This window comes from Hibiscus syriacus, unplaced genomic scaffold, assembly GCF_006381635.1.
Source record: "Hibiscus syriacus cultivar Baekdansim isolate YM2019G1 unplaced genomic scaffold, ASM638163v2 tig00111539_pilon, whole genome shotgun sequence".
NCBI classification, from domain to species: domain Eukaryota; kingdom Viridiplantae; phylum Streptophyta; class Magnoliopsida; order Malvales; family Malvaceae; genus Hibiscus; species Hibiscus syriacus.
The window spans coordinates 2,621-74,709 of NW_024063113.1; the positions used below are offsets into that span (position 1 = coordinate 2,621).

General features: G+C 33.7%; 2 protein-coding genes and 5 pseudogenes across 2 annotated transcripts; 3 read left to right on the forward strand and 4 right to left on the reverse strand.

Moving 5' to 3' along the window:
• Positions 1–9,207: 9,207 nt before the first annotated feature.
• On the reverse strand, positions 9,208–11,660 carry LOC120164461 (annotated as a pseudogene).
• Positions 11,661–21,302: 9,642 nt separating this feature from the next.
• LOC120164444 (40S ribosomal protein SA-like) lies at positions 21,303–22,041 on the reverse strand. Its single transcript, XM_039174163.1, has 3 exons — positions 21,839–22,041; positions 21,539–21,755; positions 21,303–21,449 (listed from the first exon to the last, which is right to left on the reverse strand). The coding sequence occupies exons 1-3, from the start codon at positions 21,971–21,973 to the stop codon at positions 21,349–21,351; spliced, it is 453 nt and encodes a 150-aa protein (XP_039030094.1). The 5' UTR covers positions 21,974–22,041; the 3' UTR covers positions 21,303–21,348.
• An 11,316-nt stretch (positions 22,042–33,357) lies between these two features.
• LOC120164445 lies at positions 33,358–35,905 on the forward strand (annotated as a pseudogene).
• A 1,228-nt stretch (positions 35,906–37,133) lies between these two features.
• LOC120164448 (transcription factor bHLH81-like) lies at positions 37,134–39,660 on the reverse strand. Its single transcript, XM_039174166.1, has 5 exons — positions 38,961–39,660; positions 38,570–38,713; positions 38,424–38,489; positions 37,726–37,794; positions 37,134–37,577 (listed from the first exon to the last, which is right to left on the reverse strand). The coding sequence occupies exons 1-5, from the start codon at positions 39,414–39,416 to the stop codon at positions 37,530–37,532; spliced, it is 783 nt and encodes a 260-aa protein (XP_039030097.1). The 5' UTR covers positions 39,417–39,660; the 3' UTR covers positions 37,134–37,529.
• A 369-nt stretch (positions 39,661–40,029) lies between these two features.
• On the forward strand, positions 40,030–41,831 carry LOC120164452 (annotated as a pseudogene).
• Positions 41,832–54,972: 13,141 nt separating this feature from the next.
• LOC120164442 lies at positions 54,973–56,308 on the forward strand (annotated as a pseudogene).
• A 5,054-nt stretch (positions 56,309–61,362) lies between these two features.
• On the reverse strand, positions 61,363–65,786 carry LOC120164460 (annotated as a pseudogene).
• Between the last annotated feature and the right edge of the window lie 6,303 nt (positions 65,787–72,089).

Here is a 72,089-nt window from a genome sequence, read left to right on the forward strand (position 1 = left end):
TTTTTATATGATAAGTGAAAAACTGGATAATATTGATCTATAGGATGAAGTGAAAATAGTACACCAACTAGGGGATTTGAACATAAATGATAAGATGAACGTATAAGATAAGCTAGATGGGAAAGATTCATAGGTTTAAATAAAACTATAACACATGGGTTGAATGATAGAAATTTGTGAAGTTATATGAGAAGATTATAAGAGCTATAAGAAATTGAATTAAGTAACAGATTAGATTATATATAATAGAAGTGAGATATGTTTATAAGTCTGCCCTAGATGATACGAAATATAAGAGTGCTATATGATTTATTTAGGATAATCTTGAGGATATATATATATAGATATATGAATGAAATGAAATGAGTTTATGAATACCCAATTATGTGATGAAATGGTGAATTACCTGAACATGTGAATATATGTTTAAGAGAAGGCACGATTAAGATATAAGCAATGTGACTATAAGTATATGTGCTTTAAGTGATATGACTATAAGTATTTCTATTATAATGTTACATGATATGTTATGTATGTTAAAGGAATTATTGATGGCATAAGAATTGATAGGAAATATATATGTGAAAACAAGTATATGATACGAGACAAACTTATGACTATAAGCTACGTGAAAGTGTTCTAGGTGTTTCGATATATTATATGAAGTATATTTTAGGTGAACAAGATATGATAAGTATTTATATGAATAAAGGTGATTGGGTGAGAAATGATAGAAATTATAGGAAAACATGACATATGTGACCTGTGAATTATATGGAAATGATCTACGGTAAGTGAACTACGTGACTATGTGATCATATGAAAGAAGCTATGTGATACGTGATATGTGAAAGTGAATTACAAGTTTATGTGTATATTTGAAATGAAATAAATGATAACGCCCATGTTATGTGTCATGAGAGCTAGGGGTATAGTTGGCATGCCAAGAGTCGAGGGTTTATCGGTTCTTTAGGACATATGTATATCCTTTGGAACCTGTGTGAAGTCTTGAAAGACACATACTTGATCCATAGTATATGTATATGATTCTTAAGGAATTCTACGTGGTCCTTATGGACATCATTCTACGGGCACTACGGTGCAATTCTACGGGCACTTCGGTGCAATTCTACGGGGCACTTCGGTGCATTTATACGAGCTGTGGTGACAGCATAGTGCACACCTCTATAGACTCACATATCGATAGTTCTCACATATGTACATGGGCTAATCCAGAGATATGAACAAATATAAGTTAGTGATAGGATAAATGCTATAGAAATTATATGATGTTGTGTGTATAGTGTTTGATTGAAAAAGTATGTGATTATATGATAACATATGAATGATGAATTATGTGTATGTATGAATTTACTGCGATTAATCTGATATGATTCTATACGATATAAAATGCCTGGAATTGCTATAATATGATAGAACAGAACATGCATGTATCAATATATGTTTTTAAAGTGCATTATAAGTGGTTATGCCTCACTAAGTCTTCGACTTAGCGTGTGATTGTTTCACACGTAGGTTTCGAGAAGAGTAAGGAGTGATGCAGAGCAAGACAGGTCAGTTTTCCTTACCAAAAGATCAGATCAGAAATATTTGATAAAGTATGTTTTTGGTTATGTATAAAGTGCATGTAATAAGTCATTAAGTACGAGCACTCTGATAAAGTCTGTATTTTGTTTTAAATAAAGTTTTAAATTTCCCGGGATTTTTCTGAAGAGTCAAGGTTTGAAAAGTCAATGTGACACTTCGGACTCGTATTCGGGTCGGATATGGGTTGGGGGTGTTACAGTCCGGGTCTGTAACATTTTCCTTGTTTTGCTCTGCAACCTTTGGCAGTTAATTCTTCAAATATGGACTTTCATTGTGCTTGATGTAGACCCGGTTCATTGAGTCCTTTATAATGCAGTATGATGATATACTCTTCAATTGCGGGCACCACATCCTCTGGATTGAAGGTGACACATAGTCGCCTTGTAGACTGTCTTCTGTATTTTCATCTCTTGTATTACAACCCTTTTGTCCATTAATGCTGATTATTCATGTTTAACAAACACATTTTTGGTGGATCAACACCCCGTTTTAAATGATGCGAATGATGAAAAACAGAATAAAAGAAAACAAAAAATAAAAGAGTTAGTGAGGTAAATCAAACAATAATAAAAATGAAAAATCCTACCCCACATGATATCTACCCCACTTGCTTTAATTCCTACCCGGACATGATCTCTATCCCGCATGCTAATTTCACACAAATCCTAACCGCATATTGTCTAGTTCGCATGCTTTTGAGCAGAAGGAAATAAAACAGCCTAAGGTTTGGAATGAGGTTTTGGGGTGGGCTCTAATTCCCTGCACTCTCCCGTTTAGGTTCTAAAAAGGTACTCGGTTCTCCTTGCCGGTGCCCCCTTGGGCTTGCCAGACCCTTAGTCCTAAACCCATCACAGGCTTGTGTGGACTAAGTTAAACTCGAGAGGAAACATTCCCTTATGTCTGTGCGGTGAATAGATTCACACGAAGACGTAAGGTATAATCCCGAAGGCTACTTGCTAGGCATATGCGGTGAAAATTCACACGAATGCGTCGCTTTCACCCCCACTTAAAACGGTTCAGAGCTCGGGTTTAGAGCTTAGAGATGACAATTTTGAAAAAATCTGAAATCATTAAAAAAACGTCAGTACAAATTTATTTGAAAAATAATCAATGATAAATAATTGGAATCAAATAAATAAATTTAAATTTATCATTTTCGCATAAAAAGACAACCGAAAATTAATTTCGGCCTGACTCACTTACCTGTTCCCAGTGGAGTCGCCAAGCTGTCGCAACCGTCTTTCGGTTGGGCCCCGGAATTGGGCTTCGACTTGGATTAAACGAATTGGAGTCGCCACCGATCATTTTAAAATGATATTTAAGTAGATCGGACACCATCTTACTTGATCTGCATTTTACCAGGAATGTGTCGGGTTCGGGAGTCGGTTACAGTCAATGAAGGGTTAGCACCCTTGAACTGCCCTTTCGGTACCAATTAATTTTCGGTTGTCTTAGTTGCGAAAATTTAAATTAAAATTAAAATTTTAAAAAAATCAATTCGAATAATTACCTTTGATCGATTAAAATATCCCTAAATGTAAAGAATGATAGATTTTAAAGGTAATAAATAAAATAAGAAAAGACAAATAAATAAATAAAATACACTAAAATTAAAAGAGAAAAAAATGAATAACTAAAATAAAATACTAAAATTAAAAAGGAAAAAATGAATAACTAAATTGAAATAAATTAAAATTGATGGATTAACTTGGTATTAAAAAATGAACTGCAAAGAAAAAATAAAAAAGTTGAGGACCAAATCACAATGAAAATGACTTTAAGCAAACAAATGAAATTTATCCAAACCTGGAAGGACTAAAACAACAATTTGGCCCTAACCTTCCAAGACCAACCGGTTATCCCTTTGAAATGCAACCAGTACACTGCACGTGTTTTATGAAAGCCAAATTCAATTTGGCTTAATTCTCCTTTCTTTGATACCTCTGAAATTGATTTGAGAACGACTTCCTGAGGCGACCCTTGGTCAAGTTCCTCCTCCTCGGATTTGGAAGACGGTGTTTCATTCCGAGAGCAACGCAGTTTCGGAATCCTGTTCCAAAAATGAAAGTCTCGAACCCTAACGACCAACATCCCATAAATGTCGTCGCTCCCTCTCTTAACAACGGCCAGCTCCTCAACGAAAGGAAATTCCAGCTCCGCCGCAGAGGGCTCCACACCTCCGTCACGGAGATGGAACGCAATACCATTTTGCACGCCATCTCAGATCCTTATTATTTAGTATGTGTTTTCTTGTTTTCATCCTCTGATATGCAATCAACTTGTTTATCGGATTTGGAATCGGAGGTCTCGTCTTGCTGAGCTGTAGCATAGCTTTGTTTATCTTGAAATCCACTTGTCAGTTAAGAAAAATGCAAGGGAGGAACTTGGGATAATCATCATCTTAGCCAGCATCACATTCATAGATATAATAAGGGAGTGTTTCGTTTGAAGAAGGCTTGCATTTTCCTTTTCCACATCCCACTTCTTTGCGTACATCATCTTTATCGTCGGAAGAGGACCATCATCGTCACCCAGAACCAAAACGCCCGTGAGTCGTTGAAGCAATCCAGGGCCATTTGGGCTTCTCGTCGAAGCCTTTAGGTGATGGTGGCAAAGGTGGCCACTGGTTTTAGCAAAAGAAAGAATGAAAAGGAAGGAAGAGATGAGAGTGTGGGAAAGAACGGCAGGGGTTTGAGAACGAGGGATGCGGCTGTGAGGAGACAGAAAACCCCAAATCAGAGCTTATTTTAGACTATTGCAAAGCTTTTATGAGAGATTGGGGTGAACGAAATAAAGCATATTCTAAAAGAGAGCAATGAATCCGCTGGTGGTTTGGCCAAACTTGAAATCAACGAGGAGGAGAAGATAGTGAGGGAAGTGTATTCCAGGCGAAGAGAGCCATTCCTTTTTTTTCTCTGGTTTTGGATCAGCCAGGTAAATATGCTCCTCCCCCTCCTTTTCGTTGTAGCCCCCCCTTTAAAACAGCGTGTTTGTTGAATATGTAATGGCCAGAGATTATGGCCAGATTTTTAGGGGTGTAGTTGAATAGTTGAGATACGTGTTTAGTGGAAAACGGGATTTGGTTGTTTGGCAGGTGGATGATGATCTGGCTTGAATCGGGTCTGATCGGGTTGATATATTGCCTGCAAAAATAGAAAAATATTAAAATAATAAAATATAATAATAATTTTTTTTTGTAGACCCGGACAAAAATGAGTGTCTACACTACGTTTGATACATCTGATGCTTTAGACTAATGGGGAACTTTGCATTGCAGAAATGTGTTCTTGTGTGGGGAATCAGGGTTGGATGGGAAGCGAGCTATGGATCAGAATTCAAGCCTAATGGCAAAGATAGCTACACAGTGATAATCGATAAACCCAGAAAGATGAGTGCAAAAGATGAAGCTGTTGTGTCTCAGAGCTTCAAAGTGGGTGAACTGGGTAAGTGTTGCTTACAGTTGACAACCCATCATCCAAAAAGCAGCAGCTTCTTTTTTTAATACGATATTATCTTTCTCCAAAGATTTCTTTCACCGTAATCTGTTTTGTCGATTCCACATTTCTAACAATTTAGGTGATCCTTTATTTGCTTTTTAATTTCTTAAAATTTATATTTTCAGTTGATTTAGATCTATGCTGAAATGGGTATTGTGCAGGTAGTGTTAATATTCTCTTGTTTTGCCTTCCATGTTGTTCGTTTTTAGTTTCAGTGGTATCCAGTCTTTCTTGTTAGCCCATGCTCTTTCCTCATTCTTTGATTGTTTTCGTTTCGGTTACTTATTTCTTTATTTTTTTGTTTGGGATAGTCAAACTTCCATTAGAGAACACGAGGTAATTGTACTTTTATTCTTTCTTTCTTCCTTTTTCAATTGTTGTGTGTGTTTCTTTCTTCCTTCCTTTTCAAAAAATCACAGTCTAGTTATTATTTAGTTTACTGAATGATAGGTGGATATTTGATGACAGAAACAAGTGATTGGTTCGAGAGGTTCCTCTAGCAGTTGTGTGTGTTAGTTTCAGTTCAAATTATTAAATGTGTATATAAGTTAGTTGTGGTCAGTTGTAATTTGCATGTTCCATTAAGGTTAGATCTCTTTTACATTTAGAATCCTATCACTTAACGTTGCTCAATGTTTACCAGCAATGGAAAACTAATCAATATCGAGGAGACTGGTCTATACTAATTATGGACTTTAACAATGTGTTGGTTTTATGTGTTGTAGCACTTATTATGAATTAGACAATATCTTTATATTATTATGGTTGAATAATATCGTTGTCTTAACGTGGTGTAATTTAATTAAACACTTTGAAAATATTATTATTATTTAAATGTGATGTACTATTGTTGTTTTAATATGATGTAATTTTAATTATTTACTTTGATAATTTATTTTTAATACATTATCAAGATTATCAATTAAACCTACATATAATATTAATTATAAGTTAAATTTTAATTTTAATTTTAAAAATGCTAATAAATAAGTGTTACGAATACGTCAAACATAAAATTGTGTATTTATAACACAATCAACATAAATTATTAATATTATCTACAAATTTAATTTGGTGTACTTATAGAAATAAATCATTTAATTTCAAAATTTTTTAAAATACAATTTTATAAAAATAACTTAAAAAAATTTAAAAGGTAAATAACAAGAAAAATATAAAATGTATACATTTTTACAAAAAACAAATTCCGTAAATTGCTTTCATAAAAACTAATCAACTGTGTAAAACATTTTACAATGCAGCATCTAAACAATGTAAAATGTTTTCTGGAAAATGTTTTCCAAAAATATAATTCATTTTCCAGAATTCATTTTCAAAAATTCATTTTCCGAAAACTATTTTCAGTGAAACAAACGAACCTTAGTTTTAAAAAAGAATGATATCGTACTCGTTGAGTCATCACATAATATTTTTTCATTTTATTAGGGTTTGGAGAGGGGAGACTACATCCAGAAAAAAAAATATAATGGAAAATTTGTAGCTTGGTTCTTGGGTTATTTAGAATTTTAAAATTAATTTTAAGAAGAGATTATGGATCAATTTTTTTGGTATAAACATCGGTATTTGATCTATTGATCGATTAATTATAATCAAATACTGCAGAGGCAAAGGTGACTCTCACAAGCCAGTTTGATTCATTCGCAATCGTCAGAATTCAAACATCTGACCTTGCTTAAGGGATCTAGTGTTTTATCTCGCTAAACCAACTGGTTGTTGGATGATTATGGATCAATTTTAATAGTCGAAAAGAATTATGTTTAATTAGAAAAATAATATAATTTAATTTTCAATCTGATTTGATAATGATATTGAAATAACTTTATCTTTAAATAAGATTCATTAAGATTTGAGGAGAGTAAAAAAATTCAACGAATTTGAATCCTAAATTAGAAGAATTTTTAATAAATCTGAATTAAAAAAAAGGAAAATAAGTAATTTAGTGATTTTTTTTAATCAAAAGATCTCCAAAGGACAACATAAATAAATAACAATAAAAAGAGGGGACGATTTAATAAAAATTTAAAACTTAATTTTTTTAATTTTTTTATTAATCATCAAATTAATTTAAAATTAAATTATGTATATGGTCAAATGAAACTTTTGCACAATTAAAATTGGTCTAGATTTGTTTCTTTCATCAAAATTTAAACTTTTTTTAATTAACATAAGTAAATAATAAAGAGTAAAGTATACAAATAATCTCAATTATTGAATATTATTTTACTGAGTTCCATGATCATTAAAAATTACGAAATGGTCCATTAATTATAGTATCATGATTATTAAAATTAATAAAATGATAATTCGATTATTCATATATTCTAAACGCATCCTTTTCGGTTAAATTATTGTCAACAATTTAAGTTGGTCGTTAACGTGTTAAATATGATATGATCCTAAAATTTTAAACAATCATTTTTCAATCAATAAATAACACCCAACTTATACTATCATCAATTGTTTAACGGAATATGATGAATTTAAAACATATAAATAATTAATAATTATTTTTATTTAAATAATCAAAAAACTAAATAAAATAGTATCATATAATTAAAAGATTATTTAGGTGACAGATCGAATAGCTAAGATTGTCATAACAAGAGGAGAGGCTCATAAGGTATTCTCCGTTCCACCGCGAGAAATGGTTGAATTAGTTCAACAGGAAGCTGCCGACTACATTTTGACAGCAGAAATTTAATCTACTACGATTTATTTCTTTTGTTCACCAAAAAAAAAATTATTTCATAAGTTCTAATAATGAACGAACTCATAAAAAAATCGATCGAATTATTACAAATGATTTAAAAGTTTAATGATTGATATTCTTTTCCTCTCAAAACACGAGTAATTGAGATGCGTAATGCTAACTTATTTATTCCCTATCTCCGATGTGTCGTGTCATGTGATTTGACAGCCAATGCTTACTTGGTAACTTCAACTATATTGAATGGTATATTAAAAGCTGTGGATGAAAATGAGGCATCATTTAAAGGTTGAAAGATCCATGTAACGGATAAAATAACCGATTATTTAATCAGTATAAATATTTTCTGATATATAAAGTTATTAAATATACGATATTTAATATTTAAATTATTAAATTTGATTTATTTCAACATTTAAATTTTAATTTTTTTAGAATTATGTCTAATATTTATTTTTTATTTTATTTTCATACTCTCGTTAAAAATTTAGTGTTAAATTTCAAAAAATAATTAAATACTAAAATAGATTAAAATTAATAGTTTAGATACTAAATCACCCTTAAATATAATTAAAGAAACGATTTGAAATCCAATTCATCTAAAAACATGGGCAACAAGGAGGCTGTCATCGAATGGAGTTTAATTTATGCAGGCAACCCATTTGCCTTGTTTAAATGATGGGATTTTAGTTTTTTTTTTCTTTCTTATTTTTGGTGTTAGAATCAGCAGTGAATTCAATGTTTGTTTAGAGTGAGTACCGAGTATGTTTCTATCATAAAATTTAAATATTTATTTTATTGATCGTATCCACTTTAAAATTTCATTTATGATCATAATGTATAAAAATTTATATTATTAATATATATGTATATACCCTAAAATAATATTTATAGATCAATCACTGATCACAATTGATGTCAAGTCTTGCTATCTCATCTACAATTATACATGTTAACAAATCGGAGAATAGTAACGAGGACCGGTCCATTTTCATGAGTTAGGCTTTTGGCATGGTTTTTGATCCCGATGACCGGAGACGTTTGTCATCTAGATTTGAGAATGAGTTCAGTGGAGTCATGCTGTTTTTTAAATAAAGCCAAATTTTTAATTATAAAATCATATAATTTTTGACGCGTTAATAATATATGCTACATAGATTTGATATTTTCTCTATTATATTAATGATAATAATTTCTCATTTAATTCGTACGAATTACTTTTATTAATAAAAAAGAATTAAATTGTTTTGTTGAGCTTTCAATTTATAGGTGAATTTGGTTAGGTGGGAAGGCACATCCAACTCTGCATTTCAAAGTAACAAATGATGAACGAACATGGACAATAGAGAATAACACCAAGAAATTTACACGAACTTTACATAGCCAAAACAAAAAGTACGAAGAAGAAATAACACCACCACTCTCTTTTTTCACATCGCGCACGTCTCCATCCCCATCCCCATCCCTTGTGTTCGATAAATAAAAACAAATCCCCCAACACTATATTTATAAAATTAAATTTTCAAACACAAAACAAAAAGAAACCTTGTTGTTTCCTTCCCATGTGCACCGGTTTCCACTTTTTGACAAGTAATTTCCAAGGGAATTGTTCGCCATTGAGGAAGCTTCAATCAGAAAATGGTTTGGCCTTGGACCTGTAGAGAAGCTTCTTCTTCTTTGCGGTTTGGTTATCGATGGTGAGAACAATTCTCCCAGCCTCACCTGTTTTGAAGCTGCCGGAGATCACCGTTTCATCGGCCGGACCTACTTTTCTCGTCTTCGATACGATCATGGTGTATCCATCTTCAGCTGTGGGCACAAATTCGGCTCCATAATTCACGTCCCATCCCACAACACGTAGCTCCCAGACCACAGTAGATTTCTGCTAATTCATCAACAAAATATAGTTCATAATTGAATTCAATTCAACCCAGTTTCAGATTGTCATTTGATCCATGTTCTTTTATCTTACCTCGGCTATGGGGAATTCAACGGTGTGTTTGGTTGCTGGTTTGATTGTATCCTCCGTTGCAGCATCAGCAACGGCGAATTCTTGTTCAGCCTCCCTGCTCAATCCACCATACTGAACTGGTACGTGTTCAGGGGCAATACATCTATTACATATAACCAGTTGTTTTAATTATGTTTCTAATATGTTCAACCAATAAACAAACGATTAAGAAAATTAGGGAAGAGAAAGAAATTATCGGAGTCCACTTGCCTGAAAAGGATATCGGTTGATTTGGATGGACCTGCAAACACGAACTTGCTCTTGGTTCTCTGGGTAAGGAAGGGCTAATCATCATATTGAAAGCCAAGTACCACCATGGAACATTGATAAACACCTTCAAAATCCAAACCCATATTCAAAATTTGTTATAATTTAACACCGTGATACAAAAAGATTTAATTTTTTTTTATATATTTCAGAACTCTAATGTATGTTTACCTGTTTGGCCAGGAACTCCGGATAATTATCCTGAAGCAAGTTAAGGGCATGGTTGGTTGCTTGTCTGAGTTCCCTTTTGGTAAGTCCAAGAGAATTCTTGAGATCGTTAACCTGAACTATTGTATTGATACCTGTGGGACTGAAGTCAAGTTTTCTGATGCTTTTTTCCAAGAATTGGATCCTCCACCTCAAGAACTTGGATCGCTTTTCATCGTCTCCGAAGGTGTTGTGATACAATTCTTTGTTTTGGAATTCTCCGTAAGCGTTGTAACATACGGGATGACCTTCTTTGTCGAATCCGTGCATGAAAACCACTCTCTCCAGTTCATTTCCCAGGTCTTCTTCCAGCAAACCTTCAACTCCGAATTCCTTTCGCCAGATGATAGTGTTTTTTAGCATGGTGAATGCGTCCTTCACTTTGAAATCCCTTGCCCTTAAGAATTTCAACAGGATCACATCACTCCTTTCGTCTGCGAGGAGTGGGATTCCCCATATGGATACCTCTTCCGTGGGGTGGAGGAACATCGGCTTCCTTTGGCTCATCTTTCGGAACCACCTCTGGTTCCACCGATGAAGATGCAGTTTCCTCTGGTTTATCAGCTGGAGGAGGAGAGCTACTGCTACTATGGACTCCTCAATCGCTTCGACAGTCTTGGCACCATCGTCCTCGACGGCTGGAGCTTTTTCAACCACCTCTGTTTTCACCACAGTCTCGGCTGGCAGCGGAGTCTTCTCTTCTTCTTCCTTGACTTCAGCCGGTGCGGATGCTTCAGCTTCGACTTTTTCAGGAGCTTTCTCTTCAGTTTTTTCTTCAGTTTCAGCAGGAGCAGGTTGGTCTTCCTCTTTCTTTTCCTCCGCCGGTGGTTTAGATTCTTTTTCTTTAGCCGGAGGAGGTGGAGGTAGAGCACTGAATCCGTTCTTGTTAAGGGCTTCTTGAATAAGTTGCTTAAGCTCTTCGAGAGCCTTCTTCTGTGCGTCAGGAAGTTCACCAACGATATTGGTTTCATCTTTGAAAGAGGCAGACTGAGTGACCTTGGGTTCCTTTTCTTCAACCTTAGGATCCTCCTCCACCTGTTTCTCTTCAACAACAGCCTCGGTTGCAGCAGAAGGCGGCGCAGCCTCCTTTTTCTCCTTCTCCACAACCACTTCCTCAGCAGGCGCTGCAGCTGCTTCCGGCTTTTGAGTCTCCTCAGCCATGAAAAAAGATAATTCTAAAGCAAAGATGATGATGATGAAGAAGAAAGCATAGATAGAGAGAATTTGAGAGAGTTGGTATCGGGGTTTGAAAACTGAAGGGGAAAGTGGGGGCTTAAAATGGGGGAAGTGATAAGAAGAAATGGAGGCGACGTTGGTTGGAGACGGAGGAGAGAACCACTCTGCCAGCTGTTATTATGCCACTTTGCATTTGGACCCCCTCTTTATATGTTTTTCATCATTATCATTTTATTTTATAAGCATGATAATAAGCCTTTCAAAATCGTAATTAACACAGAATAACTTATTTTAATAGTAAAAAAAATTATTATTTTTATTTTAAAATTTACGGGTTCAGCATCAAGAGCTACATTTATTATTAAATAAAAAATATTTAAAATAATTATTATTTTATAATCATCTTAACTTAAAAAAATCATAATTATAGGTCGTAGTTGGAATAAAATCCAAAACGACAGATTAACGGCTAATTGTAAACCGTTGTCTTCGCCACTGGTTTTTTACTTGTATTTTGTTACCTGTATTTTGAAATTTTTTACCAAACCAGGCCCACTATTTGGGTTATTACTGTTTTCATACTTTTATTATTATTTATAAAAATACATCCAAGTATATTGTATAGACAAAAGATATATCACGTATATTATTTGTAGTGGGTAAAGTTTATGTTGATATTTAGGGATGGACTTAGAGAAGCAGGTGAGACGATCGTCCTTAAAATTATAAAATTATCATATTTTTAAATTTTTTATGTATTATTTATTGAAAATTTGTTTTAGCCCCTAAAATTTTATAAATTTAAATTCATTCTCCTGAAATTTTATAATTTCAAGTTCACTCCTAATTTAAAATTCTACGCTCGTCTATGTTGATATTATCATTTAATTTTTTTATTCAAATACTATTATAAGTATTTTTTATTTTTTATTTTGAGAATGCACATTTCCTTTACTTTTAGGTACATTTTTTTATTTAGTTATCATTTCCGGTTTTTTCTCTTTAAAAGTTGGATTTGACATCGTCATGTTGATCAACATGATATTTATTTGTTATTATGCTGATTTTCTCTTCTTTGAACTTAGGATTGAATTTGGATATACAATTTGCGTTTGTGGATAGTTTTCTCACGTCGTTTGATTCTAATTTACAATTTATCAGTGATCTTTCAATAGCTTAATCTTTTTTATAGTCCATTTGTTAATGTGAACATATCTACTTGTTTTATATTTTATTCAAGTTTATTTTATTAGGTTTTATCATTTTCTTATATGATCCTTGTGTGCTAAGTGACAAATTTATTGTGTTAATGATTATATGAAAATATTATTATGATTTGTTTTAGTTTACGGATTATGATTGTAAACTTCAATTATAATTTAGATATTTTTATATTTTTAATAAAACTAGTGACTATAATTTTTTGTTTTAAAAAATAAACAAGTAGCGTGTCTCCCTCTCTCTCAACTTGGATTTTCTCTTAATAATTTTATGTCGTCTCAGTCTCTCTCTTTAATTTTTATTTAGTCGGGCGGTGGCACTAATTTTTTTTCTTTTTTGATATAAAGAAAAACCACTGGATCAGTGGTTGGGTCTTCTCCTCACCAACGTGAGATCAGCGTCGAGAGCTCTTTGAACATCAGCAGGAGGGCGGTCAAGGATAGCACGTCCCAAGGGATATCCCCGTCCGAGTTTAGCGATCCTGTCGGCCAGAGCGTTGTCTGCGCGAGGGATGGAGCCCACCGTAACAGTCCACCGATGGTCAATGTACACCCTTATCCGTCTGATAATGATCGCTTCATGCAAGACAGGAGCGGCAGCGATGCACTTAGCCATCTCACTGTTGTCGACTTCAACTTGGAGACGATCAATTCCAAGGGACCAAGCCAACTCGAGACCATCTAAAACACCCCCCATAGCTCAGCTTGGATGACTGAACACTTGCCAATATTCCTACAGAAACCAGAAATCCACTCTCTATCGTTATTCCGAATGACTCATCCGCAAGCTGCTGCCATTGATGACGGGTTTACAGCTCCATCAGAATTGAGTTTAAAGCTGCCGATACGGGGAGCTCTCCAGCCATTGATCTTTCCCGAAAGGGACCTGGAAAAAGAACAACTAGATTGATTAGTTTTAAAAACCGAGCCCCAGGCTTTTGCCGATTCAATAGTGTCCATGGCAGACCAAACTTGGCCTTTGAAAATAAAACAATTTATTTTCTTCCACAACCTCCATATGAGAATGCCAAAGAGTTGTCTCCATACGTAATCCGACCTGTCAAGAACTGTAAGATTAGAGAAGTTTAGGTGAAGCCATTCAAAAAGAGGAAGCGAGAAGAAATCATTTGCAGAACGTGTCGGGAACAAGTGATTCCATATCGATCGGGCAACATGGCAATCCCGAAGCACGTGCAATATGTTCTTATTAGCTTCTCCACAAATAGGGCAATGATCATCATCCGTGAACTCGTTCTTTCCTTTCAGTTTTTGTCATGAGCCGTTGATGGACCACAAGCCAAATAAAGCTATTGATTCTCTGAGGGCCAGAGAAATCCCAAGCAAGATTCCAGAGCTTATCTGCAGCATCCCAACAGTCTTTATTTAGTAAATGAAAGGCTGAACGGACGATGCAAACTCCGCTTCCATTCCAGCGCCATATAAGGATGTCACCACCTGCTCCATCCAAAGGTGGGGGAGTGCCCAGAACCTTCAAAACAAGGCTCTCGTGAAGAACTTGGCGGAGAGGATGGACATCCCACTAGCCCCTAGCAGTTGCCAAAGTCACGAAAAGAAGCATTAGGAAAGGATACTTGGTCAGCATTGATGTAACTAGCAAGAGGCTCGGAATCGTTTATCCAAGAATCAAACCAAAAGTTAGTATTTTCTCCGTTACCAATCGACCAGATAATATTATTGCGAATATGGGTCCACACTTTCGAAAGAGATTTCCAAACAAAGGATCCGTTACGATCAATAAGATAGATCGGCATTGGATCTTCCACTCTATACTTGGCTTGCATAATTTTAGTCCGAAGAACATTCGGGCGCCTAAGGAAGTTATATCCCAGCTTCACAAGAAACGCTTCATTTTGAGCACGAAGAGGCCGCATACAAAGGCCTCCACTAAGGTTAGGTTGGCAGCAAGTTTCCCGCTTAACAAGGGCCGGTGTTGAGTTATTCGTCGAATTTCCCCAAATGAATCGACGGGTAATTTGCTCGATCTTGTCGCAGACACCTTTCGGAATAGCGACAGTTTGCATGAAATAGTTTGGGATGGTCATGAGAATAGACTTAGCAAGCGTGACGCAACCCACAAAGGAAGACTATTCGGCAGTGGCACTAATCTTTAGGCCAATGATAATTAATTCTCTTGTTCTTTTTCATGATATATCTTTTATTTTTATTTTTCTTGAGTTTTATTTTCAATTTTAAATAAGAATATATGTCATTGTGACACACTTTTGTTTGCTCCCGTAACGCGTGTTTTTTTACTATTGTGGCATAATTCTTATGACTTTTAGTATGTTTTCGTATTTTTTTGCGGTTGTTTTAGTGCTCTCACTGGACCATCACGAAATTGGTTTTCTGATTGGTTTGTCGATAGTCACGTACAGTCTGATCTCCTCTTTGATAAAATGTTATTTGTCGATATAATCTGAATTGTGTAGGGAAGTAACCTGTCAGATAGTTTGGTCCACTCACCACTCCTTTATCACTTCATAAAACATCTCGTTCAACATAGAGAATCAATTTTTGTTAAGGTTATTGGATTATCTTGGTGTTGGTCGTCATTTTCAATGTAATGTTTTAATTTTCTTAGTAATTTTAGGTTTAATATTTTATTTTTGTATGAGTTTTTTTCGTGACTAGTATCATCGTTTTCTCTTTAAGCTCAGGCCGTTGTAATTTTAATTTCTTCCATTGTTTATTAATAAAATCTAGTTGTTATTAATAAGAAAAAAAAAACATAAGCAATTTCTCTCTGGGTTCATATATTTAAAATATTATGTAGAGATCTAATGTATTACTCCCTCTGTCTCATAATTTTTGTTATATTGACTATGCACACAATTTAAAGAGATATATTTGACCCAGAGAAATGAAAAAGTTATCCTTAAAAGTTGATTGATAAATTTAACTAATTTATTTTGATAGATGTAAAATAGTAAGACAATAAGGTAAAAAAATATAACTGTTAATGTTAGTTAACTTTTTTTATATGACATTTTGAATGAGACAGTTTAAAAAATCAAAAGACACATCAGTAGGACAAAGAGAACATCGTTTTTTTTAACTCAATAAGTGATCTTGGTAATTAAAGAGTTCCTCGAGGTCTCGAGTTCGAGTAATTACGCTTACAAAATTTATATTATCAACATTTAAAAAATTATGAACAAATATTATCTTATAAACATTTTAAACTATTTAAAAAACGTGCTGCCATTCTCATTCTATATGGTTATATGCTTATATTTGTAATTAAACATGTAAAAGTAAATAAAAACACACATACAAACGATTAAATGTATCACATTCTCAAACACATTTATTATACATATAATTTGTGTGTTGATCATATTTACGTACAGCATACTGTATTTGTTTTATTAAATTCATATTTTTTAGAATTAATTATCAAATCTGCATCATGGAAATTGATCTTCTGGGTCATCCGCTTGAAAGAGTTTTGTTAAACGACGATCTCATCTACGCATTCAAATTTGACCTTTACCCAACCACTCCAATTTTCATGCTCATCTTAATTTGCCGGGGTTTTTTTTATTAAAAATATTCAAATTTAAGGTACCCATCTTCCTTATTTCTAATAACCATTTTAGTAAATTTTCCCTGCCAACTTATATTGAATCATATTATTGGTTTTTAAATATATTTTTCTCTAAAGTTTGTTACTTTAATTAAAATTTGTGACAATTAAATTGAAGATTTTATCAATAATAGTAAGTGAAATTATGACTAAAATTATCACAGGGATGGACCTAGGCGGCAGGGGTTGGAACGGCCGCTTCCCTAAAAATTTAAAATTATCACATCTTTTAGATTTTATTTATGTATTTCCAAACTGAGTTTTCGCTCTCCTAGAATTTTATAAGTTCAAGTTCACCCCATGATATTCTATAAGTTTAAGTTCACCCCCAACATAAAATCTTGCATATGTCGCTGATTAGATACATGTAAACGATGGAATTTCATGTGATTCAATTTTATCTACCTCTACAGTTGAGATAATTAATAATTCAATATAAATATAGAAGTCATGAAGAATACAAAAGTATGACATTTCAGTTGCATTTGGTTCACGGAATGTAAGATTACCAGTGGGAATAAAAGATTACTGAGGAATACGATTACTGAGAATGTTGTATTTTGTGTTTGGTTGGTTTAGCAGGAATGTAAGATTACAGTGTTTGGTTAAAGGAATAAAAGATTATTGTAATATATATTTTACCAAATTGTTCTTATTATATATTTGTTTTTTTAACAAGTTGAATTCTACCATAATATTATTATAATTAATTTATATATTTTCTTTAAAAAATTTAAATTCATAAAATTTATATATATATATATATATATATATTTACAAAATTGAAAAGATAAATATGTTTAATGAAATGGTAAAATTTTATTTTAACCCCTGAACTTTATATAAAATTTTAATTATAGACTTTTTTTGTAAATCTAAAATAGTTTAACGATAAATTTGTAATTTAACATTCGTAGAATTTTTATTATTCAACGACAGAAGAATGATATTTTTGAGAAAAAAAATTAAGGGCATTTTAGTCCAAAACGCCGATAATCCAACAATACATAAGGGAATAAGTAATCACATACCAGGTAATATACCCCCAAAAATTCACTGTTTAGAATAAAAGATTACCGAGTAATAAGATTAATGGCCAACCAAACGAGAGAATGAGGATTCTATTCCCCCGATAATCCCATATGCCATGAACCAAGCACGCCCTTCATGTATCACAAACCCTATTATATGAACTAAAATACGATATATCCCAAAATATTCTTCAAACATAACTAAAAACACATATTTAGAACGAATATCCCAAAATATACAAACACTTTAAAATAATTACATCTCTTCAAAATAACATCATATTTCTAAAGGCGTCTACCTTATGGGGAAAATAAGCTTGATCATAAAAAAATCATTAATTAATAAAAAATTACTTAAATAAATTTAATCTTCAAATATTATGATCATAATAAAATTAAATCTAATTTTTAATTAAAATTTGAATCGATATCTAGTAGAATTGTTACCATTCATATGATCCGTTAAGAATATAAAAATATCCGCTAAATATATTTAAAAATTAATATGACATGTAGCAATGTCTATTTGCAAATTTTAAAAATTTTGTATTAAAAATAATTAATGGAACTCTTACTTTATACGAAACATTATATTATGATATTTAAGACATCATCAACCTAATGCGAAAAGCTTTGTAAAATATATTCAAAGATTGGGTTAACACACTTGATCTAAATAAAATAATATTCACTCTTTTTTTATTTTTATTTTCAAATGGTATAAAATTGCAAATAGACCCATTGTCACTTTGATGATGAGAATGCCTATCACTTAAAAACTAAGGTCTTGATGTATTTATGTAAACCACCCCTAATAATAATAATAATAATAATAATAATAAGAAGAAGAAGAAGAAGAAGAAGAAGAAGAAGAAGAAGAAGAAGAAGAGAAGAAGAAGAAGAAGAAGAAGAAGAAGAAGAAGAAGAAGAAGAAGAAGAAGAAGAAGAAGAAGAAGAAGAAGAAGAAGAAGAAGAAGAAGAAGAAGAAGAAGAAGAAGAAGAAGGTATTATATAGAATTTGAACATATTTTTTTAGCTCACGAATTCATATAACATGCATTGATTTTATTTGAAGGGTTTAAAAACTAATATAAAAAATTATGCAAATTATAAAATATTTCTTCAATTCAATGATGATGTATCTTGTAGTAATCATAGGCGTTTTTACTCAAAAATCACTCCAACATTATAATATTTTTATCATAATCCGAAATTCACTGAAGGTCTTTTTCACAGCTTAAAATGCTGACGCAATAATCGTACAGGAACCACTAGTTTTCTCTTCAAGAATTCTAATATCAATTCCATGTATTATTTCTAATCATGCTCCAAAGGTCGCCGAATTATAAAGATAATTTCAATTAATTACATGAATTCAAATAATTGAACTTAAAAAATAAATTTAATTTATAACTTACACTTAATACATAGACTAATACAATACTTAATTACATATTTTATAAATATTATTTGAATCGTACTTTAAATTCACAAATATTTTTCATTTTTTTTATCTATTTCTACGTTATATCTTTATTTTTTTTTATAATTTTGACTTTATAGTATGTTTTTTTTCTGTATTTACAGTATGCTTTTCTCTTTTTTTTACACGGTTCCGATCGTTTGATCGTTGTTTTCATTATCTTTTTTCTCATGGGTAGATTTGACACCGTCACGATTGATCAATATAACGTTTATTTGTTATCATATTGATATTTCCTATTACGGATAATCAGATTGAATTTGGATACGCGATTTGAGTTCGTGATTTTCTTGCGTCGCTCTACTCTGATTTGTAGTTTGTCGATGGTCTTTCTATAGCGTCATCATCTTTTGTGGTTCGTTTGTCGATGCAGCTAGATATATCCGTGTCTACATTTTGTTTGAACTTTTTAATTAGGTTCTTTAAGATTTTATGATATAATCTTTTATGATCTTAAGTGGTTAATTTCTTGTTCAACTATTATAGGAAAAATATCATAATTATATGTTTTATTTATAATTATACTTGTAAACTTTTATAGTAATTCTATATATTTTTTATTTTCAATAAAACAATTAAATTTATAACTTTAATGAAAGTCCCTCACCAGAAAAAGAACCTACATTCGGTCCTAAATAAAAAATCTAACATGGCAAAAGAGTACAGAGGGACAGACCTGTCATAAGAAGAATAAAAACACAGGAGCCGGTTTTCACGTTGGATCACGCCGGACACCGCATTACAACAATGCGCTCCGGTTTTCACCGTTGCCCAAATGGTTTCCTTGCATCTCAAAGCAACCCAAAGCTGTTGCTTGGTTTTTCTTTGCTGTCCTTTTCTATTTATTGAGTTTTATTTTATTTTTTGGGCTCAAACCATTTTTAAAAAAAAATATAAAATCATTGTTTGTTTCTTTTATTAAAATAACATCATCAACAATAGATCGTGCTGTTCGGATAATCCAAAACCAGGGGGAAACTTGGATCTCACATGGTTTTAAGCATTATAAGAGCCAACAAAACATATACACTCACTTTTCTATTTATTGATTTATAATTTTATTTTTTTGTATAGTTATATTATATGTATTATTTTAAATTTAAATTATGAGGGAAATTATAAAGAACACATGATATGAAAAAATGAAAACATATATGTGAAAGGCTGATAGCGTAACGTGATTGTGTGGGGATTAGGGCTGTAAATGAGACGAGACAGATCGTGAGCTACTCGAGATTGACTCGATCTTGGCTCGATAAATACTCGGATCGAATGGACTCGACTCGAGTTCTTAAAGAGCCGAAACGAGCTACTCGATACTCGACTCGAAAATCTCGTGAGCAGCTCGAAAAAAATGTTATATTATAATTTTAGATTTTTTAAAATTATATTATTAAAAATACATTATTGATGAATAAAATTCCAAATGATCGAATACTCTTTGAATCATACTCAGTAGTATAACCTTTGGAAATCAAGCCTGTAGTGTCGAGTTAATAATTAAGATATTAAGTAGAATAACATTGATATTTGTTCACAACACCATACAATTATGGTGAATGGAATTTAGAATGGATAAATTTGTACTAAAAACCTTGAGTCTGCTGAAACTGAAATTTCCCTAGTATCACTGGCTAAAAAATTTACAGGAGGGGTGACAACTATGCAACCATTTCTTAAGAAATTTTTCCCATCAGTATTACGAAAAGCAGCAAAGGCTAAAAGAAGAAAAGATTAAGTAGATGAGCGTGAAGCTTCATCTTCATTGTCATCTTCTCCATGCTGACAGAAAGAAGAAAAGATTAAGTAGATGAGCGTGAAGCTTCATCTTCATTGTCATCTTCTCCATGCTGACAGAAAGAAGAAAAGATTAAGTAGATGAGCGTGAAGCTTCATCTTCATTATCATCTTCTCCATGCTGACAGAAAAGTTACGCAATGAGGAGACTGTTATAGACTTGTAGTACATGAAAAGCACAAAAGAAAGAAGAAAAGATGGTAAGCAAATGTGAGTAACGTTCAAAAAGATAAGGGAAAAGGACGAAATGAATGAAATTGAAATGCACGAGGTTGGTGTTCAAATGTAAATTTCCTATTAATCCTAGAAAATAATCTTTACGCTTGTAATGTATTGAGCGTGCAATGACATTAAAAATTTAGAAACTTCAATGACCACAAATCAATCACATTACTTACAAAACCAATTGATCCGATCATTGTTGATTATTTCGGACACAGGGAAATGCATGGTAGAATTTTAATCTTTCTTTAGTTTATCACTGTTGGTTATTAGTTTAGGTGATAATGCAAAGCATACAATTTTAACACATTCTGATAACAAGAAGCCATTACCGCATATAACAGAATATAAATTCATAACAAAAATTTCTAAAGTCATTGATGTCTACATGAACACTATTGCCAGAACACACAATTCCATCTTTATCATAACAAAGTTCAAAATGGTTCCTTTTAAAACAAAACATTTTTGCCAAAATTTAAAATGAATCCCTCTCACACCCAACCTGTGGGAGCAGGGGTCCTGACATCGACGGGAACACCTGGGATTTGTGCTGGAGCGGCTGCAACATCCCACCCTTCGGCACCAACTGCAACTGCATTCGAAATTTCAAAGTAGATTAAGCAAAGGAAACAATAAGTAAGACGTAAATTAAATGATATAATCAGAAATAGAAGTTATTTCCTTGGTCACCCCAGTTAACAGCAGCAGGGACACCAGAAATGGGTGCCTGAACCATATCAGCAGACCATTGATCTCCTATTTGCGCAGGCCATTGATCAGCTGCTAACCCACCCATTCCAAAATCTGCTGGAGGGAGTCCATAATCAGGGGCCGCAACAGCCTCCTCCTCTTCTGCCTCTTTAGGTTCCTCAGGTTCCCTGTAGAAAAATAGATCCACCTACATACAAACCATGTATAAGTAACACAAATTAACACATTCAAATTGTATAGGAGATATCATGAAAGTGATATATCTTTTACCATCACATCCCACTTCTGTCCGGGAGCAATTGTGTCGCGCATCTGAAGAACCATCCTTGCCAACAGCCAGAAAAGGCAACCGATGCTGTGTTTTCCCTTCTTGTTAGTAGGGATACCAATGTCAACATATCGCATCGGCGAGTCGGTATCACAAAAGGCAATGGTCGGAATGTTTCCAAGAGCTGCTTCCTTGATGGGCTGCAGAGAACAGTTGTTGCAGAAAAGGCTTCTTAAATGGTTATTGATTTCTCGAGAAGAAAGTTTAATTATGCAGATTACTCTTCATTTAATGGTATTTATTGTTTCTTTTTGACAATATTCTGCTTGCCATTTTGATGAAAACCGATCACTTGATTCCTTCCTATCTACATTGATGCAAAGGGGGTTTTCTGTGCCGTCAATCCACTTTAAAAATACACTGGCCTATGTGAGTTGATATCTCACATCGTTGGTTCTTGGGGAATAAGGGGTAAGTCTAATGTATAAAAGGGGATGGGTTTCAACAAAAAAATATTAACCCATCCTCTAGCTTAAGTCAAGCTTGAATCGAGCTCACAATCGAGCTTGAATCGAGCTCACAATCGAGCTTGAATCGAGCTTGAATCGAGCTCAAAATCGAGCTTCAATCGAGTCTCGAGCTTCAGTCGAACTTTTGAATTTTTTTTGAGTTCGAGTCGAATTTTAATATTATCTTTCGAGTTCGAGTTGAGCTTGAAAATTTTAAGCTCGCGAGTTTTTGAGTCGAGTTTAGTTTATGTTTAAAGTTTTTGAATTCGAATTGAATTCGATAATACTCAAACTCGACTCGACTCGTTTACGCCCTAGTGGGGACCAGGAATACGAAAGAGTTTGTTTTTGGAGTTACAAGGTTGCGTTTGTGTGCGTGTGATTATTACGATGCGTAGGTGTCGGGCATTCTAAGAATGTGGACTCAAAGTCTCGACTTAACTCAACTCGGTGATTGGGCTTTGGCATGGCAGTAGACACACATATTGGTGGTTGGCCCAGTACCTTCCATTCTCTTGTATCCGTTGTGGTTTTTTTTATCAGACAGAATAACAGAAATGTATAATATATGTTGTGCAATCAAGTTAGCGACATTGACTACCTTTATTTTAACTCAACCCAAAATAATATTAGTCATGATTGAAACACTGACCGCTAAATTTGAAACTAAATATTAACAAATTAAAATATAAAATTCCCATGGTTTACGAAAAGCTGCTTGCCCACTCTACCAAATTAACACTAGCCTCTCTCTCGTCTGAAAAGCGGAAGCAGAAATAAGAAAACATTTGCTCCCGTAAACAATCGCGCCAGAATTTGGGGTAGGAGTCTCATTATTTATCGCTGATCATGATTGCCCAAAGTAAAAGGAAAATAAAAGGGGAGAGATTGAGACGAAACGGAAAGATTCAGGTCAAAGTCAAAGTTGAAAATAAAGGTTGAATTAAAATATATTTTTTTCTAATGATTAAGTGATTCGAAAAATATTTTAGTATCCAAATAATTTTTCACTAAAAATAGATGTATAACGTTTTATCCGTTATAATTTTAGGTGTGTAAGCGCCGTTAAAAGACCTCATTAATTTTTTTCAAATCTTAAAAAAAACTCAAAACTTTTAAATCTATTTGCCACTACCCGTTACCACCAACATTATCAATCGGGGAATAGCCAACGACATGTGACCAATCAACCACCCACGAACAAAATCTCATACTTTCACAACCGATCAAATATTAAATCTCCCTAAATCTATAAATTCCTAAACATAAATCCGTAAACCTAATGCTCAAATTTCTACCCATAATCTCAAATTTGTTATTAAATTCAACCTAAAATTATTATTAAATATAATTAACAGGCGGACGAAGGGAATGATGGGGAGAGCACAAGCGAAGGGGAGCGTAGGGGTTGGAATTGCGCTGGGGAGTTTTTTTTTTAATTAAAAAAATATTTTTTAAAAAATATTTTTAAAAAAATATTTTTTTAAAAATAAATTTCTAAAAATTATTGAAACATAATATGTGTCACTTAATGAGGTATTTTAATAGCGGTTAATGCTCGAACACCTAAAATGATAACGGAAAAAACATTAGTCACCTATTTTTAGTAGAAATTCTTTAGGCACTAAAACATTTTTCGATGCATAATTTTGGTATTTATTTTTGTATTAAGCATTTTCTAAAAAAATTAACCAATAAGTTTTGGGGTAAAGTAAACAGATGGTCTCCGACTGTAGGATACTACTTTGTTGAGTCCCCAAACTATTAAAAGGTAGAAAATGGTCCTCCAACTATAGGGCATTGTTTTGTTGAGTCCATCGACTATTTAAAGTTAAAAAATGATCATTTGACTATTTATATGTTTCAAACATGTCCCTTTTCGTTAAAAATTTAGGGTTATCTGAGCTGGGCATTTACATGCTGAATGAGATACTATAGTTGTTTGATATTCTACGATCATATTTTATCATATCTCAGTCAACAGGTTAACGTCTAGCTCAGGCTGTAGTTAACTTTTTAACTAAAAATGACGAGTTTGGAACATATGAATAGTCAACTGACTATTTTGTAACTTTTAATAGTCGATGGACTCAACAAAGCAACACCCTATAGTCGAAGGATCATTTGGTAACTTTTAATAGTTGAGGGACTCAACAAATCATCACCCTATAGTCGAGGACCATTTGTGTACTTTTGCCCGAGTTTTGATTATATCCACATATAATATATTTAAAAATTATTTATTAAATTAAATTCATCATAAAAGTATTTATTAAAATAATCAATTTTTGTCATAGAAAATAAATATCTACTTTGTTAATTAGGTTTTTATGAAAGATGTATTTGATAGTCATAGTTTTGTACTATGTGGTATTTTAATAATTATGAATTTGTAATCACTAAAGTTTGTTCTATGTATTGATTGAATTGTTTGTAGGATAAAAATGTGTTTAATAAGTTACACCTATAACATATATAATATATCTGATTTGATACATCTTTACATTATGTAATAGAAATAAATATTATTTTAATAAATCATTTTAAAATTATATTATTTTCATAAATATTAGAAAGAAGGTATACGCTGGCCTAACCAATTTGCTGCCTAAAAGAATGAATCTTAAGCAATTTCATTATTCAATCTCTGTCAAACTAAAAAATGAATTTATCTCTATCAAACTAGTAAATTCTAAGATATTTTTTATTTATGTGGAAGTATAAGGTAGTATATGTTCAAAGATAACTTCTAATTATTTGATATGGAACATTAATACTCCTGACATTAGTGTTTGAACTCGAGACCTCAAAGAATAAAAATAATTCTTTTACCATCGAGATTTTTTTTATTTATATGAGTAAGTATAAGATAATATACAACGCTAGGATTGACATACTCCGACTAAAGCTTGATCTAACGGTTCAATCTCACGTAATCAAAGGTAAACGGGCGAAGGTTTTCATTGTTTTCCCTTGTGTTTGAAGTTCAAAAAGGTATAGGGCGGGTAAGGGTGATCGTTCGATCGAGTCGTGTCAATAAATTTTAAATTATTCGAGTTGATGAGTCTTATTTTATAACTTAGAGTTAACGAAATTTTTTAAAATCGAGTCGAGTTGATAAAATTCGAGTCGAATCGAATTTTCGAGTTTGTATTTAAATTTAATTATCAATATTTATAATATTATGATATTATTTGATTTCAATTTAAATAGTCATATATATATATATAACAATACATTCCTGTGTGATTTTTGATTAAAAAAAATATAATAAATCTATTAATTACTAAAAATTTTGAGTTATTTGAGTTGTATTTTACAACTCGATTTGAACTTGAAAATTTTCGAGTGAAGTCGAGTTTATGAAATTACAATTTGAAGTCATTTTGAGTCAATTTTTTTTTCAAATCTAGAATCGAAAAAATTAATTTTTCGAGTCGAGTTGAATTTTATTCACCCACTACATTACAAATATTGGGGGTTAAAACCCCTTTAAATATAATATAAACGGGACCCATGAGCTAATAACCCATCTGTTTGTGTATAAATTGACGTGTTTTGGATTTTCTAAGGGTTAATCCATGCTTCAGTCATGCCATCTTTGAACATTATTTGTTTTGGTCCTATTTGCATGTTTTGATTTCATTTGTATGGCCTGAAAGTCATGATTTAGTTTAATCTGGTCCCTAGATCAAAATGTGTTAATAGGCTTGGCCTTAATTTCATAATCAGCTTTAGTTAGGTCCTAATTAGATACTAATTGGTTAATTTGGGTTTAATTATTAATTAGGTTCAATTTGGTCCTTAACTAATATTAAGCCTAAAGTTATCAATTAATTTAATCTGCTCCCTAAGTTGCAGTTGATTGATAAATTTAACTTTAATTTCTTAATTGATTTTGATTATTTTCATAATTTGAGAATTGATTTGCAATTCATAATTCTAACTGTCGGAGGTCTCATACGGAAGCTGCTCTCAATCTGGCGTTGGAGGCAGCCTACTATTCTACCTCCCCCTTACCCTATTACATATGGGAATAGGGTCAGCTAATTTTTTTTTTTATTAATGAACTTTGCCTTAGTTTTCAAAGAATTAAATTTAATCCATAAATTTAAGATGATTATTAGGCGTGGCTTCAAATTCTTAATTAGTTTTGTTATGTCTATAAAAGAGGCAGTGTCCTAAGTACTGGATTGCTACCTTCTTAATTGTATGTAACAGGATGACATCCTTTTTCATACTATATGCTCGGGCCGATATAAGAAATGCCACAATTATTGTCTCTGATTTGTCAGATTTTGGACTCCATTCAGGACATCAAGTCAACAAGCAAAAAAACTACACTTTTCTTTTCCACCAATACTTTGCCTACTTTGAGAGAGCAAATCAGTGAGATTCAAAGAGGTAGATAATCTCTGGAAATATCTCGGTGTTCTTGTTCTCCACCAACGCGTAAGATGCTATGATTTCGAGTTTATTTGGACAAAATGCGATCTCGCCTCTCTAGATGGGCTGCCATACCATTTCTCTTGTTGAGCGAATCACTCTTGCAAAATCCGTTTTGGAGGCAATCCCAGTCTTCTTTATGCAAACTTCACTACTACCAGAAAAGGTTTGCCATGATATTGAGAAAATTATCCACGGTTTCATTTGGGGCTCTTCTCCTACGAATCCGAAAATTCCCTTGTCAATTGGAGACGTTTGTCAGCCCGTTGACCATGGTGGCCTTGGGCTTCGTCGCACTCGTGACTATAATAAGGCGTTCCTCATGAAAATTGGTGTCGCCTTGGTTTCTAAGCAGAATTCTTTGTGGATCCAACTCCTCCGTCGAAAATACAAAATAAAGGAACTGCTCCCAGGTGAATCCATCGCTCCTCTGCTCATCTTTGTAGCTATCTCTCTCCAACGTTAGGGAAGAATTGCGCCTTAACTTGGCATGGTCCATTGGAGATGGCTCTTCTATCTCTGTTTGGGACGACATTTGGGTTTCAAGTGCTGCCCCCTACGTGATAATGTTATCGATCCCCTGGCTCCTGATCGCTACCGAATTTCAGTGACGTTATGACTGATAATGGACAGTGGAACCACAGCATTCTTCAATCTATTCTCCCTGATAACATTGTTTCTCATATTGCTGGTACACGTTGTACTCTTACAGGTGATACTGCAGATTCATGTAATTGGCGTTGGAACGATAGCTTTTCCATTAGCAATGCTTATACACGTGTCACAAATGCTATCTGGGACCTCCGCTCCGCTCACTGGAAGATTGTCTGGGGCCTCCTTATTCCCCAACGTGTCAGACTATTCTTATGGCTCGCCTTTAAGGAGAAACTCTTAACAAATGCTAAACGATACCGACGCTCCTTAACCAGCAACACAACTGTACTCTCTGTAGACTACACCTGAAACTGTCCTACATATATACCCTTAGAGATTGCCCGCTCGCCAAGGATGTTTGGAGCTCTATCCTGCCAGGATCCAACTCCTTGATTTTTACAATTCAAGCACTGTTGACTGGCTTTTGAAGAACCTTCATTTGACTGCTATTTCTCACGCTCCGAATGCTAGTTGGAATATTACTTTTGCAGCAATTTGTTGGCACATATGGAAGGATCGTAACGACCATATATTTACCAATACAAGCAACACCTCTTGCGCCATCAGCAAACGCAGCTCCACCTGGGCCAGTTATTATGAAGCCTCCAGATCCACTCGCATCTAGCAAGCTCCCGTTCTTCAGCCTCCCTCTCCCATTCAATGGTCGCCGCCTCCCATGAGCTAGATCTCCCTCAATACAGACGGGTATGGTCACTCTTCCACATGTCAAGCATCCATTGGCGGGTTATTTCGAGAAAATAGAGCCTGGATTCAAGGTTTCAGCCGCTACGTTGATATCTCGGACACGTTTCAATCTGAACTTTTGGCCATTCATGACGGCCTATGCCTTGCATGGCAACTTAGCTTCGAATTGATTCAGGTTTAGTCTGACTGCTTGCAAGCTATCTCGGCCACAAACGCCGCCGCTTCCTCCCCGAGTAACATACCCCTTATCAGAGACACTTCAATGCTGCAACAACGTGGTTGGACTATCGACTTCGTCTGGGTCCCTCGTGAGGCCAACTTCCCTGCTGATGCTCTGGCGAATCACGTCGGTTATTCAGACTTTGATTTGCTGCTACAAGATTCCCCCGTCTTACGTCCAAGGCCTTCTTAGCAGAGATGCTAATGGTATTATAAATGATATTAAAATTAACACTTGTAAAGCAATGAAAACGTCAAAATTCAACCGTCTACGCTTTTACATTTACATACTTCCATAGTCATTCCTAATGCACTTTTTTATTATTTATTTCTAATACATATATATATATATATATATATATATATATATATATATATATATATATATATATACACAATTTAATGAGTTATTATTAATCATATTATCAAACACAAATAAAAAAACCACTCTTTAAAATATATTAAAGTTGAAAGAGCCCAATGATGTTGGTGCCGACGGCTACCCTGATAATAGAAATTTAATTAAAGAGGATGCATTAGGTTGTTGAAATCTGTTGGGTGCTTTCTGTGCATCTCGATATTTGTTAACATACACACAGAGGCAGACCCAGGAGTCTTCGTCAGGGGTTGCAAGAGTTGCAGGGGTGATACTTTTGAGGGGTAGCAATTGGAGATCCACCCCTGGATGAGGGGTTGCCCGGGATACCCCAAGCTCCATGGAGGTCTGCCCTTCATACACATTCACATCAACATCTTGTCGATTAATAAAGAATGATATTTGTGTGTGTTTTATTAATTTTTAAACGTCGTCAAATATTTTTAATTTTTCTTATGCGTAAGTAATTTTAAATTCAACTTAATCTGAATATCAAAAGTATATCGAATTGTAAATGTTAAATCATATCTAATCTAAATATTAAGTTATTTTTAAAATAATTTAAATATGATTTCTATAAATTTAATTATTTAATTATATATATATTTAAATCCTTTTAAAACTCCAGCTTATGACGTATAATTCTATTATGTATTTTAAATTTAGGTTTAATGTGAAAATAATTGTACAAAGTTAAGTCTATGTGTCTAAAGAATTTTTTGTTAAAAATATATGATTATCATTTTATTCGTTACACTTTTAAGTTTTCAACGTTTCTGATTTTATATTTTTAAGTAGTTGGACTATAACGACAATTTAAAAATAATGTTATCTGACATGTGTCAATCATATAAAATTTTATTTAAAAAAACTTAAACTTAAAATTTATTTTTAAAAAACTCAATATTTTCCAATATTATAAAAACCCCAAAAATCCCAAAAAAAAATTCTTAATTTCAATCCCTCACCACCTTTGACCGCCACCAAAGTTGCCAATCGGCCAAAGCCCCACCAACGTACGACTGTTAGAATCTCTACTAATCGAACCCTCATACTTCATACGATGATTACATCGTGGAGAATCTTTTTCAGCCAATCCCAAAATCTTGTATTTATATGGTCATTGGATGTTCAATTGATCATGAAAATAAGGGGTTTCGGCCATTGGGTGGTTGTCTGGTCGAACAAAGTCGGGTGTTTGGTCGATTGACGACGTTGGTGGTGGCGATATTTCTAAGGGATTAAAATTAGGAGTTTTAAGAGATTTTTTGGGTAATTTTATAAAATTTTTGTTTTTTTTCAAATAAATTATTATTTTAAGCTTTTAATTTAAATAAAAAATTAAATTTTTATAAACATTACATGTATCATTTAACGATCGAATTTAAGAGTATTGGAGTGCAAGAACCTAAAGGTTAACCTGCAACATCTATTCTTAATAAAAAAAAAGGTAAAGTATAGTATGGTCACTGAACTTTTCTAAAACTTTCATTTAGGTCCTCCAAATTTTAAAACTTGCAATATAATCCCCCAACATTTAATCATAAAGAAAATGTAAAAAACTTCACAACATTAATGAAAAATGTGAAAACAATCTGAAACTCTCAAACAATGATACACATAAAAATGTATGGAATTTCGACTGTTCGATTTATTACAATTTTAATTTTTTTTAAGATCAGAATTGAAGTGTTGAAAAATTTCAACATATAATATGTGTAATTACACTTTTAATTCATTATTATATCATATTTCCACAGTTCATTGCCGAACAGTTCCAAAATTATCGGGTTCATGTGAAAGGGGGATTTGTGGTTGGACTTGGAGTCAATTTCACACTGTTGTACATTTATAATCATCTCATTAATGTTGGTCCATGCTCTACAATTTTAATGTTGGTCCATGCTCTACAGTTTATAATCATCTCATTAATGTTGGTCCATGCTCTACAATTTATAATCATCTCATTAATGTTGGTCCATGCTCTACAATTTTCTGATGGCTACATTATCATATTGAAATATCTGATGGCCATTTGTCAACAAATCACCAAGCTCGCCATCTCCATATATTTTGTGTGGTGCATGTCCTTCAAACAATCTTACCACCAAGCTGCAGTGTTTTGGTTTGTGACAACCCACCATTGATGGTTTTTTTTGTTCGATCTAGTTTTTTTCTATCCCGGTTTTAAGGTTTTACCTTGATTAATTCGGACCGACCCGCGTCACACATCTGGTTTTGGTGGGTGAGTCTCCCAGCAAGGATTTTCTACATATACAAGGACTGGGATTTGAACTCAAGACATTACTTAAAAGATATCAAACTGCTTACCACTTAAATTAACCACGTTGGTTGAATTATCTTACTCGAGACATATACAATTGTTTTTATATTAATTATTAGTTTCATTTTTTTACTTTAATTTGATAAAATCAATTTTGTTTAATATTTTTATATTCATTCGATAAAATTTTAAGGTATTTTATGTAAAATAAATGGTTGTCCCTTTTTTTCCATATGTATGGGGTAAGAGGGAGGTAAGATAGTAGGCTGCCCCCAATACCAGGTTAAGAGCAGCTTTCGTAGGAGACCTCCGAATTATGAAATGCCCTCCGTGGGACTCGATCCCACGACCTCAAGGTTAAGAACCTTGTGCTCTACCAACTGAGTTGGAATACAAAAACAATCAATTTTTTGTTATGTAAAAGTTTAATTAGAAATTAACTAAAAGTATACTCATATTATAATTAAACTTAAATTCAATATGATTTATTAACAAATTCTTTATCATTGACTAATTATTATTTTTTATTGATATGATATTTACATTATTCAAATGTATTTTCGCACTATAAATCACAAAATATTAAATATTCAAATATATGTCATTTTATATTTTTTATAATATATCACGAATGATGTCAATTAAATTAAATTCAATTGGTTAATAATATTATTATTTATATAAAGTATCTTTCATTTATAATACAGATGTTATAACATCTAATAATCATAATTTATTTGAATATTACATGGAATTATCACACTTGTAATGCACGATTTTGTTTACTTCTTTTTCTCCATCCATCACAGGAATGGAGATCGTCTGCCCCCTCATTGGTGCCCCGTTCCGTGCCCTTTGCACCATAGCGCCTCACGTAATGAAGATATATAATATAAATATAAATAAATATATAATTAAAAATATTATTTAGTATAATTAGGTTGAATTATTATTTTTCATTAAATAAATAAATTGTATAGAAAAACTTAAATATGAAACTAATAAATATTAGGGTAAAATATAGTAATGGTCACTGAACTTTTCTAAAGCTTTCATTTAGGTCTCCCAAATTTTAAAACTTGCAATACAATCCCCAACATTTAGTCCATTTGCAATATTGTCCCCCAACAGTTACGTCGGGGACCATATTGCAAACGGACTAAATGTTGGGGGACCATATTTACAAACAGACTAAATATTAGGGGATTATATTGCAAGTTTTAAAAGTTGGGAACCTAAACAAAAGCTTTAAAAAAGTTCAGTGAACATTATTATATTTTACCCTAAAAAAATTGAAATACCTAAAATTAATTTGAGTACAATTTAAATACTTATTTTTTTTCTTTAAGGCTTAAATTAAAACCGGGAATTATTGAGACCGTGACGGAATAATGTTGCAGAAAGTAGTAAAGAGAAAATAGTTTTGGTTAGGGGTGTTCATTCGGTTAAAACGGTGGCCGACCGAACTGAATTAACCATAACCGAATTAACCAATTTTTTTTTTCTTTAACCGTTAATCGAACCGAATTTTTTTTTGAACATATTAACCGAACCGAATAAATTTCGGTTAATTCGATTAATTTCGAATTAACCGATTTTTTTTTTAAATTTTCTAATTTATATAAAAATTAAATATTTTTTAATTCAAAAAAAGTTTATAATTAATTTAAATAATAAATAATTATAAAATAAAAATTTTAGATAAATTTTTTAATTAATTAATATTGATTTAAGTTTAAAAGTTATTGGATCTTAAATTATTAATTGGGTTTTAAATTATTTGGGCTTAGCCCATATGTTATATATAATATATATAATATTTTTTAATTAAAAAATAGTTTATAATTAATTTAAATAATATATAATTATAAAATAAAAAATTTATATAATTTTTTAATTAATTAATATTGATTTAAGTTCAAAAGTTATTGGATCTTAAATTATTAATTGTGTTTTTAATTATTTGGGTTGAGCCCATATGTTATATATAATATATTTAAAATTTAAAATTTAATTTCGGTTAATTCGGTTAATTAAACCGAATTCGAACCGAATTAACCGTTAATCAAATTCTAAAAATTTTATTAACCGTTAACCGACCGAACTAATTCAATAACCGAATTGAATTAACCGAACTAATTCAGTTCGGTCGGTTAACCGAATTAATTCGGTTATTTGAACACCCCTAGTTTTGGTAAATACGGGCGCGTGACGCCACTCCTAAAGTTGGCAAGTGGATGCTTAAGTCTTGGATATTAACCACGTTTATATTTAACCACACATGCTTCTAATATTTAAGTCTCTGCGATAATTCCTTTTTTATACGATCTCAACTCCAAACTTCTTCCAAAGCTTATGGCGATATCCAATTCCAATCTGGCCGCTGCTGAAACTCCACTTTTAGATGACACAGTTAATGGGTGCCTTGATTTCAAAGGCCCTCCTGTCCGCCGCTCAAACTCCGGTGGTTGGAGATCGGCTTCTTTCATCATTTCCGTCGAGCAGAGAGGTTTGCTTATTTTGGAATCTCTTCAAACTTAATTTCTTACTTAACGGGGCCTCTGGCTCAGTCCACTGCCACCTCCGCTGCTCAAGTTAACGCCTGGTCGGGAGCGGCGACAGTTCTTCCACTCTTGGGTGCTTTTATTGCCGATTCTTTTCTTGGCCGATACCGCACCATCATCCTTGCTTCCCTTGTTTACGTTTTGGTAAATCATTTTTTTCCCTTTCATTCCAAATTTAGAACATATAGAAGAAGCAATAAATGTTTTAACATGATTCTTCTGCTAAAAAATTAGTTGAATTTAAGCTTGGGCTTAGACTTTAGATTGCAGAAGCCTTTGCTGAGCTCTCTCGAACCCACTCATCATTCCCAAATCAAGAAGTTGCTTTCAATTCAAGATTGAGTAAACAGCTGTAATGGACCAATCTGTTGCTCGACTTAGCTTTCTCATTCAACATTTTTATTTTGATCATCCAACTATTTTATTTTTAAAATCACATTATGATCACATTCCATTAAAAAAATTAACAATAGTATTTACGGATTACTATAAAATAATGTCATATCATTGTTGAAAAATAAAAATAAAAAATGTCACTTCAACAATTTTGTTAATTTTTTTACGATGTGTGATCAAAATAGAATCAAAACGTAACTTTAGGCATAATTTTTTACTAAGATGGGATTTTGAGCAAAACGGAATAAAAATGATAGTTAAAATACTAATAGTTTAGTTTACCCTAAAGATTTAAGCTAAAAAGAGTAGCATAATTTTAATAGTTTCTACTAATTGATTTCATTTTTATACAGGGTCTAGGCTTGTTGACTCTGTCAGCTACTATTCCATCTGTCACCACTTCTGGTGCTCGTAATGCAGATAATGTCACATTAAAAACTTCATCAGAGCTTCAGTTTCAAGTGATACTGTTCTTCTTCTCACTATATCTGGTAGCATTTGCACAAGGTGGGCAAAAACCCTGCGTTAAAGCTTTTGGCGCCGATCAATTTGATGCACAAGACCCTGAGGAGTGCCAAGCCAAGAGTTCTTTCTTTAATTGGTCGGGCTTTGGTACTGCTGCTGGTATGTTAGTGACCCTTTTGGTTTTAAATTACATACAAGACAATCTAAGTTGGGTTCTTGGATTTGCAATACCTGGTATTGTGATGCTTGTTGCACCGCTTGTTTTTGTGCTCGGAACGACGACTTACAGGTTTAATGTCAAAGAGGATGAAGTAATCCCATTTGCGAGGATTGGTCGAGTTTTCGTTTTGGCTGTTAGGAACCGAAAAACAGCTTCTTCAGCAATTCCTAAGGAGGAGGAAGCTCTTCCTACTGAAAGTTCCAAGCAACTAGGGTAAGTCACATATATTTGTATAAAGGAAGCTTTGGTGAACATAAATAACTGAAATCTTATGCACTGAACTGAAAATTATGGAAAATGTTCCTATTTTGCATTGTCAATAACGAATCTCTATAACATGGAAATATGGTTCTTTGAATGTGGTGGTAGATTCCTCGAGAATGCCTTGATTGACCCAGACGATACAATGGAGCAGGGAAAAGTGTGTAGCATCAGAGAGGTTGAAGAAGCAAAGACTGTTTTAAGGCTTGCACCTATATGGGCTGCAAGCTTGATAAGGTGCAACAATGGACAGATCAATAACAGCAGGGTTGAAAATACCAGCTGCTTCACTTCAGTGTTTCATAAGCTTTGCAATTATGATCTTCATTCCTATATATGATCGATTATTTGTTCCTATAGCAAGATCTGTCACCGGAAAATCATGTGGAATTACAATGCTTCAAACAATCGGAACTGGAATTGCTCTATCAGGTATAGCAATGGTGATTGCCGCTTTAGTAGAGATGAAGAGGCTTAGAACTGCTCGAGAATATGGGTTGGTAGACCAGCCAAACGTGACTGTTCCAATGCGTGTGTGGTGGCTGGTCCCTCAATACACTCTGTATGGGTTATCTGATGTGCTTGCTATTGTTGGTCTTCGAGAATTTTTTTATGATCAGATGCCTGATGAATTAAGAAGCATTGGTATTGCGGTCTGCCTTAGCATCATTGGTGTTGGAAGTCTCTTAAGTGGCTTTCTCATATCTGTTATTGAGAAAGCAACCGGTGGGAATGGCGGAGATAGCTGGTTTGCAGATAATCTGAATAGGGCACATCTCGATTACTTTTATTGGCTGCTTGCCGCGCTTAGTGTCGTGGGATTGGTTCTCTATGTATATTCCACTAAATCTTACATTTTATGCTAGGGGAGCTACGTTATAAATTTCTTCTAACCCATGAATCGGAGTGTTACCATGTAATTGTAACCATAATATGTTCTTTTCTAGAGCTCTTCCGAGTAAGATTTGTAGTGCAATCAAGGAAATACAAGTATGTATGCTATACATGGTAGCTATGTCATGTTGACTTCTCAAGGATTTATTTCGGACTTTTCATTGTTCTTGACGTGTATGTGATTATATCCATCACATACATATATCAAACTGACACCCGTACCCAAATAACATAGTTTACAAGAGAGATATGATTTACTTACCTTGCATAAATATCAGACTTTGTAGAATATGCATACAGAGCTAATCCTATGGCAGTAAGAGCAGCAAGCAACCAATTGAAGTAATCGATATGAGTTATGTTCAGATTATCTGCAAACCAGCTATCTCGACCAGCTTTGCTAGTCACTTTCTCAATAGCAGAGATGAGAAAACTGCTTAAGAAGTTTCCAACACCAAAGATGCTGATGTAGACGCAAGTCCGATGCTCTTCAATTCACTTGGCAGTTGGCACTTGATCCTAAAAAGAATTCTTGAAAACCAACAATCATGAACACATCAGATAATCCGTACAATGAGTATTGAGGGACCTGCAACTTGAAATCGATTCACAACAATTCTTTTTATTTTTCATATAAATAGATTTTACATATAAAAAAGTACGGGTTTGATATAGTTTTTCAGTAGTATACCTATGTATTTTTATTATTTATATAGGTATATCGTGCCTCCTTTATGGAGTTTCGGCATAAGGATTCCTTTACCAACAGTCAACCCCATCTGTTAGAATAGCTTCAATTGAGTCTCTGCACCTATCCTTTCTTTTTTTTAAATTACTCTCGCTTGTTGAACCTTCGTTTATGTTTATTTTAGTAAAATAATAGGATTTGGCTCAAGATTGTCCATTTTTCATTTCAGGGTTTCTCTGAATTTGAAAGTTATCACACATGGTTTTGGTGAGTATGTCTTCCGACGGAGATTTTCTGCATACACAAGGACTCGAACCTGAGACATTGCTTAAGCGATATCAAGTTACTACTTGAATCAACCCCGTTGGTAATAATGGTATCATGTTTTGGCACTCGTGAAAAGTGACATCGGGTAATTTCTTTTATTTACCATTAAAACTTACAAATTAAACAGATTCTGCAAATTGAGTGTTGCTCCTTTGAATTCCAGGGACTTACAGAGAAACTTTTCCTAAGGTGTGAGATTGAATCGTGTATAGTTGCCTCATCCGACAATTGCTAAAGATTTGGAAATTTCTTCACCCGAACCATGCTATTCACGGCAAACAGATTCTTAAAAAGTAAATAGAAATTTTCATTGAATACAACTCGTCTACATATACAGTAAGAATTATGAGAAACTAATAACTTTATTAAAAATTATATATTATGTCGTTAATAAAAAATCATACTTTATAGTCTACGTTAATATTGTACAACTACAATTATACCAAGTGATCTTCAAGGTGCAGTAGTAGGCAAGTCCAAGCAAAGCAGAGGTCTCGACATCAACTCTATAGCTATCGTAGCTTCATAAGTATCCACATCTGCGTATTGCATGCCGAAGAAGGCAAGTGGTAAATCTAGTAATTACATTGTGGTTCTACCAGCTAACCTTATCCGAAAACAACCATAGTGTACTTCGGCAAGACGGTTATAAAGCTGATAATTACGATAAGCTCTTGGTAGCCAATCAATCTTTAGTTTTGCATTTGCATTTCGTTTGAAGCTCGGTGAGTTCCTGCGAAGGATCCAGGTTTCTTAGTAGGCCATAGTTTACAGCAGCACCGGTGATATACCATGGTGTTGCCTCCTTTCTCACTTTCATAGCATACATATTACCAACTAGCAAAGAGGCGAAAATAAAATCCTTTCAGAAGACCACGTACCTGAATCTGCCTTTGAAGATATTTAACGTATTCTACCGCCTCTTCCAGCATATCTGCAGTGTTGGTTTGCTGATAGTACAAGAAAGAAAATCGCCAAGTTAAACAGTGTACATCGGAAGATTTTGCATGATATGATGTACACCTGCATGCAAATTTACAGGACAGCCAATACATTTGTACTCACATTAGAATTTATTTATAGAAATGAAGTTTCATTGCACACTTCATATTGCTCATGCCGTACATGTTAAACAGGAACGATGATTAACAGAGCAATAACTTCCAGTAATAGATACACCAGACAATAAAGATTTAATCGCAACAGAGTAATGAATCCATATGCCTTGTATGTGTTACCACAATCCTTTAGACCCTGACAATTTGAGAAATTCCCCTTTTTTTCTTACTGGCACACTACAAATTAGATAATGATAACCTTAACAATTAACTACATCTATGATTTTTTAGTAACTAATACAAATTTGAACAAGCTGGTCGCACACTTTAAATCAAAGGCTCTTTCTTCTGTTTTCGAGCTTGTTCCGATAAAACAACATCGCCAAATTGAACTAGCTCTCTAAACCAATGCATTCGGCATGAAACTTGATTAGGATGATATACTAATATAGGTTAGAATTTAGAACTTCCAATGAGTTTCTTTTTCTTTTAAGTAAAAATGATCTCAAGAAGTAGCCTACCTTATCCATGTTGGGTACAAGCTCTTGAAGCTTTCTGATGCGGTCACTAATCCTTGTTCTCCGAACCTAACAAAAAACATAATTGAATTGTTAGAGCTCAACATAAACACCATTATAGCTCTTATCAATGAAATGAATACAATTACTCTTTCTGCAATGCTTCGAGGATGAGTCGCGCAACCGCGCTTGGCGCGAACCCTGCAAGGCACCGAATCCTCCAAAAGTTTCTCCATATCTAAGTCTAAAAGGTTTGATAACCCACCAGAAATCTGATCACTTGGCTCTCCTTTCTACACAAAAAATATAAAAAAAATGGAACTTAGCCATTTATAATTTTGCTCAAAAGAGCAAATTTATACTTCCCCCTTTTGGCTAGACGTGTATTGCTAGTAATTGGTGAGCTTTACAAGTAAATATTAAAGCCTAAAGCCCTAAACCATTAAAAGAAGACTTAAAGAATAAATAAGAAGACCAAGTACTTTTCTTTTTTTACAGGCAATTCAAAGACGGTGAAACCATATTATCTCTTAGCCTTACCAACTGGGAACGAAACTTTGCGGGTGAGAATTGCGTATCAAGCTCGCTAGCCCTCTTACTGGAGGGAGAAACATCCATATTTGGCGATAAATAATCATAATTTGCAGCAACTCCAAAGTTAGGGAAGTATGCATCAGAGGCAGCAGCCGAGTTATTCCCAAGAAAATCAGCTGGAGAACTGTTTTGTCTCTGAAAGCCAGAAGGTTCAAACAACCCAGCTGGATCGGGCGAGTTAGGAAAAGATAATGGGATTCGAAGGGTGGGTATGGTGGAGGAATTGCCGGTGAGTAGCTGAGTCAAGCACTGGTTAGGTTTTAATGGGTCCTCTTCGTCTTCCTCGAGAAGAGCTTCCAACCAGGTGGCTGGCGCTGAGCGGAAGCGGGCAAGTCCAGCTCGATTCCCTTCACCACCACTACCACCGCTGGAGCTGATACTTCCGGCAGGCGTCGGTTTCATCTGCTTCTCTGTTCAGTTCGAGGGAGTTAGCTTCGTGAACCTACGAACAGAAACAACTTTCCTCTTTGGTTCCCCTTTTTCTATGTGGATATGCCCTAAACATAATAAAACTCTCCTCATTTTTTAACCTTTTTTAAACCGTTGGATTAGCACAGAATGTTTTGGAAAAGAAAGATCCAACGGTGAGTAAGTCCTTTCTATCAGAAAATGAAACATGTAAGGCCAGAAAGTGCAACCTCATCATTTTCATTCATGTCAGACTTCCTCTTCACCGAAACCTCTGGAATAGTATAGAGTGTGTAAAGTGTTTTGCAGGTGCGAAGGCTTCTCATGAAAATCACGGACCAATTAGAATTCAGAAAAGAAGGCACGTGGATGCACCGCTTAATTATTGGTGGTAGATTCGTTTTAATTATTTCATAGTTGGGGTAAAAGTCGTGGAAAAAAGGGTTTGGTGTGAAACTGTTAGATTTGGGAAATTTAAGGAGATCCAAAGGACAGTGTCAACAGTAAATTTGGTCATTATTCTTAGCTGTCATATTCATATTTTAAATCTTATTATTACTCCATTTCTATCAAAATAATTTCTTTAAACCGTAAAACAATCAGAGCTATGAATAACAATAACGAGATGTTGAAACTATTAACAAGCATGCATCGAAATGGCTTCAACCTGAATACTTATACCATGGGAAGTGTCTTGAAGGCTTGTTGTACGAACAAGGATGTAAGGATAATGTGTGGGAAAATGCTTCATGGATGTATGATGAAACTTGGTTTCGATATCGACATTGTTGTGGGGACAGCATTGCTTGATATTATGCGAAAAAGGGAGAATTACATAGTGCAATCAAAGTTTTTACAAGCATGCCAAACCGTAATTGTCATGTATAATGCCATGATATCTGGATTTATAGAAACAGAAAGCATTAGCAAGGAATGCGCAAAGGAAGCCTGCAGAATTTTCTTTGAAGTACAAAGACAAGGATTGAAGCCCTCAAAATTTACATTCTCAGCATGCTTAAGCTTGTATTGCACTTGCAGATTTTGTCTACGGCAAGCAAATTCACGCTCAAATATGCAAGTATAACTTGCAGTCTGATGAGTTCATAGGAAGTGCAATTATTGAACTGTATTCCCTGATGGGATCAACTGAAGATGGCCTGAAATGTTTTAGATCAACATCAACACGAGATATTGTCTTGTGGACTTCCATGATTGCGGGCTATGTTCAGAATGGGAAATTTGAAAGTGCATTGAGTCTCTTTTATGAACTGTTGGCCTGTGGAGGAAGACCAGATGAATTCACTATCTCAAACATTTTGAGTGCTTGTGCAGATCTAGCAATTGCAAGATTTGGTGTGCAGGTTCATGGACATGTTGTGAAAAGTGGCTTTGGGAACTTCAGAATTGTTCAAAACTCACAGATTTGCATGTATGCAAAGTGTGGTAACATAGATTCCGCTAATCTGACATTTCGAGAGATCGAGAATCTTGATGTGGTTTCTTGGTCAGTGATGATTGATAGCTGCGCTCAACATGGATGTGCTAGGGATGCGTTAAATCTCTTTGGGTTGATGAAGGAACACGGGATTAAGCCTAATCAGATTACATTTGTAGGAGTTTTATCTGCTTGCAGTTATGGTGGGCTGGTCGAAGAAGGATTAAAGTATGCCAATGGATCTCTTCTATCATTTCTAAGTGCATTTGTATTTATGATGGATGCATGAGGACGTGAGGGGTTGTAGGGACACATTGCATCCTTAAATTTCTAGCCTGAATCGATCGCTTCTCAATTTTTTACAATGGGAAATTGTTAGTACTTGGAACTTAATGATTAACTAACTTTAGTAAGCTGTGGACATAATTTAGCTTTATATAGAATAGCAGACAGACGATAGAACACCATATGCACTGAATTTTCTATTCCAATCTCCTTGGGAGCTGTTCAAGCAGATTTTATTTCTTTGCTTTTATTCATAATAACTATGTGATTAACCTTTCGAGTTATTGCAGATACTTTGAAAGCATGAAAGATTATGGTGTTGAAAACAGCATAGAGCATTACTGCTGTGTTGTTGACCTCTTTGATCGTGCAGGAAGGCTAGCAGAGGCTGAAAATTTCATCCTCACCTCGGGTTTCGAGAATAATCCAGTATTGTGGCGAGCCTTGTTGATTGCTTGCAAGGTTTATGGGGACACTGTAATTGGGAATCGAGCTGCAATGAAAGTAATTGAGCTTGAACCCCAAGAGTCTGCATCTTATGTTCTTCTTCACAACATCTATGCTGATGCTGCTGTAGAACCATTAGCTGCGAGTGTCAGAGAACTGATGCAACAGCGAGGGGTTAAAAAGGAGCCTGGTCTGAGCTGGATTTAGGTTGGAAACATAGTTCATTCCTTTCCCTTGGTTGGATTATCTCACCTTTTGAGTCAAGCAATCTAGAGAGGTTGGGAGAAATTTTGGAGAAGAGGGAATTTAGTTATGTTAATGAGAGGACTCCTAGTTCAACCCAAATAAAGACAAAGGGAGCTCAGTGATGAACAATCCCAGTATAGTTATGTATATATATGTAACATTTACTTTACAGTGCACAGAAAGAAGTGTTGCAAAACCAAACTGTCCTAGACTAAATCTTTAAACAGGATCAAGTATTATGTTACAAGACAGGAGTGAAAGTATCTATAGCATCAATCTCATTAGCAGGTTAAGGTTAGGCGTTGGCCATGGTAAACAATACGCCAGGTGAGAGACATTAGTGTGAGAATATTCATCACTGATGAGTTTGTGTTTAGCTTCTTCAGCCTAACCATTCTTGACTTCATCACTTCCTCCTCTGAACCGGTGGTTGCCGGTGCCGGTGAGGGGCGGCCTTTCCTGCTTATTTTAGCTACTGGATCTACAACCAGGGGCGAACCCAGGGGTTGCCAGAAGTAGCCCGGGCAACCCCTCAAATTGTGAGGATCATTGATCAAATGATATTATTTTAGTATTTTTATATATATATTTTGTGATTTTTAGGTAGAATCTCTATATTTCAGATAAATTCTTATAGAAAAAAAAATTTATACAAATTGTCTACTTAGTGTTAATTTTTTCTAATTTTTTTAATTAATACAAGTGTCACCTTTAATATTGTGCAACCCCTAAAAAAAATTATAAGAATTTTTTTATACAATCCCTGAATTTTTTTCCTAGGTCCACCCCTGTCTGCAACTGTAACATCCGCAATACCGGGTTAGTGACCAAATTGTAGAGTTTCAGAATTTGGTGACTAAAGTAGAAGAATGAAAGAATTCAATGATTATTTGAATATATATTGAAGGTTATTTGGTAATTATTAAAGGAAAGTAAGGGTATTATGGTCATTTGACCAGAAAGATTTTTTATAATTTTTTTTAAGGGTAATAAGCACGTATGAAGAAGAGTCCAGAGCATTCTTCAGTCTTCTTCTTCCTCCTCTCCACCGTGAAGCTTGGTATAAGGTAAGTGAGTCTTTAGTTGGTTAATTCTTTCGTTTTAAAGCTTGTTTTGATTCTTGGGATATTAAGAAAGATTAAGGAAAGCTTTAGGGGGCTTAAACCTCAAAGATTAACAAGTTATGAGAAATTAAGAAAAATGAGTTTTTAAGTGAATTTTTGATATGGAAGGAGTTAATAGATTGTGAAGTTGAATTTGACTTGTCAAGGATTAAATTAAGAGGTAGGAAGTGTTAGAATTAGAATTAGAACACATTGGAAATTTGGTATGATTTTTGAATCTTATATGGAAGATAGAATTTTGAGGTTTAAGATGAAATAAATGAATATAGATTGGTTTAAGTATGTGTACTAGAGTTAAGGATGAAAAGGGGATGATATATGAAGTGTTTGAGAGGAAATGAAGTAATTTTCGGGTTGAAAATATGAATTCTGGGCAAGGGGAATCGGTACCCATTCAAGGGGAACCGATACCCCTTCAAACGAACAAGAATTTCCAGTATGTCATAGGGGAACCGATACCCCCATGGGGGGGAACCGATTCCCCCTAAAGGAAAATTGGGGATATAGATTAATAAGTTCGTTTAAATTGATAGTATCCAATTACAAGGTGTAGGTATCTAATGATGGTCTCGAAATGTACATTTATGTAGATTCTACGCATAAAGCAATTCCGGAACGTTTAGCAAGTAAGATCGATCAAGGGAAAGATAAGAGATTGGATTTGGCTAGTGAGGCCAGGTGAGTGCATATTAGTTAGTTTATGGTGCTAAATGGAAACAAGACTTGCGACAAGTCTATTTCCTATGTTGGAATGCATGAATATATGATTATACGTATATGAATGACATGAATTGTATGTATGCATGAATATGTGTTGACATGCTTTTGAATGTAAGGTTATGAGAAGTATGTGCTATATAAGGTATATATATATACATGTGAAACTGAACTATGTGACTGCATGAGAAAGATATGAGCCATATGACATGATATAGGTGAACATGAGAAGCAAAGTATGAGATATAAACTATGTGATCATAGTAAAATATAATTATATTTTTATATGATAAGTGAAATAAACTGGATAATATTGATCTATAGGATGAAGTGAAAATAGTACACCAACTAGGGGATTTGAACATAAATGATAAGATGAACGTATAAGATAAGCTAGATGGGAAAGATTCATAGGTTTAAATAAAACTATAACACATGGGTTGAATGATAGAAATTGTGAAGTTATATGAGAAGATTATAAGAGCTATAAGAAATTGAATTAAGTAACAGATTAGATATATAGAAATAATAGAAGTGAGATATGTTTATAAGTCTGCCCTAGATGAATACGAATATAAGAGTGCTATATGATTTATATTAGGATAATCTTGAGGATATATATATAGATAGATATGAAATGAAATGAAATGAGTTATATGAATACCCAATTATGTGATGAAATGGTGAATTACCTGAACATGTGAATATATATGTTTAAGAGAAGGCATACGATTAAGATATAAGCAATGTGACTATAAGTATATGTGCTTTAAGTGATATGACTTAAAGTATTTCTATTATAATGTTACATGATATGTTATGTATGTTAAAGGAATTATGTGATGGCATAAGAATTGATAGGAAATATATGTGAAAACAAGTATATGATACGAGATAAAACTTATGACTATAAGCTACGTGAAAGTGTTCTAGGTGTTTCGATATATTATATGAAGTATATGATCTTATGTGAACAAGATATGATAAGTATGTTATATGAATAAAGGTGATTGGGTGAGAAATGATAAAAATTATATGAAAACATGACATATGTGACATGTGAATTATATGGAAATGATCTACGGGTAAGTGAACTACGTGACTATGTGATCATATGAAAGAAGCTATGTGATACGTGATATGTGAAAGTGAGTTACAAGTTTATGTGTATATTTGAAATGAAATAAATGATAACGCCCATGTTATGTGTCATGAGAGCTAGGGGTATAGTTGGCATGCCAAGAGTCGAGGGTTTATTCGGTTCTTTAGGACATATGTATATCCTTTGGAACCTGTGTGAAGTCTTGAAAGACACATACTTGATCCATAGTATATGTATATGATTCTTAAGGAATTCTACGTGGTCCTTATGGACATCATTCTACGGGCACTACGGTGCAATTCTACGGGCACTTCGGTGCAATTCTACGGGGCACTTCGGTGCATTTATACGAGCTGTGGTGACAGCATAGTGCACAACCTCTATAGACTCACATATCGATAGTTCTCACATATGTACATGGGCTAATCCAGAGATATGAACAAATATAAGTTAGTGGTATGATAAATGCTATAGAAATTATATGATGTGTGTGTATAGTGTTTGATTGAAAAGTATGTGATTATATGATAACATGTGAATGATGAATTATGTGTATGTATGAATTTACTGCGATTAATCTGATATGATTCTATACGATATGAAAAATGCCTGGAATTGCTATAACATGATAGAACAGAACATGCATGTATCAATATATGTTTTAAAGTGCATTATAAGTGGTTATGCCTCACTAAGTCTTCGACTTAGCGTGTGATTGTTTCACACGTAGGTTTCGAGAAGAGTAAGGAGTGATGCGGAGCAAGACAGGTCAGTTTTCCTTACCAAAAGATCAGATCAGAAATATTTGATAAAGTATGTTTTTGGTTATGTATAAAGTGTTGGCATGTAATAAGTCATTAAGTACGAGCACTCTGATAAAGTCTGTATTTTGTTTTAAATAAAGTTTTAAATTTCCCGGGATTTTTCTGAAGAGTCAAGGTTTGAAAAGTCAATGTGACACTTCGGACTCGTATTCGGGTCGGATACGGGTTGGGGGTGTTACATTTAATGGTATCAGAGCTATGGTTTAGCCGATTCTCGGCATAAACCGAAGTCCAAAAGGTCATAAAAGGTGTACATGCCAACATAGATTGAAAAATTTCTGATCTGATAGTGTAAGGAATACGTTGTCTTGCTAATAAAATAAGAATAGTTTAACACAGTAGAAATCCGATCGTGATAATTTCGAAGTAAGTGAAAGGTGATATTCCTGATTGTGATAGATATTCACTTGCCCTGGCCAGGCAGGATGAAGAGCGGACACCTCAGGAAATGCCTAGTAAGATCAAAAGTTGATTTCAGAAAGCTGAAATCATATCTGAATAATGATAGAAAATTTTCATCGTTTGGAATCGGAAAAACGATGTAGAGTAGTTTTGCTATTATGTGAATAAGATAGAATATGGTGAATGGGTGTCACCATAAGAATGTTAAAAAGACCTAATGACGTGATGATTACGTATAGAAGAACTCAAGGATAAGTGCATCAGTGACAAGTGTATAAGATGTATATGTCAGAGCTTATGAGTTCGAAATGAAGGAATAACATTGTGTATAAGCCAGAGCGTTTATATGATAAGGATTTGCAGTTAAGACGGAAAAGTTAGCGTTAGCTAACAAGAATATGCGATGGAAATGTACTGGAATTATAAGATATAAAATATTGTCAGGATATGATAACCAGATCTGCAATGGATCTGGATACAGTTGCATATTTGGATCATAATAATGAGGTATAGTAAAGGAAAAAGGAAGTAAGAATTTGTATATTTAAGTAAAGCTGAGGATTGATAAGAAGAGTTTGAGAATGTGTATATCGATGATCAAATTATAAGACACAGGAAGTCAGAATGTTGAGTTTGAGCAAAAGAAATTTCAGGATGTAAGAGAATAGAGGTGAAATTGATAAGTTGAGTAAGTGAATTTTTAAGATAATTTCGATTTGACAGGATGTATGTGTTTGGTTGATTAGGGTTTGTACCCTAGATTGAACATATATTATTGACTAGCTGTCAGAGTAAAAGGGAAAGAATAATAGGATTGAAGGAAAAGATAAAGTTGAGTTAATTGATTATGTTGTGAATTTGAATATGGTTGTATATTCTGAGCAGATAGCTATGATGTAGAAACTGAGATAAGTGTTTGCATGGAATCTTCAGGAAGAAAAATACAAGTATAAGAATGATAAAGAATGAAGTTATGTATAAGAAATGGGTTATTAAAGTAATGAGGATGCAATGAAGATTGGTACATAAAGATGAGTATAAGTAATAAGACAAGAGTATATGAACATGAAAGGAAATATATGATTAATGTATAAGGAATAAGGAATAAAGAAATGGAAGGGATTGATTTAAAGGATCAGATACGATTACTATGGAAGTACATAGGACAATTTTTGATATAGACACATTGAAAAAGATTTAAAGTTGTATTTTGGTCAAATGATGACGAAATACAAGTTTGGTATGGTTATAAGGTAATTAAAGATTGATAAAGAATTTGATTGATTAAGGATTTTGAGTGATAAGAACTGATGCTATTGGTTATAGGATAAGTAACATGATAAAGATGTATAAAGGAAAAAGGTAGTTGAAGAACTAAGAGAAAGAAGGATTAAGTAAAAGAAGTAACATAAGAACATTAGAAGATATGTTCTTACTAAGTTGTTTAGTGAAAAATTCGAGGACGAATTTTTTTTTAAAGGAGGGGAGATTTGTAACATCCGCAATACCGGGTTAGTGACCAAATTGTAGAGTTTCAGAATTTGGTGACTAAAGTAGAAGAATGAAAGAATTCAATGATTATTTGAATATATATTGAAGGTTATTTGGTAATTATTAAAGGAAATTAAGGGTATTATGGTCATTTGACCAGAAAGATTTTTTATAATTTTTTTTAAGGGTAATAAGCACGTATGAAGAAGAGTCCAGAGCATTCTTCAGTCTTCTTCTTCCTCCTCTCCACCGTGAAGCTTGGTATAAGGTAAGTGAGTCTTTAGTTGGTTAATTCTTTCGTTTTAAAGCTTGTTTTGATTCTTGGGATATTAAGAAAGATTAAGGAAAGCTTTAGGGGGCTTAAACCTCAAAGATTAACAAGTTATGAGAAATTAAGAAAAATGAGTTTTTAAGTGAATTTTTGATATGGAAGGAGTTAATAGATTGTGAAGTTGAATTTGACTTGTCAAGGATTAAATTAAGAGGTAGGAAGTGTTAGAATTGGAATTAGAACACATTGGAAATTTGGTATGATTTTTGAATCTTATATGGAAGATAGAATTTTGAGGTTTAAGATGAAATAAATGAATATAGATTGGTTTAAGTATGTGTACTAGAGTTAAGGATGAAAAGGGGATGATATATGAAGTGTTTGAGAGGAAATGAAGTAATTTTCGGGTTGAAAATATGAATTCTGGGCAAGGGGAATCGGTACCCATTCAAGGGGAACCGATACCCCTTCAAACGAACAAGAATTTCCAGTATGTCATAGGGGAACCGATACCCCCATGGGGGGGGAACCGATTCCCCCTAAAGGAAAATTGGGGATATAGATTTAATAAGTTCGTTTAAATTGATAGTATCCAATTACAAGGTGTAGGTATCTAATGATGGTCTCGAAATGTACATTTATGTAGATTCTACGCATAAAGCAATTCCGGAACGTTTAGCAAGTAAGATCGATCAAGGGAAAGATAAGAGATTGGATTTGGCTAGTGAGGCCAGGTGAGTGCATATTAGTTAGTTTATGGTGCTAAATGGAAACAAGACTTGCGACAAGTCTATTTCCTATGTTGGAATGCATGAATATATGATTATACGTATATGAATGACATGAATTGTATGTATGCATGAATATATGTGTTGACATGCTTTTGAATGTAAGGTTATGAGAAGTATGTGCTATATAAGGTATATATATATACATATGTGAAACTGAACTATGTGACTGCATGAGAAAGATATGAGCCATATGACATGATATAGGTGAACATGAGAAAGCAAAGTATGAGATATAAACTATGTGATCATAGTAAAATATAATTATATTTTTATATGATAAGTGAAATAAACTGGATAATATTGATCTATAGGATGAAGTGAAAATAGTACACCAACTAGGGGATTTGAACATAAATGATAAGATGAACGTATAAGATAAGCTAGATGGGAAAGATTCATAGGTTTAAATAAAACTATAACACATGGGTTGAATGATAGAAATTTGTGAAGTTATATGAGAAGATTATAAGAGCTATAAGAAATTGAATTAAGTAACAGATTAGATATATATAGAAATAATAGAAGTGAGATATGTTTATAAGTCTGCCCTAGATGAATACGAAATATAAGAGTGCTATATGATTTATATTAGGATAATCTTGAGGATATATATATATAGATAGATATGAAATGAAATGAAATGAGTTATATGAATACCCAATTATGTGATGAAATGGTGAATTACCTGAACATGTGAATATATATGTTTAAGAGAAGGCATACGATTAAGATATAAGCAATGTGACTATAAGTATATGTGCTTTAAGTGATATGACTTATAAGTATTTCTATTATAATGTTACATGATATGTTATGTATGTTAAAGGAATTATGTGATGGCATAAGAATTGATAGGAAATATATATGTGAAAACAAGTATATGATACGAGATAAAACTTATGACTATAAGCTACGTGAAAGTGTTCTAGGTGTTTCGATATATTATATGAAGTATATGATCTTATGTGAACAAGATATGATAAGTATGTTTATATGAATAAAGGTGATTGGGTGAGAAATGATAAAATTATATGAAACATGACATATGTGACATGTGAATTATATGGAAATGATCTACGGGTAAGTGAACTACGTGACTATGTGATCATATGAAAAGAAGCTATGTGATACGTGATATGTGAAAGTGAGTTACAAGTTTATGTGTATATTTGAAATGAAATAAATGATAACGCCCATGTTATGTGTCATGAGAGCTAGGGGTATAGTTGGCATGCCAAGAGTCGAGGGTTTATTCGGTTCTTTAGGACATATGTATATCCTTTGGAACCTGTGTGAAGTCTTGAAAGACACATACTTGATCCATAGTATATGTATATGATTCTTAAGGAATTCTACGTGGTCCTTATGGACATCATTCTACGGGCACTACGGTGCAATTCTACGGGCACTTCGGTGCAATTCTACGGGGCACTTCGGTGCATTTATACGAGCTGTGGTGACAGCATAGTGCACAACCTCTATAGACTCACATATCGATAGTTCTCACATATGTACATGGGCTAATCCAGAGATATGAACAAATATAAGTTAGTGGTATGATAAATGCTATAGAAATTATATGATGTTGTGTGTATAGTGTTTGATTGAAAAGTATGTGATTATATGATAACATGTGAATGATGAATTATGTGTATGTATGAATTTACTGCGATTAATCTGATATGATTCTATACGATATGAAAAATGCCTGGAATTGCTATAACATGATAGAACAGAACATGCATGTATCAATATATGTTTTAAAGTGCATTATAAGTGGTTATGCCTCACTAAGTCTTCGACTTAGCGTGTGATTGTTTCACACGTAGGTTTCGAGAAGAGTAAGGAGTGATGCGGAGCAAGACAGGTCAGTTTTCCTTACCAAAAGATCAGATCAGAAATATTTGATAAAGTATGTTTTTGGTTATGTATAAAGTGTTGGCATGTAATAAGTCATTAAGTACGAGCACTCTGATAAAGTCTGTATTTTGTTTTAAATAAAGTTTTAAATTTCCCGGGATTTTTCTGAAGAGTCAAGGTTTGAAAAGTCAATGTGACACTTCGGACTCGTATTCGGGTCGGATACGGGTTGGGGGTGTTACAGCAACACTCGATGGCTCAGCAGTCTCCTGCTCTCCTCTGCAACAAAGTCAGGTCTTTCTCTCCTATCTTCCTTCTCTATTTTCATCCTCTTGAACATCACCTGCAATGGAGATCCAATATGATAAGTACGAAATAATGAATATCCAATCAGGAGCATAATAGGCACAATGATAAATGATTATTTTAGTTAATATTTTACTTTTAAATTATTATTTAATCATTGATTTTTGTGATTTATTTGTTCATTTTAATTCATTTTATGTACATGACGTAAGATTATGGAAATTATATAAAAATGATATAATTATGTAGATATTTTATTTTCGGAATCAAAGTTGGCTGGAATTCGGATTTGAATTAAACTCAAGTTTAGGATAATATTTTAAACATTATATTTTACCTTTGTATTTTAGTTTAAATAGGTTTTTAGTATTTTAATTAAGTTTTAGGATATTATTTTTATATTTTATCTTTATTTTAGGTATTTCAGTTGAAATAGGTTTTAGTGTTTTAATTAGGATTTAGAATATTATATTATTATGTTTATGTATTTTAGTTTAGATAGTTTTAATTAGGATTTAAGATGTTTTAGCTTATTTTTAGGAATTTGAAGGCTATAACTACCCTCTAAGGGTGAGCCTAGAAATATATCTCTCTCATTCGAGAATAAAATATTCTTTTTTCTCTAGCTTTCTCTCTACTTTTCACATACTTTTCTATTATGCTAAGTATGAATTTAGTCATGCTTAACTAATTTTCTTTCAAGCCAAAGGCTAAAGCGAAGGCTCAATTACAAATGTGAGAATTGTAAGGTACTTAAATCACTTCAGATTTTCTCTCTGTTTTCTTAGCTTACTTTTCAAATCAAAACGATTTCGACATTGGTCCGGATATTGTTATGGTTAACGTTTAAAGAATGATTTGCTTATTAAAGCATATTCAACTTCCCGAGAACACACTTAGCAAAATTGTTTGCTAAGAGGAAGCTGAGATCGGAATCAGTTGTTATTGAAACGACACAATCCGAGTTGACAATGAAGAATTGTCCTTGTAAGCTGACGTGAATCTTGAAGTAAAAATATGTTTCGATGACCCGAGGAATTTGAGGCGAAGCTGAAGTTTGAGGCTGCTTTCACAATAAGTTTCTCTTTATTTTAATCTCTTTAATTTGTTTATTTAATTATTTTTTATTTTATTTAATTCTTATATTTAATATTAAAAATAACTTTTAAAAATCCCCTTTTATATTTATTACTATTAATATTTATTATTATATTATTTTTCATTTTTTTATTTTATTTTAATATATCTTTTCAACATCATCTGGAATTTCATCTTCTTCTAAAATTAAGAAAGATCTTTATTAAATCAGAAATACCATAATTCCTGTGGATCGATCATATTTATTTATATTACCTTTTTCTTTTTCTTTATTAAGAAGTCATGAATTATTTTGATAACAAAACGACGGTTATCACACTAAAACGTAGTGCATTAACCAAAACGTAGTGCATTAACCAAAACCGTGAAAATTGATGACAAAAGATTAAAAGATTGAAACATCTCCGGGTAGCTTGAGATAGAGCTTTTCCTGTTGCACAAAAAGTGCTCCACAAAGCCAACCCAATACTGTAAGCCATTGCCCTGAAGTAAACAGAGTATAACTTGCTCTGCACCACCCCGAACTGCTGTCTCGGTAGATGTCCGGCCAGTACGTTGCTCGAAATGACATAACCCACACACTCATCCCATACACTACAGCTAATCCAAGTAAAATGGCCAAACCCATCACTGTATTCAATGCCTCCATTGAAGTGATGTGCTTCAACTTGTTCGCACAAGTTTTAACCTTGTTCTTATCTTGTTGTGCTTCCTCGATGGCCTTTTCTTGAACGTTCTCCGCTTGTTCCAATACATTTTTCGCCATATCATCCCACATAGTCTCGGCCGAGTCTTTTCCTTCTTTCACAAGATCCTTATCCTTAGCCATATCAATGTGCAAGGCATGTATGAACCAACAACAAATAAAGAAACGTGTTGTATATCGTGTTAAAAAAGAAAGTTTGAAAAAAATTATAATATGGGAAAAGTTAAATAATTAAGGGCATAAAAAGGTACAATTTTACATGAAATCAGTCACCGGTGCAAAAATGGCCCCCGTTGTCGGTCTTAATGACAATGTCTTCCGTAAGCTCCAACTAAACTTTCTCCCGAATCAAAGCTCTAACGAAACAGCTCATTCCATCCACATTGTTTTTTTTTTCCTTCATATTTTTTACACGTTTCATTCCACTTTCATCAAAAGTTTTTTTTCCCACTTATGGTAGGGAGTGGTGTTTGATTGCTCTACTCGGCAATTTCCTTCAAGGTAGTAATCTTTTATAGTTAAAGGTGTTTATGAGAACAAAGATTTAGTAGTCAGCTATCATCCCTCACCGGCGGGGAACGATAGATTCTTTCAAATCAGTCATCTTTAACGACTAGAGTTAAATCTCTGAAACCCTACTCTAAACTTTGAATGTGTATTTATATTTATACTGTTTATTTAAGAGTTTGACTAAGTTATGCCATTAATTAACTTGGTATTATTTGATTAAAAAATTATTTCTTAGTTATTAGTAATATTTTTATATTTTTCATAAATTTATATTGTTTAACTAAACAATAAAAAAATGACTAAACTAGATATTGAACCCCTAATCAATGTAACTTATATATTAATTGCTTTTCCCTCAACCTAGTATCACTATTGATATTTAAAAAATTATTTTTACATAAATATATTATTTCATCCACCACAATGTATACATATATATTAAGACATGATCCAATTACATTTAGTGTTAAATTTTTAATTTTATATATTTTTATAATTATTGGATGGGGAAAATAAAATGCTGAAATTAATTTATTTTTATCAAACTGAAATTAACTTCATGTTGTATATGAATAGAACTATTATTCTCAAATCCCAACCCTAGGATCTATCCCAATATAGGCTTAGGCCATTTCCAGTGCATCTCTGGAGTGGTGAAGATCTCCACTTTAGAGATGATCATATGCTCCAGCCCATCGCCACTTTATAGTTGTATTGTGGCGACAGTTATAGTGCACATTATAACTGGCGTTGTAATGTAGTTGCGCTACATTTTTTTGTAATTTGTTTTTTTATTTTTTGTGTTTTTTATTATATATAGAGATAATGTTGGAGATAAATTATAATTTAATTTTTAGAGTTGAGATAAAGATTATGTATAGTAGAGATGAGGGCTGAAAATGGCCGAAGATTCTTTAATTGAAGCGGCCAGTTTCCGCCCACTTTCTTCTATTGGGCTTGTTGCGTCGTTACCTAACTTTGAAGTTCCATCACATTTTTTTGGTAAGCCGAGCTATGGTTGCTTTGTAGGCACCTCACCTTAGGATTGTAACCGAACGGGATAATCTTTTAATCAGTTCATATTTTGCTCAATATTATTTTTATTAAATTTAAAATTAATTTAATTTTAATTCAAAAATATTTAACATGACTTCAATTTGACCTAAAGTTTTTATCAGATTAATTTATAACAATGCATACATTGAAAGATGTATCCAAGTCAAGGTGAATACATGCCTACTTTTAAATCTGAATTTGTTTAAGTAGTGATCTATTTCATTGAATTGTGTTTGTATTAAAATTTTATTTATATTTACTTCGCACAAAAAATATGTAATTAATATATGTGTTTATCTTAAAAAATATTTTTAAATTAGCCATGGATTATACATAATCAAAAAGAATAATAATAATGAAAATATATACGACACATAATATCAATATATTAAGATTTATATAGATAATTAACTGTAATTATGGTAATAAAATGAAAAGAAGATCAATAAACCATGCTGCTTTTGTTAATTGCATGCCACTCATATCTTTACTGATATAAGAAAGGCTTGATCGAAATTGATGTTATGGAATAAATTATGGAAAAATAAAAAAGTTTTAGTATAAAGAAAATATGTATTGTTTAATATTAAATCGTATTTAAGCAAATGGATGGAATGAGAAAACGTGGATTGGGGTGGGAAAAGATGGGAGCAAGTTGGAATTGGGTGGGCAGGGCAAAGGAAAGGATAGTGGGGGGGGGGGGGGGAAAACGTGTTGGTCCACACATGGAACGAAACAAAGGCATAGCCTACAAAACCAAGGACGTAAAAGCAGAGGTACCCACCGAATCTATCTCCCACTCTCCAACCACTTGCCTTTCGAGTCCCCTTTTCTCTCACTCCCCAACCACCCTATATATATTAATTTCTTACACAACCCTCGAAGCTTGTTCCATTTGTTTTGTTTTTCTCACCAATATTCTGTAACTGATTTCATTTTGAGTTTGAAAAGTCATGGGACGATCACCTTGTTGTGAGAAAGCTCATACCAACAAAGGTGCCTGGACCAAGGACGAGGACCAACGCCTCGTCGATTACATCCGTCTCCATGGTGAAGGTTGCTGGCGTTCCCTCCCCAAAGCTGCCGGTATTTTACCCTTTTAATTCCTTCTTCTTTCTTTGTTACCAATTTGTTTTGTTAAATCATGGTTTGGTTTGCAGGGCTGCTTAGATGTGGTAAAAGTTGCAGATTAAGATGGATAAATTACCTGAGGCCTGATCTCAAGAGAGGGAATTTCACTGAAGAAGAAGACCAGCTCATCATCAAGCTTCATAGTTTACTTGGAAACAAGTGAGTTCCTCCTCCCCTCCCTTTAATTTCATTGTATTTGATAAATTTTTAATGTTTTCAAATGTGTTTGCAGGTGGTCTTTGATTGCTGGGAGATTACCGGGAAGAACAGATAATGAGATAAAGAATTACTGGAACACACACCTCAAAAGAAAGCTTATCAGCAGAGGAATCGACCCCCAAACTCATCGTCCTCTCAAAGAAACTGCACCCAATCCCACCACCACCAACCCAATCATCGCAGCCCCTACTGAATTGGATTTCAGAAACGCACCCAAATCGGATTTCATGAAAACCCCATCGTCTCCCCCAGAATTCAAATTCAATGCATTTCATTCAAACCCAACGCAGATTCCCTCGAAGAACCCAACTGTACCGCCAGCAGTGGCATGACTACAGATGAAGAACAACAACAGCTACACAAGAAGAAGCAGTATGATGATAATCCAAGTGATGGGGAAGAGTTGAATTTGGAGCTTTCGATTGGGATTACTTCAGCCGTGTCATCTCGAGTTTCAAGTGCTAACTCGGCCGAGTCCAAACCAAAGCTACAAAACAACAACTTCCAGTTTCTTGAACAAGCCATGGTGGCCAAGGCAGCGTGTTTGTGCTGGCAATTAGGGTTTGGAAGGAGTGAAATTTGTAGGAACTGTCGAAATTCAAACGGCTTCTATAGATTTTACAGACCTTTGGATTCTTAGGGTCGTTTTTTTTTTTTTTTACTTTTAGATGATAATTTGAGATAATTGCTTAATCATTACCATCTTTTCGCCTGCCCTTCTGTAATCAAAGCTGATTTCTGCAGATATTATCCAATTCTTTTGATTTGTTGTATCAGTTAAACGAACGTGTAATCCCTTGTCCAAAAAGAAAGAAAGAACATGCAATCCCTGTTGAAAGGAAGCATAAAAGATTAAGAAATTATATATTATGATCTTCGAATTGCTATTTTCACATTATAAAACAAAGTTTTGGAGTTACAGTCAATAGACAATGACTGCCTTACTAATTTAAAATTTTATAAATTCTTCTGTACTTACGTAAGCAAAATATAATATTATTTTAAAAATAATTTAGCGCAATTAAAACTTACAAAATAATATTCATTCATAATTTTTTAACATATTAACAATATATATATTCCCGCATGCGTTCAAATTCGGATTCTTTAATAAAAACGTTCCTTCTTACTACCGAAACAACTCAACAAATCCAGAATGATTTTTTTTAGAAAAAAAACCTAAAAGCACGAGAAGGTATTTTAAAGATGTAAACAATTTTTATACCATAAATTTGATATTTTTATAATATAGTTCTTATTTTTTTTATTACAGTAAGTCATATAACGTAATATTATAATACCACATCACCAAATTAAAACCTCTCATTACTTTACGGATATGGTAATAATTTAAAACGCAACAAAATAACAGATACAACACAAAATTACAAATAATTTAGACTTATTTACGAAAGAATATAATTAAAAAAATCCTTTGAAATAATGAGAAGATGAAGAAAAAACAGTAAAGATGAAAGGTGTTGAATTATTAATGAAAAAGGTCTTGATGTCAACATGCAAATGCAATCGAACCATGTGGATGAGATGGTGACTAATCGGTTTGTTTAGTCTGGCAATGGCTGGCATTCATGTTTAAACCGTCTTACATCATAAAGAATATATATATATATATGTATATATTCAATAATTCATATCAGATACTAAAAATAAAAGAAAAGTTCATATTAAAATAATAATAAAATAAAAAGTAACATGTCCAATGGCGGTGAAGGAACCAAATCCATGTGTTTTAAGGTTTGGATGGAGAACTACAACCTGTCCTTCTGCACAAACTTGTTGGGCATAACATTTCTTGTTTTTTTTTCTATTAATATTGGTGATTATAACCAACGATGTTAGTTTAAGTGGTTAATAGCTTGATATCGTTTAAGGAATGTCTCAGGTTCGAGTCATTGTGTATGTAGAAAATCCTCATCGAGAGACTCACCCATCAAAATCAGATGTGCGATCCGGGTCGGTCCAGATAAATAAAATTATTAATGATTTAAATTCTTATTAAATAAATACTAGTGTTTATTTTCATTTTAAATTTCAATATTATAAAAGCTATATTATTAACAATTTTAACACACAATAATAAGAATAATAAACACAGTTTTGAGATAAATTCATTGAGAGTAATGAAATTAAGCAAGAATTGGGTGTGGGTATTAGGAAGATAATAGATGAGGATCATTATTCTAAAACCAGTTTTGCATTCAATTTCAGTCAGCCTCAACTTAAAAAGGAAAGGTAGGCAAAGGCAATGCACGCATTAATGGGTCATTGAAGAAACTATCCGGCTCTTACCAAAACCATCCCCATTGGGTTGCATTTAATTTGGTAATTTAATATGGAAAAAGAAATAAGTTGGCAGCCAGACCAAATTATATTCTAATTTACACTCTTCCTAACAAAAATGTTCTAATGAGTTTTTAAAAATCCAAATTCAAAAGTATTTTTTTTTATTAAAAGAATAACTTTTATACCCAACAACAAAAGAGGGAAGTGGTCATGATTTTTGTGACCAAATTCACACACGAGTGGTCTGAAAGTTGAATAACAAAATTACAAACTTTTAAAATTTAGTGACCAAAACAGGAGTACAAAAAGCTGAGTGATGGTTTATGCAGTTTACCCATAAAATCAATAAATGGGATTAGGAAGTCAATGTCAATTGGAAAAGCAATCACGAAATGGCTGGCCTTGTAAATAAAATTGGTTGGGGGGAGGGAGGTAGTGACACGTCTGGCTTTTGAAAGGGCAGGTCGAGTACGTAGGTAACCAAATCTTCAATTTCTTCTTCTTATTTATTAGTTATGGCATTAAATTAATGAATGAGAAAGAAGTTGGTTAAAGGTTGGTCTGGGAGAAAGATAGGCACCCACTCATCCCATGTGCCCATACCACACTCTCATCTCATATGCAGGTGTAATGCTTTTTATATTAAATAGAATGGTTTAATGCACATTTGGTACTTCAACTGACCATTTAGTCTTAAGTTGGTAATTAAATTATTTTTACTCTTGAATCGATATTTGAACTAAACATTTTCTGTTGAATTAGAATCTAATGAATCTTTTACTTTTAAGTTGATATTTAAATTTTAATTTTATTAGTTATTTTGTTACTTCTATTAACGATGAAGAAATATATGATTATGTTACGTGTCAATGATGGTGTTACCATTGACATATAATTTAATTTTATATTTTGAACATAATCATCCTCCACTTCAGCGAAGATTATGAGATCGTTGGCAAATTGAAGGCACTCTCTTTCCTCATTTTTGAATTTCTTCCATATAATTGATTTTAGTCGTGTGATCTCGACGATTACCAATTGATTGTGACCGGACGATACTAAGGATGATTCAAAAGATGTGATTTTTTTACTTCGATCTCGTCAATGGGGGCAGATTCTTTTTCATTTGAATTGATATCCCACTGCTTAGAGGCCACATTGATGCTCCTTAGGAGTTTACTCGCGCCTTTACCTTGCGATTTTAGGCCGACGTTCTTGACTAGATCGATATGATCTTCTTCTTCCGCCCAATGGTTGACCACTTAAAAGGCCGAGGGCCATAACTAGAAATGGTTTCTTGGCAAGGTCAACTGAGAGCAATTATGAAAGCACGATGTCACGGACTTAATCGCCCAATTTCGTGACAACGAGAACACTACCGAAAAGATTAGAAATCTGTTGAGCCTGCTTGCTAAAACAGAAGAACGCCCTCGAAACCAGGTAAACAGACCCCCAATTAATGGAAAATCAATAAGGCCAGTGTCGTGAATGAACTCCCCAAGATGAGTTGGATAAAACGATGAAGAATCGGCCCAATACATTCAGAATCATCGCCGATCAGGACATGCAGCTTGATGGAATCAATAGTAAATGAAAGAAATTGGAAGAATTCCGGGCTCTCCCTAACCACATTCGGAGCGTAAATGTTGATGAGCATACAGTTCATATTGAACTATTTCAATGCCCCAATCAGAAGGATGGCTCTTTCGTAAAGCATAGACTTCTCGGCCTCGAAAAAGCTAGAATCACATAGTGATATTGAACCCCCCAGAAACGCCATTACAGGGAGAAAAAAACATTTTTTTTCGAAGGTAGTCCCACAGAGGTGTCTGTGCAGCCTTAGGTTCAGAGCTTTGGTATTCGATTCTTGTAAGAAAACTTCTCTCGGTTTACTCTTGGAGACCACTCTTTTAATTGCTCTCAACTTCTCGGGCTTTACCCATATCTCTTACGTTCCAGGTAACAATTACAAAATTCATAAATGAGGACATGATGAGCAAAGAAAAGCCTGACCTGAAACACTAATCAAGGTATGTATGCTCTCTCTCGAGACCCTCCAAATGGGCCAGAAACATGAGATCAGAAGCATCAAAATGCACTCTTAAATTGTGATCGACTTCGCAATTAACAAGGGCTTCATTCGAAATTACATCCCTGAGACCCATAGGCAGACATAGAAGGCCCTGGAGTATTCAAATTAGTTGTGGGGTTGAACAACACAGGAGCTCGAGAGGCTTCCTTGCCTTTCAATTTCTTTAGATGATTGTTTTTAGGGTAAACTATAAAAATGACCGCATAAATATGTGTTGGTCGCGAAATGACCATTATTTTTAAATTTGCGTTAATATAACCATTAAGTTATTTAAATAATTTCAATATAGTCACCAGTCATTAACACTTAACGGAAGTGTCTACGTGGCAGTTCATAAAATTAGTATAATTAGGGAAGGGATCCTTATAAAGTTACATATTCGCAGCATTGAAATCCTGTTTTGTTTTCTTCTATTTTTGTCACTACTTGTATATGATTTATTTTCTTAAATTTTCATTTACTTCAATTTGATCTTGATTATGTTTTTAAGTTGACTAATACCTTAATTTTAGAATTAAATTTAAAATCTTTTATTTTATTCATGTATTAAATTTGTATATTAAATCCCCTAGATTTTATAATCAATTCAATCTGATCACCAAGATAAACTTTAATTAAGTCATAATTTAAATTTAATTTAATAAATTTATTTCTCCAATCAAATTGTTACACATGTGACAGTCTTATGATTCTTGTATGCTATGAACACGTCCAAAACCTGGTTGTACATCAAGAAAGCTTCCTTCAGCGTTGAGTGGTGGATTCGTTTGCTCACATTGTCGACAAAGATGGCAGCGCCTGATCGGAGATGAAAGCTGGCTGTGGACCCAAAAGCTCTCGATCTCTCACCGTACCTGTGATAATCAATCAACCGTAAGCATCACACAAACAGTGTTCATCATGATAAAACTAAACACTTTATTCAAGTATAATTCTTTAGACTCACGGTGTTTAGCCACTAATCGGTATCAGTCAGTGTTGAACTAAACAAAACTAGATATATACTCAGGTGTGGAAGTGATTTTCTTTCATCAGATTAGACATGTTTTTAAATTTGTCTGAAATTTCACTTTATTATAATTGTGTTAAACCCAAGCTCGAAGCTTTGTCCTTGGGAATCAATGTAGCTATTGAAGGATCTGTAAGGTCGAAACTAGTGGCTTAGAGCCTTGGATTCCCACGACGTTTTGGCGTTTTACCAGGAATCGCATCGCATGGTCCCCCATACAATGTTTGTGGTAGGTGGAGCATTGACTGACGTTGACTTCATATAGCAATCCAACAAACTCGCTTTCTTCAAACTCTTCTTGTCTCTATCTTCCGCCACTTCTTATTCTGCCGGTTTCACCAAACCGTTGGATATTTTAACTCCCCATACATGCCAATAACATGTCCTAAAAATATGCTTTCCTCTGTGTCAAAAAACCAATGAGAAGCTTAAAGTTCCTCACCTTTTTTATACAAAAATATGCATTTATGGTCAAAGATGAAGTTATGATTAAATATTGAGAGAGGTTTAAAAATTGAAATTGCATGCTTGAAATCAATAAATGTAACTTATTTTCAGGTAATTCGGTACATATAGATATGGCATCTGCCTCCACGAAACATAATTCCTTTTAGTGTATACTTGAAATGGAAAACACTGCAAGAGCCATCAGCCATGGCTGCAAAAATGACTTCCTTTTTTCCCCACTATTTTCACGACTTAAAAAACGTAACTTAAAGAAGCAAGACTCCTACTGATACAACAGAGGTTTAGCAGGTCCAAGATGATGATCTCTTTATCAATGGCTTCATTTGTTTGTCCTCCTCCAAAGAAATCATCCCCAAGTGAGATGGATCCTCCAGCATCATTTTTGCCACTAAATATCCTGCTATTGACCATGTCTGAAACTTCCTGGCCTGTTTACCGATAAATCTCCCGAGTTTGCCGTCATAATACTCAGGCCATCCATCTTTCAACAACCGTGTCTCGGCAAGGTCAATTGCTCGTCTTGCAATTTGAGGCCTTCCCGTTTTTATGCAAGCAGCTGTCAGCAACCACAAAAGCACTGCATACAGAATAGGGAGAAATTAATTGCAGGATTATGGAAAAGGACAATTTACAAATACAACAAACAACAATGTTCATGTTTATCAGTTCGAAGAATTTATGGATAATCATTCTTTTATACGTATTTCATGCCTTTGGATTTGTGTAATGTGCATTTGACATAATCATCTAAAACACAATAACTTTGTAGCTTCATAGTTTTGAAAGATGGCACCAAGAAATTTCTGTTTAATAACAAATATGAATATCCTTTCTCATAAGATCAAAAGCACTGAAGTGAAGATAGATTAGAAAGAAAAGGCCTTACCTGGCCAAGATCCTCCATTGTGATAACTCCATCTCGTGTTCTTCGGGTCACAACCAGTTACGATTCGCCATTCGTGACTTTCTATTGCGGGATAAGCTATTTTTAGTGGCATTTCTCCAACAAGCTCATCCCAACGCTCCTCAATAAGGTCCATTATAGCCATTGATTGCTCCGGAGTTGCAAGAGAAGATAGAATTGCTATACAGTTGCCCAAACAAAACCATCTAAAAATCCATCCTTGCAGGACTAACATTGCCAATAAAGTAGCCACCGCGTGTTGGCATAAAATCAAATACCCAGTCTGGGATGGAATCAGGAATAAACATTAAACTTATTTACCGCAGTGTGAGAATACTCCTCGGTTTTATATCTATAAATATCGTTTAGTTGTTGGAAGTCAAGCCAAAAGTAACTCCGCATGTGATAACTCAAAGCGTGTAAACGCTTAACAATCCTTTCAATGCATTCTTTGCCTTCTGCATCATGCTTCAGCAATGATAGAGCACACCTCAATGCCATAAAGAAAAGTGCTTGAATTTCAATAGGATAACCATAAACACCCTGTCAATGCCGAAGAAAAACGATCATGTTTTTATCACACAATACAAAATAAACACGCATGTATTAACAGATATTTTCTCCAATGATGAGAACCAAGGTGGATCTTCACAGGATAAGTCACTAGCAATTAATATGGATCTGATCATCGAAAAGAACCATTTCCTTAAATGGTTTTCATTTCTGAAACAGCTCATTCATCTTTAGAATAATTAAATAAAGATAATCAAAATCTGCATCACTTTTACCACCTAAATCTAACACCGTTGTTGTCTACCCTATTATCTAACAGCCTAGCAAACTGCTTAAGGAATGTTAAATTATTGTTATCCATAACTTTTTTCCCGCTACTCAACCCTAATCTGTCATGTACTATCCTTTAAATCTCTGCTACAAAGGAATAGCACCAAGCTTTCGAGATCTTGTGAACATTTTACTTGGAATCTTAGCATCACATTCATTAGTTAAAAGGACAGACTAACTAGACCTTAATAGAAATAGACATGAACCCAGAACCAGAGCATGAAATTTTTTTAATGTTCAGAACATCCAAAATATCTGGTCGTATCTGGTAAGATTCTCAATAACTGTTCTATTTAAGACCACATAGCATTATCACTGCACCGTCACTAAGGCCAAAACAGCATTTGAGACAATGTTTCATTCGTAAACTGACTATACCGCTTTCCCCCAAATATACATGTGATAATATAATTAATGGAACATACTTTGAAATCATTTAATTCAATATCTTACAAAGACATTAGGAGATTGATTTCAATAGCTCATGCTTCTCCACTCTCTCCACCACTCATCAATAACAGCAATAAATTATCAGCCATGCCTTTTTCTTCCATGAATAGTGTGCGTTATATCTAAATTTCAATTTTCATAACAACTGCTACTTCTAATTTCTCATATGCATTACATGTCTCAAATTAAATTAAACATACTATAAAATCAGTAAAGGACATTAAATGTATGAACAGGCAAGCACATATACATGCACGACAGAAAAAGGAAAAAGAAAAGACTAGACGGACAGCTTACCATTCTTCGATCAATCATAGAGCATCCATCAGCACAAAGTAGGGTTGGGAATGTATCGAATCCTTCTGATAGACAAAGAGTAAGTATGAGCCTCATCCCTTTTTGACATTCAGGTGTTTCAGCTAGAGATAAATCCCCTGTAGATTTTGTATATGCACGGAGCAGAATGATCCACCAGAATCCAGAATCAACTGGAGCAACTCTTCCAATAGCACTCTCTCCAAAATCTGCGATAATTGTATCTGATTTACGTACAGGATCATGGAGAACTTTGAAGCTAGCTGGCATTGCTCCTTCCCCTAGCTTAAATCTATCTATTCTTTTCTCCCACCCTTGAAGCTGAAGAGTCTTCAAGAGAAAGCTCTTAACAATCTCAGGCTCTCCATTCATCAGAAAAGCCAGAGCACTGGGTACAAAGTCTCGAACAAAAACCTGACAAAAAAATCCGAACGAAACAGTCTTAGAGGATTTCAATGTTTCAACTGACTAAATCGTAACGGATTTTCGGTACTAAAAATAACAACAAATATCTTTTAACTAATCAAACCCACTTTTAGCAATCAGAAATCTCTCTTCAAGTTAAAGTTCAATTCTAGCAAATGTTTGACTTGAAGTTTTACCTAATCAAAGTCACCCAACTTGGATCAAGGTATTTACTATTAAATGATTTATACTACATTCAACTAAGCTTTATAGTTTGCTATGACCTCAAATATTCAGGTTTAAACTTTCAATAATTAGCAATTAGCTTTAGATTGAATAACTAACACTCATTATAAGCAATTATAAATGTCAGGATCATAGTTTACAATTCCATACATATTCAACAACAATTTGAATATCTTTAAATCTTACCTGATCATAGTTCAAAACTTCCTCGGAAGCATGGTCATATGCGGCAATGGTACCAACTGGTTGACCTCTGAAATACACCAAAGATCTCCTGAGAGCTTCCCATGCTTCAGCCACCATGGGGTGCGGTTCAAAGGAGTTTCTAGTCGATGAGGCTGGGGTATTGAAACCGGACCTCCAGCCGGGCGAGTGCGTGCTCTCGTAGTTGTCATGAGCTCCTCTAGATAGAGCATTAGAGAGCTCACCCAGCGATCTCTCATCAAATGATCTTTGCCTCTCGATGTTAAGCCTTGACTTATCAAGGAGGCGTGAGAGATCATAGTCTTCTGTTTCAGAGATCGAGCAAGTTGAGCTCACATTTCTAAGCCCCGTTACTTTAGCCCCGTCCATTTTCTTTGTCTCCAATGATCAAAAACGAAGCTCGCAAGTTTCAGAATAAGAGATCTACAGTTTAGACAAAAGATACAAAGGATTAGAACCGCAAATGTTTAGGATAAACAACAAAGTACAACCCCCTTAAGAATAGCAAAGAAACTGCTTTAATAGAGACACTGAAAATCTGAAATGCTAATACGAGTGCATTCATAAAGCTAATGAAATGAAAAATCCTATTCAACAGGGATCGAATAAATCGAAACTCTTGTTCATTGTATTACCAAGATGGTTGAAAAATAAAGGAAATTTACAACAACTAACCCCCAACCATCGTTACTATATATAAGATATGGATTTGGAATGACGCACACAAATATTTAAAAAAAAATAGAAAAATGGATCGTGCTGTGTACATTTTTTTTAATTGCATATTTGACTATGAGAAAAAAATTCAATATTTTTAAAAAAATATCAACGGGAAAATCATGAAGATGCCTACAAAGAGCATGAAAAAGGAAATACTGCAAATTAATCCACCGAAAGGGAAAAAACAGATCTGAAGCTCATCCAAAACATGAATTAACAAAAAAAAAATTAACCCCTGCGCAAAAAAATATTAGCTTTAAAAAAAATAAAAACGAACCTCCAGACCTAAAAAATGTCTCTAAAATGAATTCTCCGGCGAAACTCAGAGAATGACCGGCGAAAATGGTAGGAAAAGGGAGACACAATGAGATGGGAGGACGAAGACGAAGAGAAGAAAGGCTGTAAGTCTACGAGGATCTGGTACTTATAGCGTTTGAGAAGAAAATGAGTAAATGACTTGAAAAAAGAAATAAAAAGTGAAAACAAAAATCTCCTTTTTTCTGTAACAACAGTGTGTAAAGTTTCCCGGTAATTGCCAGTAAAAGCACGTGTAGACAAATGACCGCTTGCTGTTACCAAACGACGCAGTTAGGACACGGACTTCTCAACGTCTGATTTGGGAACCGGAACTGGACATATTAATGGACACAATTAGTTTTTTTTTCGTTTTTTTATACAATTATATTTTCATTATCCAATAATTAATTTATATTTTTTTTGATGAAAATAATCGATTAATTATATTTTACTTTTAAAAGAGATAAAAAATAATAATTTGCCCAGGTCACATAAAAAGTGTTTTAATTAATCAATATACATTTTTAATTTGGTCTTATTTTAGGTAAAACCATTTCATCATTGCAACTTGTGTCCGATATAACTCATCAAGCACGCGAAATAAATAATGAAAAAAAAACTATGACTTATATATACGCATTGACTAATAATATAATTAGATTTAATAATTATTATTTAAATCATAACACATTTTAAAATTATTTCCTAAACTGCAACATCCTCGAGAGGAAAATTATGCAAAAACTAATTTCATATTTGAATTTTTAAAAATAGTTTGTGCTTTGATTAAATAATTTTAAGTTATATGGGAAGACTGAAACTAAATCTTGGTTGATAAAAACTAGAGATTTAGTGTGAGCCCTCTCGAAACACAAATACTATTATTTTTATGTGTAAAAGATCATAAGAATATTTATTTAAAAACATAAATTAATTAATTGCCAGAAATGCTAACCAATGCTGCCATGCATTAATGGATAATTAAAATATTTTGGAATTCCAAAAAATAAGTATTATACTTTACAGATAAATATCAAAATTTAAATTTATATAAAACAAGACAAGATAAATATTTTTGATGACTTGACCGATTTATAGATCTGCCTTTATTTTGGGTGGAAGTTTTCATGTCCCACAGCAGATGGTGTGACTTGGAAGCAAAATTTACGTGGAAATGAAGTGGATACCTTATCCGCTCCCTTAATTAATGCAAAAAGTCATCGTGGTTAGGGAATTTTGTCCAATGACTTCTAAGTGCATCCCATTTTCATATTACGGACTTAAGGTTGAATTCTCAAGCAGTGCTTCCCGCGTGATTCATGTTTGGAATGGTCGGGTGTGTAAATTCGGGTACCCGATTATAAGGTATTCGAAATATTAGGGTCGGTAATTTCTCGGCCCGTGTTTCGATCAAGACCGGGTACTCGATACCCGAATTTTTTTATTTTCAAATTATTAATTTAAAAAAAATATACATAAATTTAAATGTTTAAAACTTCGAATTACATACTCTAACATCCGAACATAAAATTTAAAAGTTCGAAATACAAAATCTAATAATCCATAATATAAATAATCTATTATATTATATTATATATATATATAATAAATAAAAACTAATATGGTACTCGAGTAATCGGGTACCCGGAAAAACACAATTTTGTGAGCCGGGCTAGATCCGGGAAATGTCAGGCCGAGTACCTGACTCGGCCGGGTAATTTTTTTTTAGAAAATTACCCGGTTTTTAATGTTCGAGTCGACGGGTGAACGAGACGAGTAAACCATGTCGGGTATTTTTACACACCCCTAATCACAACCCCAACTTTTTTATTCTTCAATCTCAGAGTATCAAACAAATATTATATATCGGTCATCATATTAACGTCTAGTTTAGACAACTGGCTATTATTTTAACGAGAAATGATGAGTTTGAAACATAAGTCAACAATCAAGTAACCATTTTGTTAACTTTTAATAGTCAAAGAACTTAACAAAGTAACAGCCAGATGATCATTTTATATATTTTAATTGTCAAAATACTTAATAAAACAATACCGTATAATTGAGATCATTTGTGTACTTTACCCAATTTATTATTTAATTTACAATAGTCCAAAAAGAAAACCTAATATGGGTGGAATTATAAATATAACTTTTAAAGAACGAACACGGTCCATTTAAATAATGTGGGTTGTTAGATATGAGCATGACCCAACAATGACATATTGTTGGACCAAATATTATATTAAGTCCAACCCAATGAGCGGGTTGGCACTTGGGTTAGTAATCATCGAGTTAGTGGTTAACTAACTAATTAATCAAATCCTAAACCGTTAGGGACCAATATAGACTAATTGATTAATTAAGATAATTAGAAGGTTGTGAATTTGTCCAGTTTGGTAATTATAGTTGAAATTTGATTAATTAAGATGATTAGAAGATTGTGAATTTGTGATAATATACACTAATTGAGTTATGGTCATCGATTATCTTAAACTTAATGACATTGATCGGTTATTACAATGGCGAATTACGGTTAAAATGGTGCTCTTTTAGTGATATTTTCATTTTACTCATTATTTTTTTAAACATGCATTATAATCACCAGACTTTTAATTTGTCTTTATTACGGTCACTACCATTAAAAAATGTTGACGCGGAGTCTTCTTCAACAAACATTTATAATTTTCTAAATTGACAGACACTGCAACAATGGTCGTCGATCAATTCAAATAATAGGAAGGCTCCGTATGCCCAGTGTCGCAACCATCTTTCGGTTGGGCCCCGGAATTGGGCTTCGACTTAGGAAAATGTGGATTGGAGTCGCCACCGATCATTTATTTTATGAAAAATGGGTTGACCGGACACCTCATTTCTTACCTGATCTGCGTCGTACCAAAGATGTGTCGGATCCGGGAGTCAGTTACGGTCAAGGAAGGATTAGCACCCTTGAACCACCCTTTCGGTACTATGTAATTTCCAGTTGTCTTTAATTAAGAAAAAATATAAGTTTAAATTACAAGGTAAGACTCTAGTCCTAATTACTTACCGTAGATTGATTTGAAAGTTGTACCCTTTAAAAGTGAACGTATTAGATTGAAGAAAACAAATAACATAAAGAAGATAAAATAAAGGGGAAAAAGAATAAAACGAGATAAAAAAACAAAGACAATATACATAAATAAATGGATAAATAAATAAACAAATATGAGTAAATAAATCAAAGATAAAGAAAAATAAAGAAAATAATAAATAGATAACTAAATAAATAAGATGAGGAAAAAAATAATATGTACATATAGTACAATTTTAAAAAAAATATATATATATAGGTAATATCATAGGAAAAATAATTAAATAAAGAAAATAATAACAACTATATATGACAATAATAATAAAATAAAAATATGTGTACAAAACAAATAAAATACGATATATATATATATATATATATTAGAAAATAACATAGAAATAATTTAAAAAATAATATATGTTTATTAATAATGGGTATATAGGTAAAATATATAAAAGATACGTATATGTACAACAAATTAAGTACTATGAAATAAATAAAAATAATAGTATAAGTATCAAGTTGAATTGAAATATACACATATACGATTATAGGGTATTATACTAGAAATAAGAAATGATTATAAGCATAATTGGTAATTCATGTATATTAATAATGTTGTACCAATAAAATGTAAAAGAATACACGTATTCAGCATAAATAATACAAAAATATACGATAATAATACAAGGATTTAAACGTAATAATTATATATATATATATATGGTGTCTAAATTGAAAATAGAATGAAATTCAAGGCCAGATTTGATAGGAATTCGAATTACACTTAGAATCAAAGGGGCAAATTATAACTTTATAAAAACAGAGGCATCAAATGCACGGTTTAACCGTTTTAAAGAAAATATCTGGATTGTTAAAATAAAATTAAAACAAATGAAAACTCATTCTCCTCTTCTCGCCAAAACGAGCCCTCCCCTTTTGCCTAAATGCTCTCGCCTGTTCTTCAGAAATGAAGAACAGGGCCGTGGTTCTTCATGAACCCAGAAAACGCCACCCTACGCCGCCTCGCCGTCGCCGTTGAATGGCGCCGGCCGTCGTTCATTGGCGGCAAAACTCATCTCTTCTATTTTTTTTTTGAAATCTCGAAAACTTTTTGAAATCCCTTTCTGAAAACAAAGATTGTTTTTCGAAAATCGATTAGGAAAAAAAAACCTAGATCTAAAAAAGTTTTGAAAGAAAAAAAATAAATCGAATGGCCTCCCTTTCGTTCCTCGACCGAAACGTTTTTTTTGTTATTTGTGTGGTTTTGAAGTCAAATCTCAAGCAACACTCAACATGCAACAGTGAAAGACGAGTGAACAGAGGTAAAAGATGCTACCTTCTTCTTATTTCCTTTTCGAAAGTGTTACAAAAGGCTTCGAAACTGCTTGATATTTCTCTCAATATTTCGTATGACTTTCTTTCCAAGTTCCGTCGTGATTTTTTTTTTCAAAAGCTTCTAATTACATGGCTTTATAGTGATAACCTAGGCTATTTTTAGAGTTTTAATCCGAGTAAAACTCGGTTTGTTTGTGGTCACAATCCATGACTCTGACTTAGTTGTTTGTCTTGGGTGTTCTATGTGGTCACGATGCCGAGAAAACCGGATGTGGGAGACGTGCTGCGCGAGGGAGCTTCGACCGGGTATTGCGGCGCTGGGGCGAGAGTCTTGCTAGGGTTTTCTGGGCAACCCTTGGATACCATTTGCTGTGGACCGTTGGATCTCATCTAGATCCAACGGTCACCATTGTTGGCGGCTGGATGAGAGGTTGAGAGATTAGGGTTTACACAAACCCTAATCCATACTGGTTTGGGCAGCTGGTCACTTGGGTCATGTGGGATTTGGGCCATTACTGTTGGGCCTGTAACAGGAGAGAAAAGAATGTAAATAAACCATATATATATATTATAACTTATAACATAATATAATATTATATATACGTATGTATTATGATAGACGAATTTAAGTGTCTTCAGTTGCCCCTCTTTGCTCCTTATCATGTAATGAAAATAGAGCAAAGATTAAAAGACACAAATTTCGTCCACATCAACTATTCTTGATCATGAAATGATTCCCTTGTCGTGAGGTTGAGTCAAAACTGGAAGATTCTGAGTATGAGTCATTCGTTGTGAAGTTTGGCTTCGAGTTAGATATCCTCCGTCGTGGAGTTGAAATCTACTCTCGAGCAAATTGTGTTGTTTCGAGTCCAATATCCTTCGTTGTGAAGTTGAAATTGGCTCTGAAATTGAGAAATGTTTGTTGACAACCAGCGGTCCCTTCGTCGTGAAGTTGAACTTGCGTTGTCTGGAGTCCAATATCCCTCGTTGTGAAGCAGAAATTGGCTCTGAAATTGAGAAATGTTCGTTGACAACCAGTGGTCCCTTCGTCGTGAAGTTGAACTTGCGTTGTCTGGAGTCCAATATCCTTCGTTATGAAGTTGAAATTGGCTCTGAAATTGAGAAATGTTTGTTGACAACCAGCGGTCCCTTCGTCGTGAAGTTGAACTTACGTTGTCTGGAGTCCAATATCCTTCGTTGTGAAGTTGAAATTGGCTCTGAAATTGAGAAATGTTTGTTGACAACCAGCGGTCCCTTCGTCGTGAAGTTGAACTTACGTTGTCTGGAGTCCAATATCCTTCGTTGTGAAGTTGAAATTGGCTCTGGGTAAAACCTGCAAAGATATGCATATATGTGATGTTATGGATGTCATGCTCTTAGGTATGCCTAAAATGCATATGCAACATATGTTATTCTGAGCTCTGGAGAGTAATCTCGATCTCCGGTGGCCTGTCGTTGTTGACTCTTGAGCTTGAAGTTTCGATCTCTGATCTTAAATTCTTCAAATGTTTGATGATTTTTTTTTTTTGAAGATGCTCCTCAACCATCTCAAGCATGTGCATGAGCCTTGATCGGCTTCTGGGTACCTGTACTTTTCAATGAATCTTTGTACAGCAATATGCGATTATCTTTCATAAAAATAAATAAACCATTAGGTTTAAATCTAATTCAAGATGCTCAAAAGGTATTGGAGGAAAGATGGTCTTTATTCATAAGGGAGGAGAAGAACAAATAATACATGGCAAACATTCTAGAAAACGAATACACAATGATGTGTAAATGAATGTCTTAGATCTCGATAACGTGGGCACTTCTGAGTTGAAAAGCCGTTTGGTGACTTTGAGTGCAGCCTTTGCCAAAGGATCTTTGAAAATGCGACAACGTTTGGGAGGGTGCAACATTTCTCCGATTTGTTGGGTTCGTAGAAGATTCATGTGCCGGGATATTTCCACCGTTGATATCCAAATTGCCCTTTCCG

Excerpts from the sequence above, each read along its gene's own strand:
- LOC120164444 (XM_039174163.1), bottom strand. The coding sequence starts at position 21,973 with ATGCGATATGTTGACATTGGTATCCCTACTAACAAGAAGGGAAAACAC. Across the intron at positions 21,756-21,838 it reads GACAGAAGTGGGATGTGATG|GTGGATCTATTTTTCTACAG; the intron begins GTAAAAGATATA and ends GTTTGTATGTAG. Across the intron at positions 21,450-21,538 it reads TGTTAACTGGGGTGACCAAG|TTGCAGTTGGTGCCGAAGGG; the intron begins GAAATAACTTCT and ends TTTCGAATGCAG.
- LOC120164448 (XM_039174166.1), bottom strand. The coding sequence starts at position 39,416 with ATGAAACCGACGCCTGCCGGAAGTATCAGCTCCAGCGGTGGTAGTGGT. Across the intron at positions 38,714-38,960 it reads CAAAGTTTCGTTCCCAGTTG|AAAGGAGAGCCAAGTGATCA; the intron begins GTAAGGCTAAGA and ends TTTTTTGTGTAG. Across the intron at positions 37,795-38,423 it reads TTGTACCCAACATGGATAAG|CAAACCAACACTGCAGATAT; the intron begins GTAGGCTACTTC and ends TTGTACTATCAG.